Here is a 72,089-nt window from a genome sequence, read left to right as displayed (position 1 = left end):
ATGTGCTTCTTCTCATATGCGCTTGGGATTGCAGCCAAGACTTAGCCAGTGCCCCCTTTAGTTGTAATAATTCATACGAGGCAAAGGTAGAAGTTTGACCGAGCAGAGACGGTAAGATGGAAGGGCAAGGAGAACCTGTAAATGGTGAAGAAGAGGAGGAAGGAGGTTCAGAGGCTTGTGAAAAGGGGTTAGGAGATGGGAGGTTCACTAATGGAGAACCCTGTTCAAGGGGTGCTGTAATAGACCCAAAGGTAACTGATCTCCTACAAGGAGTTCTCTTATCACGAGGCCTGGTGGAAGAGAAAGGTAAAGCTGGGAGAAGGGGCAATGTATCCTCAGGAGCGATGGGTACCTCCTCTGATAAAGAAGCAGTCGGGGGAGTAACAGGAGACATAAGAATGAGGAGTCCCGGTCTCATCATAAGTAATGCAAAATTGGAACGAACATGTGTAGGGGGAGGAAGTTCTTTACCTTTAGAGTGGGAGATTTCGACAGGAATAATGGGAACTTGCTCAAAATCAGCTATGGTATGGGAGAGGGGACAAGGAGCTAAAGTACGAGGTTTCCGATGTTTCACCATAAATGGACCCTCTGGCACCGAGGAGATAGAAGATTCCTGAGATTGTTCAGAGAGAGGTAGTAGGCCAAGGGAAGAAGGGGGGTTGATCAAGAGGGTGATCTCTTAATAGTTCTTCACACATTCTCGTTAATGTCGCTCTTGTCAAGCGAGGATTCTTGTACATGAGGGCAGGGAGAATAACATCAACTGAAGACAAAAAAGAAATTTATGTTAGAAACAACATAAAAATGATTGAAACATGAATAAGAAGAATAATCTTACCAAAGGAAACATCTAAGGTTGCGTCTGTTGTGCTAAGACCAAAAGCAAATAATAAGTTTTCGACAATTAGGGTAGGTAAGTACTTCACGTCCTTTAATTTCTCCATTGAAGAACGGAGAACAAGATCTTCCAAAATATTGCCCAATTGAGGAATAGGGGAAAACTCTCGATGCCAAGTTATGGGGTATGGAGGTGGAGAAGGAAGATGCATAAAGAAAAACTTATCCCCCCATTCTCCTTGAGGAGGAATCCTATAAAACAGAGTAGTTTTAGGGCATGATTGAAATTTGAAAACACCATCTTGCACTTGGTGGGGAACGAAAAAATGATGGAAAAGTTGAGCAGATAGGGGAAAGTCCAGTAGACGGGAAATAACAACAAAACCAACCATGATAGAAAATGATTGAGCAATAAGTTGATTTAGGGGAAGGTCAAAGTATCTACTAATGTCAACAAAGAAAGGATGAATAGGAACCTAAAACCACATAGAACTTGTTCCTAGAAAATCACTACATTTTCTGGAGGAGGAAGATGAGGACGATCCCTGGGGGTGGGAGTGACCACGTACGAGGGGAAGTTGTAATTCCATTGAAGCTCACAGGCTTCTACTGCAGAAAACTCGAAAGAGCATTGGGTGTACCATTTATAGAGGGTCGACATTGTTAATAGAAAGAGGTGAGAAGAAGAAGAACAGTTAACAGAGAGCGAAGAACAAAGGATACACGAACAAGAGGAAGAAGACGAAGTGTTAGGGATTTTTTTCTATATTTTACCTTTAAAAGCCTTGGTAGGGCATCGAAAAGGATGTTTTAAGCAGTGTTGGATTGAGATGACAAGAAAAGCGGGATTGAAGAGGAGTTGTTGGATGGAATAGTGAGGCGGCGGACACAGTAAAATAGGTACACACCAAACATCATAGGTAGGCATGTCACCAATAAGAAAATAGTATGGGTAGTCAATACGAAAGGTTATATTCCTAAGATACTATAATCATTACCGAAGTTAACTATAAGAAATTCGGGGAGTCTTAAAGAGATTTCTTATATTACGAATTCGGTCGGCCAACATTAGTCTATCAAATCTCAGGGTTAGTGTATATATAAACTCGACCGGTTATATATATATATATATATATAAACTCGACCGGTCATTCAAGTCCAGCCGGATATTAAGGTTGAAATTGAGCGCAAGTATAAATTTGATCGGCCACTAAAGATCGGCCAAATATCAAGTACAGAGAAAACTAAAGCACAAGCGTAAACTCGATCGGCTAATAGAAGTCGGCCGGATATTAAGGATGAAATTAAGCATTAGAATGAACTCGATCGGTCACCAAAGACCGACCAAGTAGTAAACAATATTAAACATATAAATAAACTCAATCGAACACCAACAACCGACCAAATATTAAGTCAGGATAATATTAAGCGTATAAGTTAACTCGATCAGTTAATAATGGTTGACCGAGTATTAAGGTTTGAGAATATTAAACATATCAGTAAACTTGATTGGACACCAATGGTCGGCCAAGTATTAAACTGAAATGATGTCAAACATATAAGTAAACTCGGTCAATTGTCAACGACCGATCGAGTATCAAGCTCGGATAACATTAAATCTAGGAGTAAATTTGATTAGTCGCTGATAGTTGGTTGAATATTAAGTGCGGAGGAAATTCAACATAGGAATGATCTTGTCTAGTCATTACCAAAGAAGGATAATTTGTTTATAGACAGATGAATAAATGATAATCTTAAAGGTGATAAAACATTTCTGAGTGAATAACCTAGCTCTTCAACAATAAAATCACACCAACCAAAGCCAACATTAAAGACCATATAAATTGCCGAGTATTCATCAAACATAGACAAAGACAGAGAGGAATTAATGATTAGAACATCATAAGGAAAAAAGTTAACATTCAAGATTGTTCTATGCTAAAAAAACATACTGAGATCAACTTAGGGAACAAGTCGGGTGGTATGGTAGCGAGTAGTTCCCGATGGCCAAGAAAGTTAGCGGGGGGATCAGTAACCAAATGTCCTTTCCTTTTTAGTTGCCTCACACCTCCCTCAGCCCCATGAGTGAAAGTTTTGGCTAGGAGGCAGCAATAGGAGCATTAAACTCAAGAGATTCTAGGAGGGCTTTTGTCCTCTTTTCAAATCACTCAACTTCACCTGCTTGATAGGCAACTAAAGCATCTTGGGAAGCTTTTGATTTAAGCTCCTTGGAGGCTAGCTCTGATTGAATCGAAGCTACGGATGAGCTTGGGGAAGTTAACTCAGAATTCTTAGATTTCAGAGCAGCATCCTTAGCAGCTAATTCCAACTTCAACGTTTGCAGTTGAGATAGCAACTGAGCATTCTCAGCAGCATATGTATCCACTTTGGATGCTAGTTCAATGCGGAGAAAGGTCTCTGACTTAGCTTGAGATTCAAAACCTTCTGCAGAAGCTTTCCATTTTCCTGAATTTGTGAGTTCTGCCTCAAGAAGCTTTCAAGTTTCTTGTAATTGGTGAGATAACTCTTCAGAGGCTTGAGAGGAGGAGGCTCCAGAAGCTTGCTGTTTTAGGTTGGCCACTTCTTGAGTTAGATCATACATGTGTTAGGCCATACTCATATTAATAATCCACCGTTGTCAAAAAAGTTACTATTAGAATACATTAATGGGAAAACAGAGAGATGAAGGGCATATTACATTAGTTTCCTCAAACGAAAACTTGTCAGGGCAGTCAGCAGAGGTGAGCTTCTTAAGCTCTTTGCAAGCTTCTGCCCAAGCTGTCGTTAAAGAACCCCCCCAATAGTATCGAGAGAGTAGGAGCAAACGTGGAGGAAGATGATAATGAGCTATAGATAGAAGGAGAGTAAAAGATAAGAATGGAAGAACCTTGAGTTATCGGGGGTGGTAGGAAAAGTGACTCTGGAAGATTCATCATAAACTCAAGGTTAGAATTATCACTCGGAAGAGGAGGATCTTCGTGTAATTGAGAAGGGGAAGAAGCAAGCATAGGATACAAAGAGGAAAGGGTAGGCTCTGGAGAAGAAGGGGGAATATCCCCTGTGGGTATCTCCTCAGAGGTAGAAACAACCCATTTTTTGGATCGGGGTGCTAATGTCAAACGATGCCCGGGGTATTTTCTTGTAGGAGTAGCCCCAGATCCCTGTTCTTGTACCTCCGAAGGGGTATCTTCTGGAGGTACACTGGTAGATGCTTTCCCAAGAGTAGTTAGAGGGCTAGAAACGAGTGCTGGTTGATTGGAGGGTTCAGGTAAAGGAGCACCAGATGCTTGAGTTGCGGCATTAAGTTATGCTCTAAGCTCTTGCTCCTTAGCTAACACTTCCTCCTCCTCTAGGCGGATTGCATTGTCAACTAAAGCTCTGTATAGAGTGTCCACTGCAACAAACAAAAAAAATATTTTAGTTAGTAAAGGAGGGATAGCTAAGAATTTAGAAACTTACCAAAAGAGTATTGTAGGCTCTTTTGAACATGACTTAAGCCTAGATATAAGAGATCATCGCGTATCCACTGATAAATATAAAAGCGATGACCTAGTAATTTACTAGAGTATTCAGAAAAGATGGGTTGTTGATGAAGCTCCCTCACATCAGGGAGAGGAGGAAAGGAAGATTGCTATTTAGTGGGCCACACGACATGGTTGGGAAATTTGACAAAGAAAAAGCGTGATTTCTAACCCTTGATGGATGAAGACATTTCTTCAAAAAACACCATCTTCGGGCTAGACTAGAAAAGGAATACTCCCGGTTCTGATTTTTTAGCATAGGAAAATATGAAGAAATTATGAGGAGTAGGAGGTATACTGAAGAGGCGGAATACCATATACAAGCCACATAGATATCTGAAGGCGTTTGGGGAAAATTGTTGAAGAGCAATACCAAAATATTGACTTATATCTATCAAGAATGTCGGGATGGGAAAGTGTAAGCCCACAGTTAGTTGATCTTTAAAAAAGGTAATACAATCGTCAGGAGGAAGACAAGGATGAGCGTCAGGTGGTGGAACCCTAATACGATATTCTTTAGGGATTTCGTACCAAGAGCGGATGGAAGTTAGGTCAGCGGTGGTGAAGGAAAAACAAATTTGAGCATACTAAGAGAGTAGAGATTCTTCAACCATGTCAAAAAACTGAAACACTTAAGAAGCAGACAACTTACTGAATCCTAAAGGAGAAAATGTCACAAAAAATGACCAGGGAAAATGAAGAAGCGCGAGGTGTGGAGAAAGGTCGGAAAAGAAAATCGCAAAGGAATAATTGGAGGAAGACGAAGTGTAAAAAGTTTTAAAAAAAAACTTAGGGTTTTAGGGCAATATAAGGATTGCCGTTGAAATAAAATGATTCGGCCAAAGAGAGCCATTGATTTCCCAAGAAGAATAGTGATGAGACATGAACGAAAAATGTACCGAGAGTTACCTAGAAAAAGATAAAAAAAAATGGATACGTGGCGTATGCCCAGGAAGAGGCATTTATGATGGATAGAACATATCAAATCATACACTGAACCACCATATCTTCAAACGTTCTCTTTCTGTTGAAGGACCAATTACCGATGAAACCACTTTGAAAAATCGTGTGAATCTTAAAATATGGATGAATAAACAAAATTTGTAAACAGGAAAGAGGCTTCAACCAATTGTAATCCCAGCCGACCGTGTGTGTAGAAAGGAACCCCAAAGTCCAGTCAAACTTGTATTTGTTCAGGCGTACACATGGGACCCCTCGTTCGACCAATCCCCACTTGACCAACCACAAGAAATACTTAGCAAGGTAAATAGCATAATCAAATATAGATACAGAATTTTACATTATAATTAGAAATACAGTCATAACTCTTAGACTTAATAAAAGCTCCTATGGATGGATACAGTGTGCAAATAACTTTCCACTTGTCTCACTCTTTGGAACTACCAGATTATTCTTCCTACCCCAAGTATGGGTGTGTAGTAGAATAACAACTTGAACAAATTTTGGGAATGCAGGGGGCGGATAAGCCAACTCATTATCACGTTCTGTGGGATGAAAACAAATTTTCATTAGATCAGGAATATTTTGCCCGATACTATTGCCAATAGGAAAATCTGTCATCCAACGAAATTCAACTTTTATTTGGGTAGTCGTATTGGCAAAGAAATAATCTTCTACTTATCCCGCTCCCTAGAGCTACCAGATTGTTCTTCCCATCCTAAGTAAGGGCATGTAATAGAATGATAGCCAGGCCAAAAGGGAGAAGTTCGTCCTGTCCTCTTGCGCTTGTGTGATTCACTCTCTGGGACCTGTGACTGGGAAGCTATCTCTATTCTAGTCCGATCCAACTTAGCTTGTAGAAAATTCACCTTAACTTTCTAATGGTCTAAGTATTATTGTTGTTGTGATATCAGCAAACCGTCTACATGGACCTTCCTGGTTAAAATGGTTATCTCTGAAACATGTTGGGCTTTTAGATCATCTAACTCAGTCTTTTGCTTTAAATCCAAATAAGTTGTGTCTCTCAAAGCCACTTCCAATCGAACTTGAGATTGAGTGGCTAGCAAACGTACCTCTAGCTCTCGTTGATGTAAATGATGTAGATCTAAGGCTTGCATAGCCTCAGCTAAAGACTTTTCCTTCTCAGATAATAGTTGATCCCAGAGGGGGAGATCCGAAGCCATGACTTAATAATATCTTTGGAGGAGAGTGAAGCAAGAAAGAGTAAAGGTTGATATATCAGAAGTTAGAATCACACCTCTACTTAACTTGTTGGAGGTGTCACGGGATAATTGTAGAGGGTGTCATGGGATCACTGTAGAGGGTGTCACGAGATCACTACAGTGAATAACAAAAGAGAGAAAATAGACTTAGATCTAGTCAGTCGGCTATACCTCCTTCGACTAGACTTGAATGGGAGGCTAGTGATACAGAGTATATTAGATTGACCAAGCGAGTAAAGGAGGAGTTTAGATCCAAAGAGATGGGAAAGGTATATGGCCGGTCGAATAAAGGTCGAGTGAGCGCCTCCGCTCTCATATATGCTCGGTCGGGTAAAGTCCGCCCGAGCATAAAGACAGTTAGCCTTATATATAACTCTCGGCATATTACTGGCCAACCGTAGGCCGAGCGAGCACCTCCGCACTCATATATGCTCGGCCAGGCGAAGCTCGCCTGAGCATAAAGACATTTAGCCCTATATATAACTCTCAGCATATTACTGGTCGATCGTAGGCCGAGCGAGCGCCTCCGCGCTTATATATGCTCGGCTAGGCAAAGCTTGCCGAGCATAAAGACATTTAGCCTTATATATAACTCTCAGCATATTACCGGCCGACCGCAGGCCGAGTGAGCGCCTCCACGCTCATATACTTGGTTGGACAAAGTCCGCCCGAGCACAAAGACATTTAGCCTTATATATAACTCTCAGCATATTACCGACCGATCGCAGGCCGACCGAACACCTCCACGCTCATATATGCTTGGCCGGACAAAGCCCACCCAAGCATTAAGGCATTTAGCTTTATATAACTCTCAGCATATTACTGGCCGATCGCAGACCGAGCGAGTGCCTCCATGCTCATATATGCTCAGCCAGGCAAAGGCTGCCCAAGCATAAAGACATTTAGCCTTATATATAACTCTTAGCCTATTATCGGTCGACCGTAGGCCAAGCGAGCACCCACGTGCTCACATATGTTCGGCCGGGCTACAAACCTTGCCCGAGAATAAAGTCACTTAGCCTTATAACACGTTCCTAATATACGGTCGGTTTGAACGATCGACCAAGATATGTTCAATAAGAAGTACTCTTAATAGTACATACGGTCGGCTTGAGCGACCGACCGAAACATATTCAACAGAAAACATTTTTAACAGTATATATGACTGGCTTGAACGACCGGCCGAGATATATTCAGCAGGAAGTATTCTTAACAGTATATATGGCCGACTTGAACGACCGACCAAGGTATATTCAGCATGAGGTATTCTTAACAGTATATGCGGCCGGCTTGAATGACCGATCGAGATATATTCAGTAGGAGTTATTCTTAACAATATATACGGTCTACTTGAGCGACCGACCGAGACATATTCAACAGGAAGCATTCTTAATAGTGTATACGACTGTCTTGAACGATCGACTGAGATATATTCAACAGGGGTATTCTTGATATATGACCGATTTGAACGACTGGCCTAGACATGCTTAATAGAACATTTGGCGGGAAATATCTTCTAGAAGCTTCTTCAATTATGACGACGTGCCCCCATTATAAATACCAGTCATAAACGATAAAATGGGTACATCTAGGGTACAGAAAAGATTCCTTAAAGAATTATTGCACAAAGTATAGAAGATAACCTCATCTTCTAACAAACTCTAACCAATCGAGGACCACTTCACGATTATGGAGGTCATGTGAGGTGGTATAAAAAAGGGGATCTTCTCCGTTGGCAAGGTACGCAAGTTCTAGCATCTAAACTCTGTTTTCACTTCAGTTACTCTTCTTCTTCTTCTTCCTTTTGTGAGAGGAACTGACTTGAGCGTCGGAGGGCCTAGCCAGGGATCCCCACCCCGGTCTTAGGTCACTAACGTTTTGTTGGCTCGTCTCACTATGCGTAGGAGCATTGAGGAGTTTCTTCAGATCTTCAGAGTTCGTCTTCACCGGAGGTCATTGTCATTTATTAGAACCAGTGCTCATCTCCGCAGATCTCATATAGGATCAGTTAGTTTTGTAACTGAAGGTAATATAGTAAAATATTAAACTAAGTTATTTATTAAAACATTCAAATAAATAAGTTTTTATTATATTACGTAGGTTAAACCAAACAACATTTAGTTATATTTTATTTCCCATAACTTTAATTATGTAATTACTTGATCATCACATAATTAAAATTATACTTGATAATTTAAATCAAATGCACTATGAGGATCGCAAGTTAGTGATAGTAGAGATATATATAATGAAATATAAATTTTAATAGAATATTAAGAGTATTTTTTATTTATAAATTTATTAAAATGGTATTCACTTTAGCTGTTTTTTATACCAAATGACGCGGTGAAATAATTTTATACGAGACAGTTTGAAGGTAGCACTATTTTGAGACAAATCAATTTTATAATGGGAGGGTAGAAGGATATTTTAAATATCATGAGACGTTATGAATATATATTTTCTATCTAAATTCTTTCGTATAATGATGTTAATTTAGCAAGGGGAGCTTGCAACGACGGCCTACTTGCGAGCCTTGTGTTATGGTACAATGGCAAAAAAGAAGATAAAATGATAATAACAAAAATAAATTTTTTTGGCAAGTATTATTTTTTTATCATATTGTATTAGATTTTTTATTAATACGGTAATTTACCAAAAGGCACATGTAGCTTTCTGAATTTACTAAAAAGCGTACGCTACTTTGATATTATTAAAGAACGTATATTTTTAAGTGCATTTCTCATTTTATCCTTCTGACAAATATGATTTTTTTACATTTCTTTGTTATTTCTCACTCTTTCTTCTATTCCTCTCTCCTATGCATGTAACTAATCTTATTTTTCCTCTTCTTTCTTCTCTTTCTTCTCTTTTTTTTTTTCATACATGCATGCATAATATAGGCCTGATATACAAATCATATCAAACCCACGACGTTTAGAGTTTAGTTAATTTTTTTTATAACATTTTAATACATTTGGAGAAGTCAAAGTAATCAATAAATAATATATTTGAACTCTTTATAACCATAGAAATCAATCCATTATTTATTTAAGCTTCTACATATGTATAAAATTATAATAATGATGAATGGACAAAACTCCTCATGTGTGGGCCTAATATGGAGGTTTTTTTACTAATTTTTTATTACATTTTAACATCTTATAGATGTCAAAATAAATAATGAATAGCATATTTGAACTCATTGCAACATCAGAAATCCACAGGAACTGAAATGAGCGCAATCGGAGCTTTCTAGGTCCATCAGTGAGTTTTGACCTCTCTAGCTCCATCAGTGGGTTTTGACCAAAACCGTTTGCGCCTATTTTAGTTCCTGTGGATTTCTGATGTTGCGAGTTCAAATATGTTATTTATTGTTTATTTTGACATCTATAAGGTGTTAAAATATAAGAAAAAAGAATCAGCAAAAATCTCATACGTTGGGCCTAATATGATTCATATCAGGCCCAACGTAGACCTGATATGGAATCATATCAGGCCCAACGTATGAGATTTTTGTTGATTCTTTCTTATTATATTTTAACATCTTATATATGTCAAAATAAACAATGAATATCATATTTGAACACCTTGCAATATCAGAAATCCACAGAAACTGGAATGTGTGCAATCGGAGCTCTCTAGGTCCATAAGTGGATTTTGGTCAAAAACTCACTGATGGACTTAGAGATCTCCGATTGCGCTCATTTCAGTTCCTATGGATTTCTGATGCTGCAAGGAGTTTAAATATGCTATCCATTGTTTATTTTGTCATCTATAATGTGTTAAAATATAAGAAGAAATAATCAATAAAAATCTTTAAATATTGGGCCTGATATGAATAGTATCAACTTGAGTACTGATATTCCCGTCATACCTAGCTTGCAGAGTGATCCTGTCCGAACCAGGAGTCAACGGACACTGGGCACGTGGCGCTCCCTGCTGGATCTTCGAGTGCTCCGGCGAACCTGCAGCAAAACCGAGCCGGGAGGGGTGTCCCGGCGACGGCCCTCCGACGCTCAAGTCAGGCGAGGAATAACAAAAAGGTGGCCTCAAGATGAAGACTTGCATACCTCCGGTGAAGAAATGGAGACCTTATATAGACCTCTCGAAGAAGCCTGGGCGCGCCAATCAAAGCAACCACCTGCTTCTGACCATGCCCAGGTATGGGTCTGTCAGAAGGACCATGCCCAGATATGTGTCTGTCAGAAAGACGTCCATGAGGCCATACTTTTACTGTATCAACCTTTCCATGATGTGACGGCAAGATCCTCCATCGTGCACTCTTGTGTATGGCGTAATCATCAGACATGCCGTTATTGACATCCCATATCCTGAGCCAAACGAATAGGCCGCTCGGCTAACCTTCGTACCCTCGCCCTTATCCTGGCCGAACGGACCACCCGCTCAGCCCTTCGGTCCCAGCCGGGCAGACGCCCCGCTCGGCCATTCGGTTCTCCCGCCTTGGCGTCGGAAACCCCAGCCCATGACTGGGTTATCTTTGGTTCCGCTCGGATCTACTCAGCTGCTCGGCGCGGCCATTAACCGCTTAGTCAGCCCTCCATTTGTCCTCAAGCTGAGACCCTTCAGGAAGTGGATCCCCCATTCTTACCGCCGGATCACAGAGGTAAAAGGACATCGAACTGGGTGAAAATTTTAGGAGAGTACCTCAAGTTTCCAAGGGGAGGAACTCAATTTAAACAAGGTGTCCTTCACTACATTGATGTTATCCAAGAGGTTGAGTACTGACCTTAAGTGATTGTGACTTATATGATTGTTCAATTTAAGCATTTGCTTGTTCCTTCTACCTGTATGTGCTTAAGGATTTTTCATTCTTGATTGCACCAAACCAGTGGCACACAGTGTTGGAGCAATCATAGACACATCCATTATGAAATGAAGAGTTCCTAAAATAGTTGAGCATTCCTAATAGAGTGAGACTCACATTGGGCCTGATATGAAATCATATTAGGACCACGTTAGGTCTGTTATGGAATCATATCAGGCCTAACATGGGCCTGATATGATTCATATCAGGCCTAACATAGAGGTTTTTTGCTGATTTTTTTTCTTATATTTTAACATCTTATATATGTAAAAATAAACAATGAATAGCATATTTGAACTCCTTGCAATATCAGAAATCCATAGGAACTGAAATGAGCGCAATCGGAGCTCTCTAGGTCCATCAGTGGATTTGATCAAAACTCACTAATGGACCTAGAGAGCTCCGATTGTGCCTATTTCAGTTCCTATGGATTTCTAATATTGCAAGAAGTTCAAATATGCTATCCATTATTTATTTTAACTTTCAAAAGGTATTAAATTATAATAAAAAAGAATCAGTAAAAATTTTCAAAAATTGAGCCTGATATGGAATCATATAAGGCCCAACGTAGGCCTGATATGATTCCATATCAGGCCCATGTTGAGTCTGATATGATTCCATATCAGGCCTATGTTGGGCTTGATATTATTGGTCAAAACTCACTAATGGACGTAGAAAGCTCCGATTACGTCCATTTCAGTTCTTGTGGATTTCTAATATTGCAAGGAGTTCAAATATGCTATTCATTGTTTATTTTGACATCTATAAGGTGTTAAAATGTAATAAAAATCAGCAAAAAAATCTCCATGTTAGGCCCACGCATGAGGAGTTTTGTCCATTCATCATTATTATAATTTTATACCTATGTAGAAGCTTAAATAAATAATGGATCGATTTTTGGTGTTATAAAGAGTTCAAATATGCTATTTATTGATTATTTTGACTTCTCTAAATGTATTAAAATATTATCAAAAAATTAACTAAACTTTAAATGTCGTGGGTTTGATATGATTTGTATATCAGGCCTATGTTATGCATGCATGTATGAAAAAAAAAAAAAGAGAAGAGAGAAGAGAAAAAATAAGATTAGTTACATGCATAGGAGAGAGGAATAGAAGAGAGAGTGAGAAATAACAGAGAAAAGTAAAAAATCAAATTTATCAGAAGGATAAAATGAGAAATGTATTTAAAAAGGTACGTTCTTTAGTAAATATCAAAGTAGCATGTGTTTTTTGATAAATTCAGAAAGCTAAGTACGCCTTTGGTAAATTACCGTTATTAATATTCTTTAAAAACATATAAAATTGTTAAATTGTGTAACATTCATTAATGTAAATTGCCGTAACATTAAAGGAGAACGCGCTGCATATGTACAAATCACGTACAATGCATAATGTATTTTATCAAAAAAAAAAAAAAAAAGTTCATTATATATTTAATATTAAACTCTTAAAAAAATCCATTAGAAAAAAATTTAATGTGCTCCATTCAAACAGAATAATGTTGGAATTCAGATTACCATCTACTGGAGAAGTCATAAATAAGGTGTTCTTCAATTATAACTAATATGATTTATAATTGTTAGATCATACGGAGTTTTGTGGGATGTAAATTTTAAAATCTCAAATAGGATGTTTCCATATATGATGTCGATCATATATTAGAATTAAGAATAAGACAAGGCATAAGGAGATCAGAATCGTTTTAAATCTTATACTATATCAGTCTTAACGGCTAAAATATAAGTTCGATAAATTATTAAAACTCGATATTACTCGAAATAATATTTCATTTCTTTGTTTCATCTTCTTTCTCTTTTAATCATCAATATATGCACCATTATCAAAACGTCAACCTCAAGGGTTATCCAAGATGATAAATGATGATTACGTTTACAACTGAGAATGCGGGGTTGAACCATAAGGATGTCGGAACGTAAATCTTCGGACCCTGTGTACCTCACCCCATCCACCATTTGTCCTCTCGGTTACCATGATTTATTTCCTTCGTGATGACCTTGGGTTGGATGCGATAGGGACACTGAAGACGAACAATTTTACCTTTTGCAACCATTATCAAACCGTCAACACAATACTAAGCACAATATCTTTTCAATTAAAATTCAAAACTATAGCTAGAAAATCTAATGGAGAATGGGAAGCAGATTAAGGACTAAATTCTTAGGCATGGGCCGGAGAATTGTTTAGTAATCCTGCCCCATAGCCTATGAGTTTCAAACAAGTGTCAGAAAGTATTATTTAATTATTCTAATAGATTTATTATTTCTAATATGCAAAACAAAGAAAAGTAATATAACTCTTCCTAATTGAGTGAGACAATTATCTACGTTTTTCAAGTCAATAGCATTAATGTATGCTCGTGCTCATACCTAGAAAAAAATAGCGAAGAAAATAATGACAAATCAAATTAGTTTTATTGACTTGAATTATCGGTCTAATCTTTATAAAAAAATTTTATTGACCATCAGAGTAAATTAGAATATGCGCACGATGAACGACCTAAAAATCTAACATCCTTTGATTACATATTCCATTTGAAGGAAAAATTTCTACAAATATTTCATAATTGGTGATCGAATCGTAAGTGCTTGAGTGAAAGCCTAGATATCCTACCACGGCGCCATAGCTCCGGAGACGATTTGACAAAGAAACAACCAACAGTTTTGCAAGTAAAATAAATCTACCTGTTATTGCAATGAAACAGTTGTAAAATGATACGATTTATCGGTTTTGAATTGATAAATGATTGCTGAACATTTCGATATTGTGATCCAAGGGTGATATCACTACACTGATTTAAACGTTTGCAAATTGCACAAATCATTTGATTTGCAAGGGGAAAAAACATACCTCTTTTTCACTTTTATTATGCAAATAAAGCCAAATTATCTATAACTGAGATTGACTGATAAGTGTGCTATAAAAAATGAATTACACAATGAATGCTTACTCGCCTTCAAACTCTGCAATTACAATAAGTGAATCTGTCTTCTCTAAAAGGAGAGGTTCCCACTTTGTTTGCGGGTTTATGACCTACCATCATGTCAACAAGGTTATAATTAAACTCAGTGAGAGAAGTATTGGCGCACTACACAATCAAAATGTGAAATACCTGCTTGTTTCCTTTAACATAACCTATTGCAACTTCTCGGCGTAGAATTGCTCGCTCAGATAGCTCCATGAATGATGGTGTCTCACCCTCCTTCATATAGAAGCCTATGTCCTGTTGTTGAGCACAATGCATGAAGACGACATTATTTAGAAAACCAAACTCGGGAAGAATTTCACTTTCCCCATAAGTTAGCCTGCTTTTGTAGTTTTCTTTTGAATTTTAAAAAATATTAGTTCCCCGCTCAAAACGAAAACTTTGCCCATAGGCTTGGTTTTGGTTTAATTTTTTCAAACCAAAAGGAATTCCATTTGGGTTCGATTTCACCTATTAAATCATAACTCAAACCGTGCCTGCTCTAAAAAAAACATGTAGACTAATAAAGTTGGCAAAAGGTGACTGCGCTCGGCCTCAGCGCCCTCATCAACCCGTCCCAGGGCCAACACGGAACATGTAGACTAATAAAGAAACTACACGTGCATGACATGTAATTTTTGTCCAAAAGATGAAAGAACATACATAGCAAACATTTACCTTGAGAACATATAGACTAATTTTTGTAGGCAAAACTGATAATTTTCAAATTTTAGGGTTGAACCACAACACATGCAAACATTTACCCATAATGGTTGAAAGCATGACGGATCTGTGCAATTCTACAAATGTTCAAGGCCTAAATATGAAAATTTTATGGCTAATGGCTGAACTAATAGAGCGAAGGAAATAATATTACCTTGAGATATATCTCATCTCCCTCAGCGTTAAGAATGTCTTTCCAAACCTCATTCAACTCAGCACTTTCAGCCACTGTCATTCAGCAGGAGCATTTTCTAAATAGTCACAACTCCTATAAAAGTGAAGGAATTTTGCTTGCAAATGAACAAAACTTAAAAAAGGAAAAAAAAAAAAAACCTTGAGCTGTGACAAGGCTCATTACTTCCTCAGCGCCAATAAACAAAAGGGAAGGTCTTATTTTTGAAATCTGCATAAACATGGATTCGTTTAAAGATTTGTTATTCAATGTTCTTTGTTAGCTAGCAAAAATAGAACATTACTTGTTTCCCTAGCCTTGTGTCAACAATTTCAGCAACTAGGTTCACCGCCTGAAAAGAAACATCTCCTTGTTACTGAACTTAATGTTTAAAGCACACCTTACTAGAAAATCTTGTTCACAGTTTCTCGACTAAACTTAGGTTAAATAACTGCAATAAAATCATCTAATTAGATAAGAAAGGATAATAGCATAAATGAAGAAACAGGATAGGATGCCGGATCATGCTGTTTCAGTTTCTAACTGTTAAACAATATAAAGCAGGTAATGGATGCATGCTATTGGATGGTATCCAGTAAACTAGTGTCTGTAACATAGTTTACCAAAAAAATCAAATCGACAGCATTCAGCAAATATGGCTACCACAAATCTATATACACTCCCAGAGTTAAGGATGAATGATGGAAAGAATTACTGCAGAGCTCTCCACTAACATATTGATTCTTTTCAGTGCAGGTTTGGTTCGAACCAAGCACCAAGTGAAATGAAGGAGAGTAGATCTCGGTAGTAATTTAGCTAACAGAATCAACTTTATAGCCTTTTTCCTTGGTTAGGTTAACTGGACCACAACAGTCATAGCATGAAGGAGTTGCAACTATTGATCATTATAGAGCAAAAAAATTGCTATTTCATGGAGACAACATGGCATGCATTGTTTTAGTTAGTAATCTTTCAGATGTTTTCCTGGATTCACTCTCAGAAGTAATTGGAATCTCAAAATGTCTTCAATAGTAAAGAACAAACCTCTATGCCATGTTTTTTGCAAATATTTTCAGCAAGAAGAAGGGAATAAGTAGTTTGCTTATCTGCCTGGGATGGATCTGCAGCAGAATAAATATGTCAAATTCACTACAAAAACTGAAAGTGGACGTTCATATAGATGTACCTCCAGCAAGCCATTCTCTGTCAGATATTACAACGACTGATAAAGGGATGCCTTCTCCTTTCATGTATTCATTTCTAGTGTTTGATATAGCTTCCTTTAGCATCTCATAGTTGACGGGATTTCCAACCTATGCATATAAACCAACAATCTATATGAGCAAGATACTAGTGTAGGTGTATTCACACAGATATAATACAATTCATATATAAATATGAGCAAATAGAGAGATACCAGATGATAAACTTTGATGTTCTTTAATTGGCTTTGGAGCACAGGGTTAACAATGCTATTCCTTTCTTCGAGGGAAGCTTCTGACAGTATAACCTACCAAAGAGAACAAACAACTTTAATGATTAAATGGCAAAACATTTAAGGCGGTGTAATTTCAAGCTAAAAATAACCATCCAATTACTATAATTCCAACATACCATTAAACTCAAAAATTATATGTCTTGGAGATTGTTATGCTCCGGAGACCTAAATGTAAATATCATGGTAGTAGGGACTTACTGGTGATTTTACATTAACGAATAATCAATTTAGGAAGAGACTATCTACAATATTGATCCTAATTTTCCTAATTTTCCCATAATCTGGAATCAACACCATGATGCTGATATTGAGCCCCCTCCCATGCGCACACACTTTTTTTTTGGATGAAAAACCCATGCACACACTCTTGCCAGCACATTATAGAGATCTTCTCACATTCACCATGATGCAGAAGGTGGACACTTGCCCAGGCACAGATCTATAGCACGCTCATCTACTCGTGTACAATCACCCAACAACACTAGTCTACATACACACAAACATTTATACGTAGGGTTGTAAATGAATCAAACGTTTGTGAACAAGGTTGATGTTCGGCTTAATATAAGTTTGTTTATGCTTGTTCAATATACACAAAATCAATTAAATAAACAAGCTTGAACAGCTCATTAAACTAAACAAACAATCTTGAACACATATGTGTTCGCTCGTTAATGTTCGTGAACAACATTCACGGACAACATTCGCGAACAACGTTTATTAGTAAAACTCTTATCAACATACTAAATAAACAAAAAACTTTTAAAATGAATATACAAGTTTGAATTATCAAGCTCAATAACCAATCAAACAAGCAAAAGTTTCAAACAATCAAACAAGCATGAATTAGAAGCTCGATAACGTCTAATTAAACCAAGCTTAAGCCAAATTTGAACCAAGCTCAAACTAAAAAAAAAAATAAACCAAGCCAAGCTTAAATAATTATTTCAACGCCTTGGTTCATTTTAGGCTCAATTATTTTATCAAACAAGCTTGAACACCCCAAAGATTGACTTGGCTTGTTTACAATCCTATTTATATGCAACAGATCTGCAGTGGTGCTTGTCTGAGCATGCTGATCCAAAGCATCGCTCACTTGTGCAAGTGCAGGTGCTACTCGCCTGTTCACACACACATATCATTCACCTTTGCATGGCATGTCAACAGTCCAGTAAGCATAGCCTTAGCCAGTCCGAGCAACAACCGAGCAGTGTCTAGGAAGTAATCCCACCTGAGAGCAGTCAACCAACCACATCCTACCATCTTCTCTGATCACTATGACTGTGCTCCCGCTACCCGATAAGCTTTTTTTCCTCCTCATGCACTTGAGAACAATTGTCATTGTTCTCCCTTGAAAGCGGTAGACACCCCATTTCAAGTAGCAAATTTCAATCTCTTTCTCAATATCAAGCAGTTATTTCACCTTGAGTTGTGAATCATTGAGATCTCCTTTCAATCCAGAATGTTAGATTTACCAACTACTTCCCTATTATATCCTAATGTTGATCATTCAGGTCTCTTTAGTTTCATGACAATTACTACGGATAAATTGATACAAAGGCTTTATGGGCTCAAGCAACAATAGTGCGAGTTTCATTTATAGGAGAAAGTCAGCTTGAACACCTAACCCCATTCAAGCTGTCAAGGTTCCTATGTCCACCACTACCAAATGCCTTAGTTACTTCCCTCCTTTGGCAATCCATTGATCCAATTCTTGAGAGCATCTTCTATTGTTCCTTCTCCCTCTACTAGGCTTGGTCACAAGCTAGGATTCTCTATACAGAGGACATCTCCAAGGCATATTCACTTGTAAACTCTTCCAATTACGACAACTAGACACCACAATAATTACCCACATTAGTCGATTTTGGGGTATTTGTGGCTAATTTGAAAGATATATTCCCGATTATTTCAGATGTCAGGGCATGCAAGATTGCCTTGACAAGCTCCTAATCTTATGTTCCTGCATGCTATTTTTCCTAAGTTAGAGCCGGTAAAGACTTGAATTACAGATGCAATTTAACCACCAAAGTGATTCGAATGATCTACCAGATCAGAGGATGGTGGGTTTATGGTATAAACTTAGGGCATTTGCAGGCTCCTGTACATGCAAATGCCCTAAGCTTCTACCATTAACCCACCATCCTCTGATCCCATGGTAGAGCATTCCACTTAGGTGGTTAAATTGCCATCTAGAGGATCATGTGGCGGTGGAAGAGATCATCATTGAGGACATGGCAAACAATCTGGACAACAAGACAAGCCCAAGTGCTCTCATTGTGAGGTACTTGAGCATGCACAAGATGTTTGCTGCATTCATGCTTACCTACTTGGTCATCCTTTAAACACCAAATTCAAGTGGTCCAGTCAATGCTACTTTTCATGGACTTTGCTATTGCAATTCCTACCAAAGAATACTCATGCCTCCTTCAATTCCAAACATTTGTCAATGCCTTAGCTAATTACCTCTATGGCTCATAGAGTACCTCTATTATTTGCTTATCATATATATTTGGATCTTCCCCTAAATTCTAGATTCAAAGGCCCCAAGCATATTTCTAGCATCTCCCCTTTCTCATCTCTTAACCCACTAGCATGCTCTACCAATAGCTAATAGATCTCACTCCTTACTTGAGGACGTTGAGGTTGTTTCCCTTTCACTTTTATTGTCACCCAGGTTCTAAAAATCGCTAGACGTCAATCGGACGCCAGACCAACGCCTAGTGCCTAGGCCATCTAGGCAGGGACTAGGCGTCACTAGGCAAATTCTACGGTATCAACATAAATTATATAATAAATCACATTATATAACTCCAACACAATAACATCAAATTTAAAATGAGTTTAAAATTACACAACTAATAAAATATCATAAATTTATTCTACTTCTTCTTCATAATTTTCAACAATTTGTTCTTCATTACATATAAACTCAATATCATCATTGTGATCCTCTTCTTCTTCTTCAGATACAAAATCATCCTCATGAAGTTCTTTCACTCTATAGCTTCTTTGGGGTTGTAGATTTTCGTTTGCTCTAGTTGCTTCATCAACTATTTGCCAAGTGGTCTCGGAACCTGATTCACCTTCATCATCTTCCTCACCATCCACAATCCAACTTTATGCATTTGAAGCATCTTTTGCAAGAAAGACATCGACATTCCTCTCTCTCTCTTTTGTTTGTTCAACAATCTAGTATTAAATTGGACAAATACTAAATTGTTCAACTTGTTGACATTCAACTTATTTCTTTTCTTTGTATGAATCTTAAAAAAAAAAGAAAGTAAATATTGTAATTAGTAACATGAATATAAACTTTAAAAATTAGTACACTTTACTTTAATTAAAGACTTAAAGTTTAAGCTACTACTTCAAATACACTCCAATTTCTTTCACACCCAAATGAACTTGTAGTTAATGAAAGTATCCTCAAAACCACTCTTAGCAAGTTGGGTTTTGAGTATCGTAGGTACTCCAGCATGCACATGGATCAAATGTATCATCATTTTTTTCACATACTTTTACTGCCAATGTTTTCCCAAATAACCTAGTCTTGCCTCTATATTTTACATATTCCTTGTTAATAATTGTATCTTATAGATCAAACTCATCGACATGCAAAATTTCCATGCATTCAAAAATCCCTATCGCAACCTCCTCGTAAAGAGCAATAGAACAATCTTTATAGTAAAAATAGGGATTCAACAAAAAAAGCAGCAGCAGCATGCAATGATATATCAAGTTTATCCTGTATTTTTGACTCAATAATCAATGTGATAGGCTAATAATTTGATTCCACATTATTTAGAGCCACCTTGATATATTCTTTAGCTTGAAAAAGCTCCTCATATAAAAACCCCATGCATGGCTTTCTATCTCCATCTACCAATCGAAGAACTCTTACCAAAGGAGCAAATATTTTCAAACAAAGTGTCATACACCAGTCCAAAAACTCATGCTCATCATATTAGAGTAAGCCAATTTCCCTTTATTTGTTTTTAACCATTTACATTTCTCCCACATATCACTTGTAAACTAAACTAGATTTTTTTTTTTTTCAGAATGTGAGGAAATTTGATACAAACCCGGTAACCCCTGGTCGGATTATATCTCTCTTCTTTGTGAAACTCATCAATGACAAAGTTTTATAGTGAGCATAAATGAAAATGGTAAAAGACTTGGCTTACTCAATAATTTTTTTATATCGTGGAAGTTTGCCAATACTTTCAAGCACAAGAACTACAAAAGATCCTAGACCGTTTTTCTCTCATCAATTAAGCTGCAACCATATTGTTAGTGGCATTATATGTTATAATATGAACAATAGTCCGATCTCCTACTTATTCAACACACTTGTCAACATACTCAAAAATAAGTTCCATATATGCCTCGTCTAAAGACTGAGATTCTAAAAATATAGTACTCTCTTTACAATTAACACAAATTTAGGATGTTTCTTCTTGTTCTATCACTCTATGAATCTGTCGTGATCGAGCACCCATTCTTTGCCCATTCTTCTTCATATTTTTTCAGCAGTTACCTTGTTCTTTTAAATTCAGCTTTCAAAAGTGGCTCCCTAAGTTAATATTGAGTTGGATGATTAAATCCTGGTCTAAATTGACCCACTACCTCCATTAGTTGCTTGAAGCTATCATTATCAACAACATTGAATGAGATTCCATTTTCATAAACCCATCTCCTAATATATTGTTGAACTTGTTGAGTTCTCTTTGAAAAGAGCCTCATTTATATTTTTTTTTGACGAAGACTTTACTTCCACTTGAACCTAAATTTTGTGGAGAAATCATTGATGCATATCTATCCATGGGGCAAAATGGAAGAGGGTTTTTAAGTCCATCTATCCCTACAATTTTATTACCTTCTTCTTCCTCTAGAGGAATATTTACCTCTACTCTACAACTCTCTTCTTCTATTCTTTTGTTCTTCTTTCTATTTCTTCCTTCTAAAATAGCTTGTTTGCACTTATTGCGATCTTCTTGAGATGCTTTTTGACAATCAGATATATTTTCAGGTATATTTTCAATGTGCCCTATAAACTCCACCGGACATTATTTTCCCACATAACTTGCATTTAACTTTGTTGAGGTTCTTAGGATCATTTAAAATCCCAAACTCCAATCCGTTGTGACTTTCTTCTAAGAATCTCATATTCAGGTTGAGTGATAAATGTCGTCGAAGCTAGATTGTTTGACATTGTTACATTGTTAATCACTTCATCTGTTAATTGTATTAGTCCAAAAAAAAAGCTTTAAGAATAAAATCAGCAACTTTGGAAGCTATGTGATTTAATCATCTAATTCATTTTATCCACCATTTTCAATTTCATTGATCCTTCGATATTTAACAAGTAAAAGACCACTGCTCTAACTTCAATTCAATTCATAAATCACTTTGAAATTTATTTTTCTCTCAAGCTCCAATATTATCAGCCAAAAAAAATAACATAACAAGATGCTTAAGAAGAAACATATTATCTTTTCATTAAGCAAAAAAAAAAAATAGAAATGGCAGACTCACGTAGAAATCGAGTGAAGAGAAATCAAAATTAAAATAAATTATCTTTCAATTTGTAAGTATCAAAATTAAAACAAATTACCTTTCAACTTCAATGAATATTGCAAGTGTATGATGAAATAACGTTTCCAAAGGATAAGGTTTTGGCCAACCTTCAATTCAATCCCTTTCAAGTCGCTCAGTTGTGGAAAGATCAAACAATAAAATTTTCTTCAAATAGATTTCTCCAGTCTTTTAACTCTCTAATTTCTCCAAAATGTGGGCTTCTTCATTTGCTCTGATTTCTCCAGCTCTACTTAGTAAGTATGATGAAGATGAAGTTTGGTGGGCAAGCCAACAAATCGATTTTCTTGTTGGACCAAAGTTTAGGGCTTATAAACTTAAGCCTAACATTAAAAAAAAGTTACATTTCAGTTTTTTTAATTGGGTTTTAAATTTAAAAGCTTAAACTAAAAAAATCATAAAAACTCTCTAATATTTCCACAACGCCTAGACAATTCGATCGATTAGTCGACGCCGAGGGTCGCCTAGGTGTCAAGGCTACCTAGGATAGCCAACTAGCATGTTTTCATTGCGGCTGGCTGGCTCCTAGCACCCAGGCGGCCGCCTAGGCTGATTTTTAAAACACTAATTATCACTATCTTCTATACTATTTTACATATTTCAATTTTTGTTCAGTTTTCTGGAAATATCGCTTTATTGTCATCTCTAGCACATGAACATGCCCTACCAATGGATCTCACTCATGAGTTAAAGACATTGAGGATGTTTCCCTTTCACTTTTGTTGTCATTATCCTCTATTTTATTTAACATAACCTGAATTTTCATTCAGTGGTTAGCCAATTAGTAAATTACAACCTGACTAAATTCTTGAATTGTTCTATAACATTTGTCACTACTTCTATTTGCACTGAAGATTTGAAATTGAGCAACGTGCTTACTGTTGAGCATCATGTTGGAAAATTTAAATGAAAACACAACTTGTGGGTTTTAGTCCCACGGTGAAAGAGAGGCTTTACGGCTGATTCAGAGCAAATGGGGTGAGAATCCAGGCCCGGATTGCACTAACCCAAGAGTTCTTATTGCTCGTTATAGACCAGTCAGGGCACGAGGTGTCCAAGTAAAAGCCACGTATCTCTTTTATATGATCACGCACATGTGGTACTGCCACGTGTGTGGCTTATCAAGCAAGCCCCGTTTGGCTTGTTGAGCAAGCTATGGCTTGCATGTCATGCATTCCATGTAGACAACTCGCCACGGATGGCTTGCTTGTCAAGTAAGACTTTACTTGCTTGGCAATTACGTGAGGTAAGCCACAGTTGGCTTGCTTTGCAAGTAAAAGCTTTACTTGCTTAGCAAATATACTCTCCTATATAAGGAGTATATGAGCACATAGAGAAAGTATGAGCTTAGCAAGTGATTGTCTTCCACATTGAATCCCCTTGTTTCTTCACTTCTGTCGTGCACTTTTCACTTGATAGAAACTCGTGATAGCATTTAGATATACGCTCAGTTCATCACGACAACCAGTGCTTCATGACGACAACCAGTGCTTAGTTGAACTCGTGGTCTTGCCATTTTATCATGGGAAATAGACGTCCATAGAAACCTCCAAGCACTGCTAGAGGGGGCGAATATGTTTTAAGGAGAGTGCACTCTCTAGGACTCGACATCCACTTGATGTTCATGTTGCAGCTCTCGGCATCCAATCTGTGACTCTCGGAAGAGTCGAAGCACCGACTCTGCTTCCATTTGGGTCGGGGAAGCCCCTTGGCTCCTCGCCGACTCTCAACAGAGCACTTGACGACTCAGCAATCTACTCAACTCGTGCAACCACCAGCGGTATTCCAAAAGAACTCGGGCGATTGGCTTGCATCAGCCGATAGCTTGAGATCATCTGCTCAAGACTGTAAGACCCTGTGCATCTGGCACAAACTCATAAGCAGAGCTTCTGAGACGATCACAAAGATTGTAATGGGTTTACACTCAACACAACAGTCTTGTAAACCATACTAGCTAGATTTGTCTTTATCATCTTGTACTTTTTGTGCCAACTCCATCACCTTCTCAAATACATAGTCATCTTGGTCACCCAAGTTTTCAAATTCAAAAGATATGGTTTTTGTTGTTTTAGTCTTCAGTATCCATCATGAAAACATGTAATTTTACATTGTAAACTTTCTTTCTCTAGTGTCATATTGAGGCAGTCAAGAAAAGTATAAGGATTTTTTTACTAATCTGACCGTGCAACTAGAAAGTATGATTGCATTATGAGTATTTGGAACACACCAATGAACTACCAGGTCCAAGGTAATTATCATATTCTCGTATCATGTCAGCAACTTTCGGTCTCCATCCAATCATGAATATGCACTCTTGAGGTCCAAGATGCAAATCATTAGTCTGCAAATGATATAAAAGCATTATGATATTCTCAATATTGTTGTAAATTCATTTAATTAGTATAATACCTTGGAGCTTGATTTTAAAGGACGCTCAACAATATTCTTGAGCCTTGACTTCTTAATCTCAGCTTCGAATGGAGCTTTGCTTTCTGAGCCTTTGTTTGAATCATGTTGTTCAGTTGACTCAACAGGAAGGAATATGTTTGGTGTTCTTTTTCCAAAAACAGGAGCTATAAGCAGAAGCTATTTTCAAAATGAAAGTTAGCAACAACATATAATAAACAAGGGGAAACCAACTATGAAATTTTCTCTTATAAGCATTAAGCATGATTTGTGGCTTCTTGTCATTGAAATAGGAAATGATACCATAGTTACATTAAAAATTCCTATACTAAGAACGCATAATCCATGATTTTGATATCAAGGTTGATTAGCTGAAACTGTATCAACCAATCACAGGGACACATGAGCTTTAGACAATTCACTTGATCTTTTGAATTAATATTTATGTATAGAGACAATTTAGAATCATTAAGGAAGTCAGCTAATGATATGATTTTATGACTATCATCTAGACGAGTTGGGTGATACTACCATGAGACAGTAATATTAGGATAAGAGAATGTAAATATTAAGGCCAACTGGAGTTCCCAATTAGGGCTCAGAAGAATCTGATGTATCAGAGTGCACCATAACTGAGGTTGAGTGCAAATACCTAATTTAATCTCTGGAGATAATGTAAATTGAAAAAGGTTCAGTGAAACAATAAAAAATTGTAGATGCTCATACTTTATCTGTTTGTCTAATCTCTTCCTCGTCATTTGGATGGAAATTTATTTTGCCAGATCTTAGTAGACCGCAAACCACTGCCTGGAGAGAAGACAATCAATAAATCATCACGAGTATTACATCAGAGAATACATAGCAAAAGTTGTTGCTTTTAGTTTGACCTCCTGGATTGCTTGTCTTGCATACTTGTACTTGACGCCTACTAGGTTTGAGAAGCTACAGATGTTGAATACATTTTCTGTAAGAGAAGTAGAGAACAGAATCAAGATTTAATGTCCATGAGGAAATCTGCTCTGCATATTGCTAAACAAAATTAATAAGAAAAAATATTGTTTAAAGAAATCTATTGGCACATCGTGGATAGAAGGTTATGAGCCAGGACTAGGAAATCCATATACACAAAAAAGGAAAAAAAAAAAAAAAGAAATGAAACATCATGTCACCAAGAAGAACTAAACAACAGGTCAAGATTTCATTAAGGTTCCAAAGCAGGTCTCCTATTTTGTCTGAGAAGAAAAAGAAAGAACAAGAAAAAAAAATCCCTCAAGTGATTTTTAATATAAGGAGCCATCAAACACTAACTAGCCATCCTGTTGCACACTAAACACCTCCAAAATCTGAGTAGGAAAATGGTTTATCAAATTGACTTGGCACTATAAAAATAGACAAATAATCAGGTACCAACATTTTTGATATGTCAAGAATCATACAAAATGGTACGAGTAATCAGTCTTGCGAATACTGTTGAGAAAGAACTTCATGTATAGAGTCCTATCACATAGAAACCTACTGAAAATAAGTAGAATGCTTAATCAAGACAGAAGTTAGACAACATGGAAAATAAGTAATAATCATCTATAGAATTTAGCCTAATGATGAAATATGATAACACAATTTTCCCACCTAGACATTTTAAAATACAATATTTTCTATCAAAAATGCAGGCAAGCCTTGGTGGGAGATTAGGTTGCTCCATTGCAGTACTAAGGGATTAGAGTGCAAGTCTCGAAATATTTTCTACACAAGGCTAAGGTCAGATTCTCTATTAATTATATATACCAATAGAAATTGATATGTGAGGTGATCATGTACAAGTTTATTGGAGTATATTTGAAAATTTCTTGTGTTATCAGCATAGAAAAGGAAACCATAAAGGAAGGGTACAAACAGAGTGAATAGAAATGATTAATCTGCCAACTTAAAGAAAATGCATGTGGGGCCATAGAGAATAACTCCATTTTTCCATTATGTTTTTGAATATGTAATCCTATATGCTAACGTTAAGGTTAGCATTTAAAGTATAGTCATCATTATCTTACAATGGTTTGACAAGCAAAGTGCCATGCCTAAAAAATCTCTCTGATATTTGTTATTGCATTGAATGGCAACTACCATTATGTTTTCAAGCAAAGGGAAATGGAGTACTTCTGTAGTTTAGCAAGTGTCTGTAGATCTTGAGGAGACCCTTTTGTCGAGAACATTGAACAAATAACTTTGAAGCTACCATCTCGACTGGCTGCACATTCAAGCCTGTAATTGACTTGAGTAATTCGGATGTGGTAGCACTGGAAGCCTAATTTCAATTAATAAAAATGTCATTATCACAATTTGAATATGGAATCAATTGCTCAGTTCAATAAGAGTTCCAAATAATAGAAAGAAATGCTTGAATTTTTCATAATAGGATAATGCCCAAGTATTTGACCTTATGACTAGAATAATCTAGAAGAAAATTAGTACCAAGTTCCAATTATGATGGGCTTATCTTGAAAGTTCTAGCTTTTGAATGCTAGAGTGTCAGGAACTAGTACGACATAAATAATGAAGAAATCACAAGGTTGATCCTTGTTGGCAAGATAACAATCCTAATGAAGTTGACCTCTTTGGCCTTTACTAGCAAATGGAAACTAGAAAAATAATACTGAATTTTTAATGTGGTCTTTTAAAAATGTAAATGCTCAACTGCACCAGCAACATACCTCAATTATGGTAGGGACAGAATTTACATTAGGAAGAGGCTGAAGAGCTAGAAGAGAGAGAAATGCGTCTGTATCAACTTCATAGCTGATCAGATTGACAATCTCATATAAGCAACTTTTGTGTAAAATCTAAAGCACAAGAATACAGAGAAATGTAGGATTGCATGATATATTGGAACATAATCTTTTAAACAACTTGCAGTCTCAATTAAAATAACAATGCTGCTGAAATCTGATATGTTTAAGTTTGTTAATAATGATTTTTTTTTCTTTTTCCAAATATTAATAGGATCTTTGTTGACCTAGGATAAATTAAGAACTTATTCAGATGAAGTAGGACATCACTTCAAAGAGGTTCAACAATGTTACTTCACATTAGCTGATATGCTCCTGATTCCTGAATCTCGTGTATAGAATATCCACCAATGACAAAATCCAGGTTATTTAAAAAAAAACTTAAGGTGTCTACTCACCGGTCATTTTTTGCAGGCAAAATTATGATGCAACGTGCTTTATCTGCCGCAGCTCTTTCAAAAGATCTTGTCAAGCTTAAACTACAGCTGCAATATCAAATTTTCTAGAAACATTAGAAGGAAATTGTTTCAATATTGGCAGAACTACAAAAGAAAATTAGGTGAAGTCTGCATCCTCAAATGGAACAATCATAAAGGCTATTCAGAGTTGCTCTCAATGTATAACTATGATAATATGATAAAGGAAAAAAAAAGTAGCATCCTCCAACTAACCTGCCTATACTGTGATGATAGAAAAAAGTCCTAGGATCCTACATACTTACTTCTGTATGGTAAAAGTAATAGTACAAGCTAACAACAATGATACAGCTAAAACTAGAACGGCCCTAGTTCGAGAATTTGATACGATGGGTTGTTTCTGGTCGACTTCCTAGCTTACCCCTTTGCATGTCAAGGTACCCAACCGAAACTAACCTCGCTAAAAGAGAGTTAAGATTATGTTTATAAGTTCAGACAATTTTGATGTTGGCTATCTAGAGCAAATGCAAACATCAACTTTTTTCATCAGGGCTAGGGACTGGCATCGGCAGTTTTAGGCTCCATCTAAGCATGTAAATGAAATACGGAAATTAAGGACATTAATGACTTAAAAACACTCTCATCAAACAAAGTACAGGAAGAACAACTATGACTGGCTGTGAATGATAAAGGGCAACCGCAAATCTTCCCTGGATTCAACCTAAAGATCTCCAACAGAAAATTGCGTCACTTCCTAGAACTGTCTGTTAGATGATAAAAGATAGTGTATCCCATGATCTTGCATCACCCTTCTATGGTTGCACAATGGGAGACAACAGCACTTTCACCTTTTGCACAAACAGGTGATGCAACTTTCAGGACTTGGCCTTCCTCTTGACTGCTCAATCCTCCAGCCGTCTCCTTTGGCTTTCACTTCAAAACCTCAATACTCTCTCTCCCTCCAATATACAATGGTTAATCCTGAATTCCTGACCAAGTTTTTACTTGTTGCCCATAGTATGAAACAAGTCTCCTAACCTAACACATCTAACTGGCTCAGCATAATTCTTATAGAAGAAAGGAGACCAACATATCTTTTAATATTAACTCCATCCCTAATCTTTGATTCCATGGAAGCATCTCTCTTTCTATATATTATATTATAAGGTAGGTCTTTCCCCTCCAGTTTCATTCAAAAAGGGAGAAACAGAAGCTGCGTACAAATGAAGTGATTAACAAGCAACAAATATAAGCAAGTAAACAACCATATTTGGTCTTTAAAGAAAATAAAATAAAATATATAGATTCTGCTAAAGGTTTGATCAGTGATTCAGTTATTAATTGCACCTTTTAGTAAGGAGATCGAGATGGCTCAAATCTTTAGTGATGCTATCACCCAGCTTCTCAATTTGCTTCCTTGGAAGGTCAGACAAAAGAAGAATTCTTTGCTTCCTACATAATTGTAACATAGACAATGAAGCGCTGCCTTATCTCCAAAAAGCAAGTCAATAATATGGATAAAATAGGAGGGGATGATATTATTACCTTGCATTAGCTGTACCTAAGCGGATGGCAGATTCCTGGAATTTGTTAATCTGCTTTAGTATAAAAGTCAGATGACTGTTTACTCCACAGATAATGATATGGTCTCTTTCCATCACATGCAACTGTGCTCCTTCTCTTACTTTTTGCATGTTGTTCTGACAACATAAACTAGTTCAGAAATAAATTCTTAGAAACTAAAATAATACATATTAGACCAAATAATAAAATTACGGTGTTGGAAACATTATATAGGAACCTACTCGAAATTGTTCAGTCATTGTGCCTAACAATCGAGAATAGAATAGTATTCCCCATATAGCAAGTATGAGTCCAAGAATGCGTTCAACACGAGTTTTTTGCTGCCAAATTACATAACAACCTACATTTTAGACCATTAACATATATGAATAGTAATCACATATCACAAACATAAAACAAACAGGAATATCAGCTTCTGTTGCATGATCATACTCTTAAATGAGTAGAAGATGAACAAAGACAAGCCCAAGCTTCCCAAAAGCAGTCCTCCAGGGAATGATGCTTGTTCCTGAATAAGAAGACCAGACAGCATTATGTGGAGATGTAGGTTAGAAACTGACGCATGTATGCATGACCTAAGCAAGCTGCTTGCTAGTTTGTCTGTAGGAGAAAAACAAATAGCAACTGAATGTCTTGAGATAGTTTTAATAACCATAGATAACTTCATAACAGGAGGTGCATTTATGAACAAAAAAGAGTGTGCAGACAACTTAAGATGAATAAATATTCTACTAGTTTATGTTCAGTTCTGAGGAACCAAGTGATTGAGCATCTAAGCAAGTTCAACTGGAACAGTATGTGTGGTAATTTTGCCTGAATTTGAGTTGAAATTCCTCTTCAGTTTGAAAACATTATATTGTTTCAAGTTAAAGTTATTATGACATGACCATAGGCGAAAAACTCTAATTTGATACAATATGATTTTTGACCTTGTTGATATGTCATATTCAACAAAATATGACCAATAGGACACCTATATGGAAACAGAAAATTGTAAGGAAATACATCAATGGAATTGTTATATTTTTTTTATCATCTACATCACCATATAATGTTTATAGAGTCTAGTTCTGAATCTATATTCTTCTAAGGTATCTAGGTTTCAGTATGCTACCTATCAGAAATGCTATCCAATTGTTTGTCAATATATTTGAGACTTCAGGAAGTCCCTTCTCATGAAAATGTCTCTTAATTCCATTTTGTAAAAAGAAAAACTGATAACCTTTAGATATTTCTATATTCATATAGTACATCATAAGACAATGGGCATAGATCTAATTCTGTTATACATGGGATATATATATATAAAGGAGATTAAAATCGGATTTTAATTTAATATCGGAGATAATAGGAATTTAAAATTATTAAAATTATCTAATTGAATCTATTTAGTAAAATAATAACAAAATAATTAATAATCAATAAGTAAATAAATTTATAGGAATATATAATATTTATTAGAATTTTCTAGATTTTTTCAGAATTTAATATGAATTTTTGATATTTATAGGGGTAAATTGGTTAAGCTTTAGAAGAGTCTATTTAGAATACCAATTTTAAAGGAGGAGTTAATTTATGAAATTAGCCTATGTCCCATTTAATTACTGTAAGTCCCTTTCCGCCGCCTCACCCTCTCCCTCTCACATCTTTGAAGCACGCCACGGCCCCGATGCCGCCGTCAGTGCTGTGACCAACATCTCCCACTGTCCCCGTTTAGGACAGAGGGATAGGGGCAACTACGGTGGACCCTAGAGGGTTGAGATTGGGTCGAAGCGCTAACTCACCTTCTCCCTCACACAAGCAACAACTGCCGCCGCCATAGCGCAGTCACCGCCACCTTCACCCCCGACTCTGCTACCATTGCCAACAACAGTGGGCCATCGCCGAAGAAGAAGAAGCAGTGGGTAATGAAATCCCCTTACTCCCTAAGCTCTGTTCATTCAAATGTTATGAAAATTTATCTCAGTATATGAACATGAATCTGTTAGAGATTTAGGAAGGGATTAACCGTTCTGTTAATGCTTGTTGATGGTTTAAAACGCCAATTAACTGAGTTATCATGCTAACCGAATAAGTGTAAGGCTAGAGGAACCATACTACTAACTGGGTTTAATTAATTAATAAGCTTAAGATTAATTACAAATTGATTGAATCTATTGAATGGTAAATGGACAGATAGATTAATATAGTCATGGATCTATTAACTAAAGTACTAACAAACAATTAAGAAATTAATATGATTAATACTAAAGAACTGGGGAATAAATTGTTATATGGCGTTTGTTATTAGTGTTAGCTTAATACTTAAATAGCCTTGTATTTTCTTAGCTTTAGGATTTGAGCTCAAGACAGAGCCTCGGATTTGAAGACAACTAGAACGTTCTACACTAAAGGTGGGTAGTTCTTCTTCGACCGCTATAGTTTCTTTGATCTTAGTGCATGATTTTTCGTTAATTTATGTTAATTAGGTAGCATTTACAAGGCTATTTAAGTATTAAGCTAACACTAATAAAGCCATGGATCTATTAACTAAAGTACTAACAAGCAATTAAGAAAGTAATATGATTAATACTAAAGAACTGGGGAATAAATTGTCATATGACGTTTGTTAGTGTTAGCTTAATACTTAAATAGCCTTGTATTTTCTTTTCTTTAGGATTTGAGCTCGAGACAGAACCCCGAATTTGAAGATAACTAGAACGTTCTACTCTAAAAGTGGGTAGTTCTTCCTTGACCTCTAAAGTTTCATTGATCTTAGTGCATGATTTTTCGTTAATTTATGTTAATTAGGTAGCATTTACTTGTTTAGCATGACTCCACTTTATTTGTTTCTTGAGTTGATAGTTAGTTGCTTGTCCTTATATTTATTCTATTTGATATCTATACAGTCTCATTGTTCTTCATGCTTGATTGTTTATATACGTACAATATCATTGGACCATAATGTAGCTAGCAGAGTTTAATATTGGATATGATTGTTACTATTTACTAGTCATTATTGGTTTGCATGCCTGTATGTCACGATTGCTCACGAGACTATCCATAGTAGTGACTTCCTCTGCAGTCCGTAGCTAGATAGCTACATATATACCTTCTATGCCCCTGAGACCATCCGTGGTAGCCAGTTCGCCTATAGTCCATAGCTAGATAGTTATGTATATACCCTGTCTGCCCATAAAATCATCCATGATAGAGTATTTATCCCGCAGACAGTGGCCACCTATATGTTCTATCTATCACAAGACCATCCGTAGTAGAGTATACCTATATGTTTTATCTGTCACAAGACCATCCGTAGTAGAACATTTCTCTTGTGGACGGTAACTATTTATATACTGTGGAAGGGGTGTCAATTCAGGTGGATCAGGTTAGGTGGGGTCGGGTCGGGTTCGGGTTGGAATTTTCTGAACTCGAATACAACCCGAAATCGCTAAACCCGAACCCGACCAACTCGAATCTGACTCAAATAACCTGATTAAAAATGACTTTTTTTTTGCTATTTTCCTATAATTCTTCACTTTTATCTCAATACTCCATCATTATCATACTAAGATTGATATTAATATACATAAAAATATCTTAATTTTTAAAATAAAATTTAATTTAACTCCAAAAAATCCACTAAACCCTAAATTTGGGTCAACCCGGGTCAACTCGAACTCGACCCAAAAATTTTCAACACGAAAACCTCCAATCCAAACCCGACGCGAACCCGAAAATCCCCAACCCGAACCTAATTTTTTTTTAGGTCAACTCAAATCGGGTTTATTTTGGACACCCTTATTCGTGGTAGCATGTTGTTGCGCGCAATCATGACTTATTATATGTTGGTTATGTATTTCTTCATGTAGGTTTTGGATGTAATGTATGTACTTCTGGTTATACCTAATTGAGAAAGTTAGTGGAGTATTATGTTGTCGGTTATGCTTTTAGTTAGCATATGATTATATTGGCGCTCTTACTTTTATAGTAAATATTATTACCTGAGACTGGTTCCTTTGATCTCCTTATATATAGTATCCGTCCTTATATGTTGGTCATGCACTATTTGTCTTATACCCACTAAGTGTTTTGTACTCATTACCTCTTGCTTTTCTTTGACTTCTAAGTTCGTATATAGAGGGCAAGTTGTGTCGACTACCCTAGTGTCGCTAAAAGATCAATGCTTGCCAGTCTTGCTCGACTTCAAGTTATTAAATTTTGTTTTTCTATTGATTGTTGTAAATGGCAATAGGCAGTGGCAGTGCTGTCAATGTCCGCCTAGGAGTGCCTAGGCGGTTGATTTTTTTATTATTTTTATATATAATTAAATAATATATTAACTAAAGAATCTAAAATTAAAAAAATACTATAAAATCTATTAACTGAAAATAAAAAAATTAATCTAAATCTAAATATTTTTTGAAAAATATAAATAATAATATTTTTTAAATATATATATATATTAAATTAATAGAATAATTTTATTGGATTTTAATTAAGCTTATTTAAATTATCCCAATCATGATTAAAATTATTAATCTAAAGTTTCGATTAGATCCTAAGTTTAAAAAAAAAACTATTCTATTCGACGATCGGCTTCAGTGTTTCGGTGTGGGATGTGTCGCCGGACGTGACACGTTTGGACTGGTCGCCTAAGCCGAGCGATGAGTCCAGACCCGTTGCGCGTGCCCAGGCGCATTGCCAGAATCCGATGATGCGTCCGAACGCGTCACCCAAATCTGAATCGAAAACACTTTACCGCCACCTAAACACAAGGCGGTGTAGTTGAGGTCCGCCTCCCGCCTAGGCGACCGCCTCAACCGCCATTTAGAACATTGGTTTTGATTCGGTTACTTTTTGTATCGTCTCTTTAAGTTTTTGGTAGAATAATAATAATCTTTACTTTGTTTAGTTTAGTATATTCACATCAGTATTTGTATTTAAAAAAAAGTTAGCGCATTTTTATTTGACATCGATGTTTATTTTGCTTGATCTAAGTTCGATATCATATTTCTCATATTGTCACTAGGGGTACCATTCGGTTTGATGAACAAGTAACCCTCGGGGCATAACAAATTCTCAATCTAAATTCTTCTCCGGCATCTAGATTTTGGTATACGAAATATCAGGAATGTTAAAGTTTTGGAATTGAATTTTGAGACTTCAGGAAGTCCCTTCCCATGGAATTGTTGCTAAATTTCAATTTTTCTAAAAGTAAACTTCACCTCAAGTTTTGGATTTCCATATAGCAAGTATTAATTTCAGAATGTTTGTAATTGATTCCAGTAATCAAAGAAAAATCTCCGAAGCTTCAATCTAACTCCTCAAAACCTACCTATTTTTCAAAATTAATACACATTCTTTTTATATTTGATTTCTTTCTCTTCTCATCAACATTCAAGTTTCAAACAGCATTCCTACAACTGTGTCCAACTGTGTATATCAGTTGATGAAAAATTATATTATAGTTGGTCCTATTACTGTTTTTTTTTTCAAATATGATTAAATTGTTCATTTATAATTATAGGTGAACTTCCAAATTCAAGTACCTCAGTAATTTTAGTACTTGAAATTGATGAGTTCTACAATTTAACAAAACAAGAACTATTGAAAAATGAGAACAATCCAATCCACTATTGATATAGCACTCTGATAAAAAATATTAATACAGCACATAAAAAAAGACAAATACATGGGCCTATTTGGAGCCATGTGCCATATTCAACTGCGTGCTCCTCTTTGCAATAAGTATGTTAGGAGAGCACGATAGAAATCAAATTAGTGTACACAACAGAATTTTCTTGTAAACTTAACCAGGAGTAGAACATCCAGATCAAGATTCTACAAGACAGTAGCGAAACCAAAGATAATAATAACACAACCAAGAAGTGAAATAGGAGCTAACCTAAATCTGTAGAATAGGACACCTCCAATTGCAACAAACGAGAAACATGCAACGAGCAATGCAATAAAGAACCTATCATCATAAAAGTTACACTGTTAGTAACTTTGGACATTTTGATTATGAATTAAGCGTTTAACAAAAATTTTATCAAAAGGCAAATTGCAAGATGATGCATTGTGAAACTTCATGAATGGCCCAAAAGTGAAGTATAATTTCAGTTTGGATCATAACTATTGATATTATTTTTTTCATGGACAAGGGGATCAACCAAAATGATTACACTAGGTCGGATTGTTTCTCCAAGTATATACTTGTGCCTCAGCTGTTGTTCTCAAAGGATTATGTGTCTCAATCAATGATCTCGTGCGAGAGAAGAGAGATTTTGAAAAAGGAATGGTATTATTGGTTGAATACTAAAACAATGAGGATCTCTCTCGTAGGTCTAGAATAAATTAATAGCATAAATGAAGCCAAATTATACTGGCTAACTAGAAAAATAAAAGGAAAAAAAAAAAGAAAAAAGAAAAAAATGAAAAATATTTTTTTGTTGAAACAATTTATTTAAATAGTGCATTTTTATTTGCATCAGGTGATGTGCCAACCACTCTATTGGAGCAAAGGTGAAGCAGTCACCTTAGCGGTCCCACACTCTGGAAGGAGCCACTCTGGATGCTTGGCTTGTTGTCAAATGTTAAATGGAACGATCCAATAGTTATGCATAATAAGTGTAATGTGTTCAACTAGATGTGATTTTTTTTTAATTTACATTACTAGAGCCTAGATAGAATCAAGAGGTAAGTAGGTAAGGTATACAATGAGAAAGAACAGATAAAAACGATTTCTAGATACAATGAGGTAAGTAGGTAAGGATTTCTAGCTCTTAAATTAATGTAACCAGTCTGTCGAACAAAATATAGTCAATTATTAAATAAAATTTAAAAGTTCATTTCACAAGCCAATAACTACTACTGTGCTACTAGAAATCAGCATATGCTATAGAGAATTCAATCAGACTTACACGCCAATATTCCGTTCCAGTTGGATATTGAAAAGATAATATAGCCGAGATATACTCCATTTAAAATCTTGGAATGATGGAAAAGACACATTCAGCCGAAGCGGTATTGGTTTGTTTATGGAGGACGGATTTGACAAACAAGCAAAAGGTAAGGCGCTGCTGCACCATGGCAATGTACACATAACTGATGAGACAATATGAACACAATTTGACCATGCCAATCTGGACAATAAGTAGGATGTCATGCATTGTAAAAGTATTTTAACAGCAAAATCCTGAAAAATGATTAGACAAAAAAGGTTCAGAAAAACATACTAGTTAAATCAATACAGGGAATAAATACCCATACAAGTGGGATATTAGAGCGTAAAATTTACATGTCAGACATCAGGTGTAGAAGTGATCATAAGAAGATTTACTAATGACAGCATAAAAGCATGAATCCTAACAAGAGGATTATTTTTATGGTTCTATAAGAAAAGCACATACTTCTAGTAGAAAATCATCTTTGAGTTATTAGGTGGAGTACATACAGTCAATGCAGATCCAAAAATATTTAACTGAAATGATTTACAACTCAAGAAGAAAGATTTCATAGCTGAACCAAGTCTATCACCTGTTAATCACCAGTAACTATGGAATGGATGCATAGCAAATATAGTTCAGAAATCTAACAGCCAATAAGAATTACTACCTACCAATGAATTCAGACTCTTATACCAGTTATCAATGTAATACTTATCATTTGCCAGCAAACTAATGACAAGGTCCAACTATGAAGATTCAATTGATCCATATATCACATGTTTATGCGTGAGCATATTTTATAAAATTGGGTGAACAGCTAACGCGCAATTTGAATTTAGAAGTTTCTTAGAGTTTAATTTTTTTTATGTTTTTAAATTTTAAGAGTTGTTAAAAAGTGTGTTATAGTTTTAAGCATGGTTTAAAATCTCGAACCGTGTCGGGATTTCGATCCTTGGCCAAAATGATATAGTTTCGATACCATATCGTGCCGTGGTGATATAGTTTCGGTATTTTTTAAAAAAAATATAAAATATATTAATTAAAAATAAAAAATTATATATATATAATTAATGGGATAATTTTATTAGGCTTTAATTAAGCCTCTTTAAATTATCCCAATATAGCTAGGAGTTGATTAAAATTATTAACTTAAGTTATTTAGTTAAACTAGTTAAAAACCTTACCCCTCCACACTGCAAGCGACCACAATGAGTCCGAATGTGTCACTAGGGTCGCATGACGCACCCGGACTCGTCGTAGGGCCCGTACAGCGCATCCATCCTCGTCGTTGTGCACCTGCACCAGAGATGTGCTTGTGTCGGTGTTGGTGCGTGGGTAGAACGACAAGTTTTATCATGCGAAACAACTCGAGATTTTAACTATGATTGAAAGAGATAAGTTAAGCCTATTAAACAGTCAGTTATAATTTTAGAGGAAAAAAAGGATTTTCTTAGATTACTAGGGCTTATTTTGAATATAAAAGGAATTAGGATCATGTGTATTTGATTATCTTTTAGTTTAATAATATTTTCTTCCTCCTTGTTAATAGAGTTTTGCCTTTAAGATGGCACAATTTGTTCATGTTGCATCAAGTGGTTTAGAGTTCAATTCCTTATACATGAGTTGTATGATTCAAAAGCAATCTCCTGTCAGTGCTAATTCCTCCCATAAATAGTAACCTCTCTCAACTTGAGCCTTCATGTGTCCTCCATCTACTATAACACCTCGAGAGGCCAGTTTAAGCACACTAACTTCTTGTTGTGTCCCTATTGAGCATTGTCGTCTTCCTCCCATGCAAGATGCACATGACTTTGGTTGCTCGAGACTACACCTCCCTAACTGACGTCCCCACGTAGTACTAGTCTCTCTGTTATATGGGACTACAATAACCACCACCATGATTCCACCACCAAAAATCCCTTTGCGAATGCACTTTGTTGATTGCAGAGGGAAACTCATGTGAGAAGTACGACATGACCCTATCCTCCTATGTCACCACCCAACCACGTGACGGATGCTAGCCTAGCCATCATCAAGAACAACACCACCAACAATCGGGTGTCTCGACCCAAATTAAATACAATCCTCCTAACTTCATCTACAAAGAAACAACCATGTGTTCTTGTCCGACAATGTATAACTAGCTACATCCATGCAACTTAAACCCATTGTTGGAAAAGTCACCAACCCTATCACCTAAATGACTATGACTTCCCTCAAGGGTGTAATCGAGCTGAGCCGAGTCGAACTCTTGAATGTTTGAGTTTGGCTCGTTTATAATCGAGTCGAGCTCGAACTTTATTTAACGAATATATTCATGGCTCACGAGCTTATTCGAGCTTTTATTTAGCCTAAACGAGCTTAATAAATATAAATTATAAATTTAAATATTCATTAAAAATTAAATTATATATTTATAGAAAATTATAATATTCTTATTAAAATTTATAATTTTATTCTAATAAATAAATTTAATATATTTGTCTATATTTTTCATAAGAGAGTGTAAAATATATAAATTCAATATCAAAACTATTATTTTTTTATTTAAAAGTTGATTCATGAGCTTATTAACGATCACGTTCACGAGCTAACGAGCCGAATATTGTGAAGTTTGAGCTTGGTTTGTTTATCTTAACGAGCCCCATTAAACGAGCTCAAATGAGCTTTTATTGAATCGAGCTTCGAATATCTCATGAGCGATTTGATCCATTTACACCCCTCAGTTCCCTGCACCAGCTACTCTATCAAAGAAGATTGATTCCTCTCCTCCCTTATTATGAGATAGCAACTTATTCGCTCTCTTAACCATCTACCGTAGCAAAATTGGGAAAAATAGAAATTTCTACAGTACTTTCCATGATCTAATCAAGCACTTGGATCTAGTCAAGTAATTGCCACATGCAAGACAAATACTGTCTAAGTAGACATTTAAAGCTGATGACTTTTCCTTATTAATAGGTATTCATGCATTATCTTTATAATCAGATGACAAAAAATGATGACTATGGTATATGGCCTGCCAAAGAAATAACATATTCAATGAAATACATTGTAGTATACCTGACGAGCAAAGTAACCTAGAGACACGAAACAAGTACTTCAATATCTTACAAATACACACAAGCATGAAATTGTCAATTTATCAAAAACAACAACCAACATTATAATTATCAAAACAAACAATAACATCAAAAGTAGATGCAGTTAAAAGGCATTACAATATAATTCTCATAGTAGATATTCTTGCTAGTGTTACTTGCAGATTCCAAATTGAATTGTCTGAAACATAACATGTGTGATTTGGTAGTCTGTATTCTGTGCAATCTTTTTTCATGTCTGTTTATTGAAGTTCCTGGGAAAACACCAAATATGATAGTATGATACCATAAAAATGAAAAAAGAATAGCTCATCAATTACCATTATTATTGCAAATATAATAATGCCAATCATGATCATTGAGTCAATGAGCACTTTGTATTCATCAGATACAAGTGCATAAATGCCAAGATCATGTGCATTCATAATAAATAAAGGGCATGTAATATATTTGATTGCCATATTACATTGATAAGGTTTGAATATACGCTCAACACAGTAGTCAGCAATCACTGTACGTAGTACTTCATAAAGCATAGGGTATCAAAGAGAATGAATCTAAAAGCACAAGTCTTGATTAAGATCTTGATGTACTTAGGTTTGTTGTTATCACACTACTATTAAAGATAATGGTAAATTCTGAGTCAATGCTAACCAAACAAGCGAGCATTTTTCCCTATTAAACTTAAAATCCCATTATACATGCAAAGAGATACTAAGTGTGCTTGACCAACCTCTCTGCATACTTTTATGCCTACTAAGCTGATATTTAGGAGCCTAAATTGGTCATATGTTGTCAGTTGTCACACATTAAGTTTAGTTTTACTCATTGCATCATTCATATACAAAGATTATAAATGCAGGTGACTGTAGATAAATATTTTATTAGATATAATTTCATTCATAATAGAACCTTAAGTTTACAAGAAGCTCCAACACGTTGTAACATGTAAAAGATAATATAGTCAAGAGATAATGTAACAATAAACATGATTTTTCATGATAGGTGTGATAAACATAACTGGTGTGACATAACTGACAAAACGGCAGCTATGCAAACAGGACTGTTTTCCTAACAAGAAACTTACTGAAGGAATGGATTTCACATGTTGAGAATTACAATGACACCATGCTAAAAAGGGTTTAATCACATAAATTAAAGAACGCATCCATTCTTCCCTTTAGGATAGAATACATTTGTTTTCTACTTGGAATTTTCAGGGGCGCATCTGCTATCTAAGCACATACCGTAATATCAACTCAATATCAAGCCTTATGTATGTGAGTAATTAGTTTGTTCAAAGGTGCAAATGGATAGATTAAATAAACTAAAAACCTTCAAATGATTAACTGTAGAGATAATTATTTTTGAAAATTATGATGTCTTCACATTATTTGTTTAATGTGTAGGGGTAATTTTTAGATGTCTTAACCATAATAAAGGCAAGAAATACACATTAGATATTGAGCGCACCTGGAACAAACTTTTGTGAGACTTTGGAATCAGTCACTGATGATTGTGTCCAGTGATATTGAACATTGGCATACTTCCTGCAGGTATTGTATTGTATGGCAAAGTTACACAACACACTATGAATTTCCTCAAGAAAATGTCAAAGGAACAGGAAAAGGGGAAAATAACACCACAAAAAGGCAATCTAAATTGATCCCTATAAAAATTATCAAAACTAGTTTTCCTACTGTACATAACTAGTATCCTCTAGAATGACAACATTAAGGTGCAAGCATCAATATAATATGGACAAGTGAATACAAAAATAGTAAAATTAAGTGGAAACATTTTATTTTATTTTGAAAAGAAAGATACTGGAGTTAACCGTAGCTCACCCAAGTAGATGCATAAAAGACCAAGTATAAGATACAAATATTCTGGGCCAGATCACAACAAAAATCCTGCCAACAGAAACAGCCTAGATTCCAACTGCAGATAATTTAGGTATCACAGCCAACTAGGTAGGAGAGAACAATCAACTAGCTACGTTAACTATAAGCAAAACAACAGAAATTCCAACCAACTAGCCGTAGACAATAAAGCCAGAAATCCAGTTTCTTTATAAATCCGTGTTAGGAAAGATTAGCAATCCTCCAAACATCTAAGAATCAGAGAAGCAGTCGATGAATGAAACAAACCAGTAACCACCTCACTCGACGAAGTTACAAGTTATTGGCATCTGATTGTAATCATTTTGACCAAGCAACAAAAATACAATCAGGTAGTCAGCCAAACCAACCAATCTTCAGAATGCCACTCCGTTCGTGCCCCAATTGAAATGATCAAAACAAAATTTGACTCGCCTGAATCGTCAACGAATCGAAGAGGCGGATCGCCGTCTCAGGCGTCAAGGATCCAAATCCAAGCCGGAGAGGGAATGCCCAGGGGATTCAAAGGGAAGAGAGAGGGAGAGAGAACTGACCTGCCGGAGAAATAGACGCAAGTACGCCGGGATCGGGGAAGAGAGGGGACGGGGGGCGATGAGCATGAGAGCGGAGACCGGAGCCGATCCCCCATCCGGGCTTTCGCAGGAACCCAAACTGCTCCAATATCCAGGGCGGAGTGGTACTGGGCGATCTATTATACACGGAAAGGGTGCACGGCCGTTAGATTTTTCGAAGAAACATTATCAACAACAATTTTTCGAAGAAATATCATCATCGTCGTCGTCAGTCGTCGTAAAAAAAATCAATAAAATTATATTGTATTATATGGAGGAAGTTTTTTTTTAATATATATATATATATATATATATATATATATATATACTCCAGATTTTCTAGTTAAACCAACCAACTAATTCTTTTCTACCTACAGTCCGATCCACGCATATAAATTTCCTATCGAGCACAATGTAAATTAGAAAGTTTCCCACAGGTTGCCCTTTCTTTTGTTTTAGCTTCCGGATATCTTGAGCAAAGATTTATATTATTCAAAATTATTTAATAACAAAATCGAGTCAATTTAAATTGAATTAAGCTATTAAAGTAATTGTTTAAATTTTTATTGATTGGTTTAGTTTTATTAAGCTCTCGATTTAAATTTATTAATTTTTTAAGAATTTTATATTTTTAAATTTATTTGATTGGTTAATGAGGTTAGTATTGGTATTAATATATGGATATTATAATATCTAAAATTTTAAATGGTGTTATAAACCAATATAGTTTAGTGTTATAATACCCACACATTAATAATATTTAGTTTTTTAAATGTGATTAATGAGCGGATTTTATATAAAAAATTTAAAAATTAAGAAAATAAATTTTAGATATAAATAATATAAGGGTAAATTTATATTAAAATGAATGTGACTATATGTTAATAAAAAAAGTATTAATATAATAGGAACATGATATGTTGTTAAAATAGGTGATATATTAGCATTCAAATTAATACATATGCTTTTATAAGTTTGCTAGTTCATTTTAAGATTTTTTTAATCTTTTTATGTGTTTAATAAAAGGTTTATTTATAAACATGGTTCACCATCTATTTAAACTTATTTATTTAGATTAATGAGATCATAGTTTTAGTAAGAAAGTAAAAGAAATTTAGAGGTCTTGAACATTTCTGATAGAATAAATTTTATATTTTTTTATAATTTCGTTTGATTAATTTGGAGGTTCTTTCTTGCTAATTTATCTATTTAATAAATTCAAAGTATAACTCTCACCTCTTAAATATATAGATTTAAATTCTAATTATTGTATTTATTCCTTTACATATTTTATCATTATACCACATAAGTGAGAGATGGGCCTTCGAACCAACTAATTATATAAGTGGTCGGTTTGGTCCTATGAAAATTCTTATTAGATATCAAGTTGAATTGAGAAGTACTCACGAAGCCTCATTGAGTTTTTAATTTTGTCATCCTCAAAAGAAAAATCTCTACATCACATCATAATTAAGATTTGAACCTTAATTATATAGTTAATCATTTAAAGGGTCTAACAGTTGCACCTTAATCACTGCAGTCAAGTTTATCAGTGAATTTTTGTTTTCTTCAAAATAAATTTGATCCTTAAAACTACCTACCAAGATAAATTTTAGCTAGTAATTATACTTATTTACTAGACAAGGTTAAATTTAGTTGTAATTTTAATTTTTTATCAGTTAGATTTGATCAATAATATTTAATATTTAATATTTTAATAATCAAATTAATTTTTAATTTTTTATTGACTAAATTTAAGTTTGGTCATAAATATTTAATTTTTTACGGTCAAAATTATATTTGACATGTATTTAAAGTTAAGTTTGATCAATAATATTAAATTTGACCGATAAGAATTAGATTTTGCCGATCATTTAAAATCATACTTACTAGTAATTATTTTTTTATAAAGTTATTTTTAAAATTTACACATATAAGAGATTTTTATAATTAAACCTTTTCATTAAAATATATTTAACATTATACTAAATTATTTCTCTGTAAATTCTCATACTCTCGCTTGAGTTGTAAGTATCTTTTTTTTGGTAATTGGTAAAAAAATTAATTATCAACTAAATATTTGTTATCAAATAAATTTAATTAATAATTTCTCAAAATTAAAATCAATCAATAAACAATATAAAATAACGGTTAAAATGTATATTAACTCAATTTACCTAGTATTTTTTATAATTTATTAGCTAAATTTAATTTTATTTAGTTAATTAAAAATATTTATTAATCAAATATATTATTATTTAAATAAATTCGGTGGGAAAGTTTAATAGAAAAAGTAAGTTTTGATCCATAAATATATTATGAATTTTTAATTTTACTCAATATCAGTTTTTTTCTTTTTGTATTTTTATTTTCGTTAATTTTTTCTTTAATTTTTTTAAAAATTTTATTAATATGATTAGTTTAGACCCGACCTCAGATCGAGTTAAAATTGGACCTAATCGAGGCTCATAACCAAGTGAATACATCGGGTACTCGTTGACTCGATTCATAGGCTAAAATTGAGTTGGTCGAGTACCTGTTGACTTAATTTTGGAATTGGAACCAAGTCAATAGGCTGAGTACCCTAATTTCCAGGTTGGAATTATGGCGGTTTTCATTCAAATTAACCATCGATTCAGCCGTCAACTCATATTTTTTTGAAAAAAATGTTGGAATCAATTTTTTTTTTTAATACAGATGTTAAAAAAAAATTATTTGTACTTGAATTTAAACATGTTCTCCCTATTAGAAACGAATATCCTAATCAATTAACTACCACTATTAATATTTTTATATATTAATTAATTATTTAATAACTAATTAATAATTATTTCATTGTAGTATTATTCTTAAAGAAGTGTAAGCGATACTTATTCATTTATTAATTAATTTATAATTATTTATTATAAATAATTTCATATATTAATTAATTAATTAATAATTATTTAATATTTTTTTACTATACAATTATTCTTAATAAGTTTAATAACATCTGGGTCGATAAATAACTTTATAAATTTATAATTTTTTAAAAAATAATATAATAATTTTGAACAGTAGCAAAAGAGATGAATCATATAGGAACTATGAACTGACGATTCTGAATCATGAACCGTAATTGTTTTAGACCCAGGAACTATCGAACCAATGATTCCAAACCATTGATCCGACGTTCCGAATCATGGTCGAATCTACCTTCATTCCTCTTATCTCTCATGCACGAAACCTCCCAGCATGGAGGAAACCTTAAATCTCACATCGAAACCCTTCCTCTTCCTTATTCAGCTCTGAAACCCTAAATCTCATGCTCAACAAATTGTTCATATTCCTCTATTCAACTCTATTCATCCTCCGTCCGAAACCATCTTCTTCCTCTCTCCACCAAAGAAAATAGAAAGTGGTACCTTTATTTTTATATCCTATTAATATAGTGCATTTTCACTTGTTTTCTTCTTGTGATATAAAATTATTCTTATCTGATCTCGTCTGGAAGCTGAGTCAGATGAGGGTATCGGTGATTATGGCAAGAACGTCAACGAAGAGAGGATAGGGCTCGGGGAAGAGGATCGCCAATGGTACCCACGACCTTGCAAACACAATAGACCAAGCACCCGGAAGCGTTATAACGAGAATCAAGGAAGAGGTCTCTAGCGGAGGCCCTCTGACACTCAAGTCAGAAGAGAGGCCGAGTGGAAAAAATGATGAAGAAAAGTAAATGCGTGTGTGTAAGTAAGACTTTTGTCTAGTACGTACCTGACCAACAGAGAGGATCACCCTTCTTATACTGCCTTTTGTAACCTCTGCAATCATAAAACATCAGAGAATGTCGCATGTCAGGGGGTGTCGGGTGAAAGAAGATGTGCGACGGACTTCCATTGGGTAGAGGAAAGTTCCGTGATTTGTATGTGACAGAGTATTGGAATATTCCTTGATGAATATATGTTATTCTCTAATAAGTTGTTACAATTCCCTAATAGCATTGCCCCCTTGGGGGTTCGACCGGTTAAGAGGTAGACTAGGAGTAAATTATATATGTTTTTAAATATTCTTTAACACACATCTACTTATATTTCATGCATATAATCTATATTTATTGCACTCAATTTTATTATTATATCATATTTTCATTCTATTTATTCAGGGATCTGCTCTTTGCATATTTTGATTGATTGGACACATTTCAAAGCAAAAATAGAGTAAAAAAGTCTTGAAACGTGAAGTCGGACAAAAGAACATTCTCGCTCGAAACATACACGAAGGAAAAGACTTCAAATTAGAGATTTAATCAAGGAATATGTTTTAGCCATTTTCCTTGATATATGCATGATCCTATGGAAGAAATTTGATGAAAAATGAAGTCTAAAGCCTCCAAAAGATTTGTGTTGTGCCTATGAGGTATGACCATGTGATAATCAAGTTTTTCCCAAGCTCTAACAGTGCCTCTTAGACACGGTCGTGTTTGAAAAAAGGCATGGTCGTGTGGAATTTTTTTTCTATCGCAGACTAAAAATAAAATGACCATAACTTTTTGCTCAGTTGGAGTTACAGGCTATTCTAGATATAAAAATATAGATAACTTTAAGATCTATAACTTTTCTGATGACTTCAACCTGAGAAATCCACGTATAGATGGTCTAAAAGATATGTCCATGAGACACGTCCATGCTAGGGTCATGCCAGGATCAAGTTTGTTCACATGGCCAAGAGACATGGTTGTGTAAAATTACATGGTCGTGCCTCCCATCCAGAGCCTATTCATAGGGAGGTTATGTGAAATCACACGGACATGCCCATTTAGCAGAGCCACTTCAAGCCCTGGCTTGCCAAAAGGCACGACCGTGACACGACCAAAGCAGGGGTCATGCCTAGTACTATAAAAGAGGGTTTTCTCTCCTTTTCATTGATTTTTGGCTTAAGGCTCTGCCCCCAATCCTTGGGGAAGGGTTCTCCCTCTTGGGGGAGCTCTAGATTTCCATCTTTACCAATTCATCCACCTCCAGAGTAAGGATTACAAGCAAGAAGACCAACAACACATAGATAAACATTCTTCTCTTCTCTATCTTGTGTTTTGGATTGTAGGATGCTTAATTTCTCGTCTCTTGTTTGTAAATCATTTACAATGGAGTAGATCTCCAGATCTAGGATATAGGAAATAACTATGATATGATGTGATGTGATGTATGAACTATGTATTTATATATTTTCTTATTTAATAAAGTGTTTATGTCATGTTCCATGCATGTTGTGTCTTCTATGTATTTGATGAAATGTGTGAATGGTGTAAACATGTAGATGTATATTGATTGTTCACCCTATAGAGGGGATACTCTAGATTGTATGTCCGGAGGGCCCTAGTGACAGGGGTATCCCTTTAACCAGACTTCTAGAGTATCATCTTGAAAGAGAGGACAATTCTCCACAAGGAAGAATCTAATTAGGCTTAATGAGTTATCTCTAATCATATGTTAATAAGTGTCTTGTGTAATATAGTGATTGTATGACTGGGGGGCCTTAATGACAAGGGTATCCTTTTAATCAGACTTGTTAGGTTACTTCTCCTACTTAGTTGCATCGGATACCAATAGGGGTAGCATTCTGACATAACCATCACGGGGTAGTGTCAATATTTTGTAAGACTTCCTACATGTGCACAAGGATGGAGGTAAGGAGATGAACAATGCATAAGGATATTAGCTAACATCATAGTGAAACCAAACTCCTAGAATCATTCCCCCAAACCAACTCTCTCTCTTTAATCATTTGCACTCACTCTTTCTCTCTCGCTTATCTCTCTCTTTCCTTAGCTCTCTCTGTTCGCTCACTCTCTCTCTCTCTCTCTCTCTCTCACGTGCGTGAACCACTTTTTGATTGTCCCCTCAGGACGGTCTAGTGGTTAGCACATGAGATGTTGCCACCATGAGATCTGGGGTTTGAATCTCAGTAAAGCTGAGGTAAATGCTTTCCTTATGTGTTAGTCATTATTTCAAAGGTTAGTAGCCGCTTATGATTTACCTTCTTCGTATTGGCCCTGAGACAGGTTGGCGGGGGCGCTGGGGACGAGCGTATTCACCTTTTGCCACCGTGAACCACTTTTCGATTGTCTAGATAATTCATTATGCGAAATTAATTAATGTTTAATCAACAGTCCCTATAGAATCGATATTTTATTACTTAACGATAACCGTACACTTTGTGGATTGTACACATCACGAATATATGTTATTCTCTGACAAGTTGTTACAATTCCTTGACAGCGTTGTCCCCCTGAGGGTTCAGCTGGCTAAGAGGCTGACCGGAAGTAAGGTTGGGATGGGGCCCGGGAGAAATAGGGGGATTGAGCCCTAGAGGTCTGACTGGAGTAAAGCTGGCTAAGATTATATTGAGAGTCTTGCCCATGAGAAGTGAGGGGACTGAGCCTTGAAGGTCCGACCGACGTAAAGCTGATCGGGATTAGATTTGGAGCCTTGCCCATGAGAAGTGAGAGGACTAAACCCTAGAGGTCCGAATGACGTAAAATCTATCGGGATTAGATTGGGAGCCCTGCTCATAAGAAGTGAGAGGACTGAGCCCTGAATATCCGAGTGACATAAAACCGACAAGGATTAGATTGGGAGCCCTGCCCATGAGAAGTGAGTGGACTGAGGTACGACCGACGTAAAGCTGACCGGGATTAGAATTGAGAGTCTTACCTATGAGAAGTGAGGGGACTGAACCTTGAAGGTCCGACCGATGTAAAGTCGATTGAGATTAGATTGAGAGTCCTATCCATAAAAAATAAGGGAACTAAATCCTAAAAATCTGACCGATATAAAACAGGTTGAGATCAGATTGAGATGAAGTATCTGGACGCATGATCTTTAGCCATGATAATCACCTCCTCTTAATTTTTAACTGTCACATTATTTTAATTACCATTTCCATCCTAGCACTGAGATCATCAACTATTTCCCGTACCACTCTTTTATTCCAAAAATAATTGACTTTATCAATTGATATCATTTCTATTTTATTTTTTTAAAAACAATGCATATTCAAATTAATAATTAAGGTAAATTGTGAAAAAACAGAGGGAAACTTATGTAGTTATATGCTGTACTATTCCTTTACAGATTAAGTTAGCAATGAATGGAAGGTTCCTCGATTGTCAGGATGAGTAAACCTGTATAGATGTTTACTTAACCAATTTTTTTTTCTAATTTCATATTATTCTATGCTGATAGGATGAGTTAAGGGATGCAGTTTTGCTTGTGTTTGCTAACAAACAAGACCTTCCAAACGCCATTAATGCTGTTGAAATAACTGATAAGCTTGGTCTTCATTCTCTCCGTCAATGCGACTGGTCTTCATTCTTGGGTACTCAAAGTATTATTTATTAATCAATAAAGGGGAGCTCCTTCATGAATCTAGTCAGACCTTTTAACAATAAAACAATAATTTAAATAGAAACACAAGAATATAAATAGGAGTTTCACAAGTTAGTTACCGTAGTATAAGCTTTTTCATCTGGCAATAGTAGTAGAAAGTAGAAAAAGAAGGATATAGACCGCTACAAAAGTAATAGTTCCTTGTGCTTTTATTTTATCACTAAAAATATAATATCATGTGTAACTTTCCTTAACATTTTTTTATTTATGAAAGTAAAAAGTGAAATTATCATCTCATCTCAATAGGTCTTATAAATCATATATAATCATATGTGAGGAGATAAATTAATTAAGAAATTATAGTTGATTAGTATGAGGAGAATTTTTTTATCTCATTTTTATCGAAATTCGAACTCTTATTATATAATAATAACTTTATTCTATACTAACCAACTCAATCTTATCCTACCGATAATATTTTTTTATTTATCATCATGTGTCCAGTTCTTTAGATGATTAATTTTGAGGATGATTAATTTAACTCTATACAAATTTTTCATCGACTATCAAAATAAACCTAAAATACTTTCAACGTACTACTCAACAGTTCAACATCTTATAAAATACCTTACAATGGACCATAATTAGAAATATAACTGGGGGTGCTTATAAGAATGCATGGACATAATTACATTAGATAGCAAGATGCAATATCATAGTAATTTTCTTTGATAGCTAATTCCTCTAGAGCATTTATCAGAAAAGTTCTCCGACTTATGCCTGGTTACTTTCAGGGTAATTGAGTATCTTTTTATTATTTATTTATAGTAACGTACTTAAAGTTATGAATATTTTAAAAGACACATTTTATTCTCATATTTTCTAAAGGTCATATTTATTTTTCCATTTTACCCTTTCCGTCAATTACCATTGTGCTCTGCCACACCCTGAGGAGTCTCTGTCAGATGAAAATCTGACAATATCTCCCCTGTACCAGTGACAACATGAATCCTGAGACACATATATCCATATACTCGACCCACACGGCCGGAACAATACAATACAGAATAAGAAAATAATCCACGCAGTTTATAATGCAGCCTCCGGCTGACGACAGATATTACTAAAAGAACACAACGATATAGAAATCATCACAGATAACTTACTCCACTACAACGAGGAAAACAAACTCCATGACGTAATGCAAATACCACAGCGGAAAATAAGAGTAGTAAACCCAAATGCTCGACATAAAGTCCACAAATACAACCACACAGTCCACAGTACAACAAAACTCACCAAGAAACTATAAGTCTAAAAACTAGAATTCGTTACGATAAAAGGGGCTAGCGACAGGAATCTCCCGACGGCCTCAACCTGAAATGGTAATATCAACGAGATGAGTTCAATGAACTCTACAGGTAATCAATAGATATGTACAGTAACATATAACTACCAGCAATAACCTAAAGTACGGTCTCCTAAACCATATAATATAATGCATAACTGAATAAACTGTAGAAGCCAACAATAGGCATGTAATACAATTTCATGAAACAATAATAAACAATGTAAAACTGAAATAAACTATACTCACCAGTAAGTTCTATCTGAGCATATAACTGTGAACATACAACAGGTAAAGTTAGTCAGACAAAATAAGAACGTATCTTGTATGAATGTCAATCATATGCAGTCATCAAAATGCAACATCCAATATGGAACAATCAGATACAATAAATGCAATCTGTGCATATGATGCAATATGACATGGTCACCCCTGACTCCAGCCAGTCATCTTACACGTGATGGTGAGACCGAGTGGGTAGGGCTATGATAATAGTGCACTCTGTTATCATTGCTCCTGAGTGACCGAATGGACGGGATACTGTCGGAGTACACCTATCGTCCTACCTCAAACATAGTGAGGGAGCACAATGCTCTCATCTCCCTGAGACAATCCAGAGGAGGGATCCCTGCCCGCTACCACGCTGCGTCATACTACCCATGAGCGGACCAACGGAGCCTGACAGAGCAAACTGCCATACACACCCTGAGTGTTGTGCCACTACCCATGCAGTGGTCACGTTGTGTCCAGGCCATGTAGCCGGCGACGTGCTCAACAATAATGAAGTCGACAATCGCTCAGCATGCAATCATGCAGGATGGTGCATGACGCTACAGCATGTCAATCATGAACATATCCTCATCCATAATATATGTGCTGAAAAGGTAAAAGCACATATAACAATGATATAAGCAACATGAATCCAAGATCACATATCAAATATGTATAGCAACTAATCCAGTATACAGAAGTATTATATATATCTATCTCTATGAACATAGATATGCATGACAGGAGATAAGAGCATACAAGTCTAATGTATAGCAGCTAACAGTAGAAGCATGTAACAGGTATCAAATAAGCTAAAACCAGGGAAATGATAAATCTACTAATTACCCCTAGTTATATATATACTACACATATCATAAGACACTATCAAGAGATAAGTCAAAGGGTACCTGCTTCTATAGAAGGTAGTATCAAGCCAAATCCGACGTCGAGACACTCGTCTCAAATCAGAGTCCTGAATCGATCAATATACATATATTTTTATTTAGATAAAATTCATAGAATTAAATAGCTAAATAAAATCCCCAAGACTAATTTAGGGAAAACCCTAATCAACATAACCATTTGCCTACCTAAATAAAATCTAACGGTTAATTAGGGTTAGTTACCTTAACCCTAATTATTCCACTAGATTAAAAATCTAAACCTAAATAAATCTACACATGATCAACCATCTAGAATAATCAAATCAAACCATGATCTATAGCAAGATCAAAAGCCCTACACCTTACCTTAATTCACAACCCTCCCTTCTGTTGATTAAAGTTGTTTGCTGATGGACAAAGAACACCACAGAGCACTACTTCACCTCATAACCGTGATTGTTGATCCACAGCAGGGATTGTTGCTGCTAGCAACAAGATGAGTTGTTGGATCAAAGAAACCACATAATATACCCTCCCTGCTGGAATCCTTCCCACTCAAAGATCACTACTAGGGCATAGCTTCGTGCGACGACGATTGATCAGAGCCAAAGAGACCTAGGGCACGGGTGCAGAACAGAGGAGGGACAGTGATCATAGAGGACGATCTAAGCTCAAATCACAACCTAGGTAAAACACTTACCTTCAAGATCCTGGTACAGCGCCACAAGAGGAAAAAGAGAAATCGGGGAAAGGTTCGGTGTTGAGGCTTGCGGGAAATCAGAAAAGAGCAAGATAGCTCACCCTTGAAGCTCCGAGGATAGATCTACTTCGGCGATGCCGAGGGAAGAAGAAAAGGTCCGACGAGAAGCAAACGATCAGTCGTGACCTCGACGAGATCAAATTGAGAAGAATGGACACGGAAAAGGATCCACAATGAAGAAACTCATGTGGCAGCCCGCGTCCTACGACCGGTAATCGCCGGAGATGAGAAGGCAGAGGATGGAGGGAGATCGGAGAGAGAGGAAGAAGAAAGAGTTTGGCGTCGAGTCGTCCGTGAGAGAACAGAGAGAGGAAAGAAGAAGGAGGTCGGCACGGGTTCGGCGATGGGTTGGGGAAAGAAAAAGGAAAAGAATATATATATTAAAATATTTCCTCACTTAAATGAGGTAACCTAAACAGGTTTTTCTCCAAATCCGCTGATTCATCCCTTCAAACCCATGCGAGCTCCGAAAAATTTTCAGAAAATTTTTAAAAATTTTGAAAATTCTGTTAAGATTATTTGTCCATTTAATCTTATTATTTATTTGCCGTATATTACAGTTGCATTATAAGAATAATACTATTATGGTACTGTATTCAAAGAATAGCCACTATAAAAAAATAGTTTTTTGCAATAAATTTGGTGACAATTTTTTTTAAAAAAAATCATTGTAAAAATATTTTGTAACGAAATCTGCCACGAATATTTTTCGTCGAAGAAAATTGTCATAAATTTTACGACAAAAGTAAAATTCATCGCTAAATTCGTTGCAAATATTCTAAAATTTAAAAGCAGATTTTACAATGATTTTTTATATTTTTTGCTGATTTAGTGACGAAAATAAGAATTCATCGTAAAATTTGCGACAAATTCTTATTTTCGTTACAAAGTTATTTGGAAGATCACAAAATTTGGAAGTCGAATCTGCAACGAATTTTGATTTTTGCGGCGAATTTTTAGATTCGTTGCCAAATTCGTCACAGAATCGACAACGAATCTAGATATTTGTTGTAGAATCAGCGACGAATTTGAGAATTCGTCGCAGAATCGACGATGAATTGTCAGATTCATCGCAGATTCTGCAACGAATCTTCGTCGCAAAATCGACAGTGAATATCTAGATTCGTCGCCGATTCTACGACAAATTCTCGGATTCGTCGTCGATTCTGCGACAAATTCTCAGATTCATCGCAGATTTTTATAATGAATCTAGAAATTTGTTGCAACAATCTGCGATGAATTTTCAGATTCGTCGTAGAATCTATACTAGTTTTTCTGTTATTATTATAGTTTTGCGACGAAAATAATTTGTTGCAAAATTCATCATAGAATTTGAGACGAATATGAAAATTCATCGTAGAATCTGAGACGAATATGTAAAATTGGTATCAGAGCGGGTCATTCTGAATCGGTACAACTACCGTTCGAGCAATTTTTTGCTTTTCGTTCGTTTTTTCAAAAAATAATCCACTATTGGTCGTCCGGTACAAAATTCGCCTTTCATTTTTTCCCTCCAAAATATTTTGAAAAATTTATTTTTATCTTTTCACTATTGGTCGGTATTAGCGAAATATCACATTTTCAAAAATTTGTAATAATATATTTTTTAAATATTTTTATTAATATTTTATTATTTCTTTAAAAAAATAGTAAATTGTTATTTTTTCTCCCGCACTACTAATCTAAGACCAAGTCTTGGGATATTTGGTTCTTTTTCTCTTATGTACGAGAGTTTTCCCCTAAATGACCCATCAAAAAGGTTACAGCATAGATCGCCCGCCGCTGTTCTCCGGAGAAGATTTCGGATATAGGAAATATCAGATGGAGCACCAACTGAAAACCCAAGTGGAGATATGGATCATAGTTCAGATCAGATTTATACCCCCCACCGAAGGAGGTGTGCCCATCGCCTATGACAAGTGGGATGTACAAACAAGAAGAAAATTCGAGGCAAATGCAAAAGCAACATGGACTCTCCTATGTGGACTAACAAATTCAAAGCTTGATCGAGTTGGAAAGTTCAACAATGTTAAGGAGCTTTGGGAGAATTGCTCAAGCTTCATGAGATTCCTTCAGAGTCAGAAGATCAAGTCGAACCAGAGTTCGAATCTGAGTACAAATCTCCAGAGTCAACCTCTGAACTAGACTTAGAAGAATCAGATCAGACCGATTTTATAGCACTGATAGCCAAAAAAGATATAACTGAATCTGAATCTGAATCTGAAATCGAGATGACAACGATCGAGGGGGAGAATCCTATCATGGATCTAACAGGTAATATTGTAAATTCAAATAATAAATTTCATATAACCTGTTTTAAGTGTAGGGAGAGAGGACACTATAGAAACAAGTGCCCTACTCATAAGATTCGGTCGACACAATTGGAGGAGAAGGAGAAATCGATCCGGAAAGGGAAGAAGCACATTGAATGCTCCAAGTACAGACGAACGTGCCACTGCAAACGACAATGCCCAGAAAGAAGACCCAAGAATTCAGGGAGAAAAATCAAGGTAAGTAAATTTACATTACATGAAAATCTAATTTTTGCAACACATGTATGTACCCTAGCTAATTCCGCTTACTCTAGTATAGATTTCTCTAGAAAATTAGATATGCATGCTAATAATACAATGAATAAATTTGATTCAAATCTAAATAAGAATAACTCAAAATTATTTAATAAGAAATTAATTTTTAGAAAATTAAAGAAACAAAGTAATATTTTAAAAGATAAAATATATAAGTTAGAAAAGATTATTAATAATTTAACTAATCCACAAAATCTAGACTTGGATTACAAGTCTAAGGTAAAACTTAAACCCTACAAACTAAGCTATAATCAAAGTACCTTTTAATTATTAAATCTAAACTTAAACTAAAGTAAATCTAACTTAAATCTAAACTTAAAATAAAGTAAATCTAACTTAAATCTAAACTTAAAAAAAATCTAATCTAACTTAAATCTAACCTTAAATTCAATTAACTTAGATATAAACTAAATCAAATTAAAACTCAAACGTTAACTTAAACTTGTTAACTTAACTAATAAATTGCTTGACTTGGTTGATCCATGCAAATTACCATGAGCATGCATATGCTAAATTGATAAATGTCAATCATGATTGTTAATTGTATAATCTAGAATGGTTAGATAAGGACACATGCGTAATTTACACTTGACTAGTTAGCCCTAGGGATTTTTTAAAAAAAAATAAATATCCAATTTCTTTGAAAGCCTTTGTCTAGAAGTGGTGGATGATCCTATACCCAAGAAGGCCTAGTGCCTCGCCACAACCTGAAAGCTAATCATTGAAATGCATATTTAATTGACTAATTGAAAAACTTTAGTCTAACTCAAATGTAAACTAATCCATAGATGATAACCTAAATTAAAGATTAATTTAACTATCTCACAAAACTATTAAGGCTCCCTACGTGATAACCTAGAAAAGAGTGAGATGAACCTAGGTTTATAATAGTTAACCAAATCTACATTAATTAATTCAACTTAATTAATTTTGAAAAATTAATTTAAAAAGGTTAGTTATTTTAAATTCTAATTATTTTCAAAATTTCAATTAATTTCAAAATGTTAATCTTAGTTTCAAAATGTTAATTATTTTTAAATCATAATTAAATTATAATTATTTTTATATTATGATTAATTTCAAAATCATTATTTTCAAAATTATAATTTTAAAATCATAATGAATTTCAAAAATATAATTATTTTATTATTGACTTTCAATTATAATTAAATTATTAAAATTTTAAAATCTTAATTATTTCTTATTGATAATTAATTTTCAAATCATATTTAATTTTTTAAAATCTTAATGATAGTTAATATGTAAGATTATAATTTCAAACATTAATATATTTTCAAAATCTCTAAAAATTTAAATGTTTACTCATATTTTAAATTCAAACTCTTTTAAAATTCAAGCTTATATTTTAAATCTAAATTTTAATAAAGTTAACTCCGTCTCACACACACTCATAAGCTGAACATACTTGATAACCTAGAATGGATGAGATAAAAAATTAGAAAAATAAATAATAACTTTTATATTTTTTTATTTACATGCTTGGACTCTAGGACCCTAAAGATTTATTTTGGCATTAATTAAGGGGGATTGCAAAGAAATTTAAGACATTAATTTTTATCTTCATTTTCTTAAAACATTATTTTTGAAAGTTAAATTTTTCAAAAAGTTCAAAATATTTCTAAAAAGAAAGTTCAATGTTTTGTAAAAATGAATTATCTTTGACAGAAACTAAGTATTTTCTAAAATATTTTCAAGTATTTTTACAAGAAAATATTTTTTTTCAAAATTTTTAAAAACTAAGTTTTTATTGAAATCTTTTTTAAAGTTGAGTACTTCTAATTAAGTTTTTAAATTTATCAAAGTCTTTTTAAAAGTTAAGTTTTGAAAGTACTAAATTTATCAAAATATTTTTTAATCTAAGTATTTTCAAAACTAAAAATTTAGCTAAGTCTCTTTGGAAAGGCTATGACAATATCAAAACTTATGTTTATTTAAGTTTTTTTTTAAATAGCAAAGTATTTTCAAAAAATCTCTACTTTAGCTAAGTTTTTTAAAAAGAAATTATTTTCAAAACTAAATTTCACTGAGTGCTACCCTTCTGGGGGAGCTTAAAGTTAAAAAGAATATTTTTTTTATAACCCTCTCTCTACTTAATATGCTTTTTGATTTATGTCAAAGGGGGAGAGAGAAGTCAAAGTTAAGAAAGTTAAGAATTAAAAAAAAGGAAGCATAAGGGGGAGCACAATGTTTTTTTTTCAAAATTATTGTAGTTATGCTCATGATACTTATGCTCAAATTCCTTCATTTTATTGTTATGTTTTACTTAACTTTGAACCGTGTTGTCATAATCAAAAAGGGAGAGATTGTTGATGCAGGAAGCATCCGGCGATCGAACGTGTGTTTTGATTATGTCAAAGAGTTCAAAGTTAAGCTGTTTTGTTATTTAATGTGTTTGAATAAGTTTGCAGAAAAGTCCTAAATGTACTTAGGCAAAAGTCCTATTTACAGTTAGGCAGGTGGAAAACCCTAGGGAGTGGTAACCCTAGATCCTAGGGGGTGGTAACCCTAAGCGAAAAGTCTTGGCGGGTCGAGAGCTGCAGGCAAAAGTCCTAGAGTCGAAGACTCTAGGTGGAAAGTCCTGGTGTCGCGAACCTGGTGAAAGACTAGGCGGGTCATGGAGCGGACGCCCAGTGGAAAGTCCTGGAGTCTCGTGCACTGAGCAAAAGTCTAGTTGGTCTGGAGGATCAATTGATAACAGGTAAACTCTCCTGAGTGGAGTAGGTGAGGACGTATTCCTCGATGAGAGAACAGTTGGCGTCGGTTTGACCTAGGATTTCTGGTCAGAAATCTGAAGTCAGAATCGGACAGTCCGGTGATTGTCAAACTTTTATGTTTAATTTATATTGTTGTGCTAAACTCTGTCTTGCAGGATGCATTTTGTATTTTGGACTAACCCATCTTATGGGGGTGAAAATGAAGCAAAAGCCTTGGATGACCAGTCCTGAGGCGCCCTCCATGGAGTTTGGAGGCGCCTCAGGTCACTAGTTGAATACCTCTGTGCAGCAAGGCAGAGGGTGCCCTCATGGAGCTTGAGGACGCCCTGGACGCTGAGCAGAGGGCGCTCTCATGGAGCTTGAGGGTGCCCTGGATGCAGGTGGAGGGTGCCCTCCATGCAGTTGGAGGCGCCCTTAGGTGGATAAGCTACGAAGTGGTCAGAGCTCATCCACGCTGCTGATTCAGTGCGGATGAGGGCGCCCTCCATGGTGTTGGAGACACCCTCCACAGGCTATAAAAGGCAGTCTCAAGCAATAGCTTGTACAACACAATGAAATTGCAATCTGTCTTCTCCATGTTGCTCAAAAGACGATCCAGAAAAGCTATAGTAAGACCCCGACGACCAGGAGCTTCAAACTTATTAATTTTTGTTGACGGTATAAATTTTACTATTGCTCTAATATTGTACTTAAATTATAAATAATTTCCATGCTTATAGTGATTGCCCAAAGTAAACACTCAACGAGCGTGGGGCTTGGAGTAGGAGTAGCCCCAGGCTCTGAACCAAGTAAATCTTGGCGTTCGTATGATTGTTATTTACTTTTTCGCTCCATGTTTTATTTTTAATTCTTCTGAAATGAAAGTGAAAGCCATGAGCGCTATTCACCTCCTCTAACGCTTTCGATCTAGCACCCCTCCCAACCCATTTTTTCTTCCCCTTCATGAGTACTTATATAGCTTTTCTTAAGGGCATCTTCACGTCAGCTGGGATGTCATAATTGGGAGGGGACCAAATCTGGTAACCATTGATTCCCCTTCCTTTCATCTAGTGTGACGTTCCAATAAGGGGTATCTAGGGGACCAACCCTGACAACCTTGTACCCACCTCGCCATTCCTTGATTGACACATGTCTAGGAATATTACAGTTATTGCTTACGGGTGCATGCAGGGTGCAAACCTATTTTAAGAATAAAGAAAGTGACATTAACACAAAGTGACTTTGAGGAGAATGATATATATAACTTCTTTAGAGGAGTGTATCAGCGACCAAGTCTAAAACAAAGTTGTCGCTCAAGGCCATACTGGCATCCCAAGATAATTTCTAAGACAGAGATGTTTTTTGAGATCGAGATGGTTTCTGAGACCGAGATGGTTTCTGAGGATGAGATATCTTTTGAGACTGAGATGACTTCTAAGATCGAGATGACTTTTGAGGCTGAGATGTCTTTTGAGATCGAGATAACTTCTGAAATTGAGATGACTTCTATGATTGAGTTGTCTTTTGAGATCGAGATAGCTTTTGAGACTGGGATATCTTATGAGACTGAGATGTCTTCTGAGACTGAGATAACTTCTGAGACCGAGATGTCTTCTGAGACTGAGATAGCTTCTGAGATCGAGATGTCTTCTAAGGCCGAGATGGCTTCTGAGATCAAGATGTCTTCTGAGACTGAGATTTCTTCTAAGATCAAGAAGATTTCTAAGGTCGAGATTACTGAGATGTCTTCTAATTTCAATTGTCACAAATAGGAAAGGGTAAAAGACATGCCAAGTTGGGTTTTGGCATTTCTTCAAGAAATAGGTAATCTATGATTAGAATTTAAAGTCTTAGCTAAGGGATTAAGGATACTTAGATAGTCTATCTAGGTATACTTTATCGATGCTAAAGTGTCATGATTGATTGCTTATCATATGTCATGACATCATGTGTTGCATTCATCTTTATTATGAAAAACATAAAAATATCATGTCATATCATATATACATCATGTAGTTATAGGAAATTTTCTTTTGAAAATTATTTCTTTTTGATATATGTCATAACATATCATGCATCATGTTTAATTCCTTTCAATGAAGGACCAATGACATTCACTAACAAGTAACATCTTTGGTGGATGTTCATAACCATCAAAATGTCTAGGTAGATATGCATGATCCCTTAGTTTAGGGCAAAACCAAATATACATTTCACAAAGAAACATAAGGTGACTTGTATGTGTTTTAGTATACATTAGATACAAGTGAGATGTTAGAATGGTAAACAAAACTCAAGATGTTAATTTAGTGCATCTTGTTGAGTTTTAGGTTCATCAAAACACATAGTTATGTGTTTTCCAATTATTGGAAAAGCTAATGTACAAGTCATGTGCATTGATCCCAAGGAGCATGGTTGGATATTGATTTTGAAAATGATTTTAAAAGGATTTTGGAAAACCTTGGTGAAGACTATCTTTTGATAGTAATCATCATTGAATAATTAGACACAAACTTGGAAGAAAACACTAAAGTTCTTACAAGGTCTCAAGTTTGTGTCAATCTTTGAAAATGGGAAGTATTTTCATAGAAAACTATTTTTCCTTGATAGAATAAATCCTAAATAATGTCTACATGAGTTTTCATGATTTTTAGAGATTTGTAGAATTTTTGGGAGTTTCTGAAGTCTGCTGAAATTGAATTTCAGATAAATCAGAAACTCAATCGATCAACCGATCGATTGGTATGGTTTTAATCGATCAGTTGATCGATTGGGAAGCCAATTCCCGTGAACAGAGAGTCAGTGGATCAATCAGCCGATCGATTGACCCAGGCTGAATCGATCAGCCGATCGATTCAGAGGGAATTTCTGCAAGCAGAAGCTTGCGGAATCGATCAATGGATCGATTGAAGTAGCTTCAATCGATTGAGTCCCAACTTCAATCGATTGGGAAGTCTGATTATGGATGGAAAAGTATGATTTCAGCACATTAAGCCACTTCAAGTTCCAATAATCATTCCAAATCCCTTGGAATATATTTTTATACATTTAGGGGGAGTTTTCTTGATGAAAACAGGTATGTATTGGTTAAGATAAATCAAAGTGAAGTTTAGGATGGGGTTTAGTTTCAATTTCGAATTTTGGAACCTCAAAACTTCAAATTTTGGTTTTCAAGGGTCATTAACCATTCCTAACCCTTTGGAATATACTTGTATACATTTAGGGGGAGTTTTCATGATGAAAGCAAGTATAGATTGGTTAAGGTAGACTTAGGTGAAGTTTAGGTTGGGGTTTAGTTTCATTATTGAATTTTGAAATTCAAGACTTCAAGTTTTGGTTTTCCTAATTGTTTAGGAACTCCAAGTCATTGTTGGTGCAATGACAGAAGTTTGACCATGTTTTTAGGGGGAATTACCCCTTGAATGCATGAAAATTTACTTTTAAGGACCTTGAAAGGGGGTTAAACCTTCGTGATGAATAATACTCAGGGTCGAGTATTGGGGAACAATGGAAGATTGATTATCTTCATTGCTAGGATGATAAATGCTCTCGAATGAGTATTGTGGAGTAGGTTACTGCTCAAGAAGGAGCATTGGATTAATGAAAGGGATCGGACCTTTATTGGTAAAATGAAAAATGCTTTTGGATGAGCATTAAGAAGAAGATTACTGCTCAAGAGGGAGCATTGAATACAATGAATGAGAGTTTCATTGGGAAGTTGATGCATGCTCTGGGATGAGCATTTGAAGTGAAGTAGAGCTCAAGGGGGAGCTTAGGCGGCAATGAAGAATATGAGATCTTCATTGTAGGGTTGTTAACAACATATGAGGTTGTAAACAACGTAGAGTTAACTCTTATGGAGAAGAGTTTGTTTTCAGTTTTTGATATGTGACAAAGGGGGAGAATGGAAGGTTAAGTTAGGCCTTCATCCCAAGCAGGGGGAGTTTGCCCTCTAGGAAAGGGAGAGAATGAAGGAAACCTTCATTCATGCCTTGTCATGAAGAGGTTAAGGCTATGAGATTTAGCTTTGTGATAAAGAAAATGTTAAAGCTATGAGATTTAGCTTTGAAATAAAGAAGATGTTAAGGCTATGGGATTTAGCCTTGGTATAAATAAGAGGTTAAGGCTATGAGATTTAGCCTAACTTAGAGGTATTGTTAAATATCAAAAAGGGAGAGATTGTTGGGGCAATTTCCCTAGGTCAAGTTTGACCAGTTTGACTAAGCTTGAGTTGAGTCAAGCTTGAGTCGGGATTTGAGTTTTGATGTTTGACAATATAAGGAGGTTGCTGGAGCAATCGTACGGTTATGGAGATGGTCAAAGAGTTGACCAGGTTGATGAGAATATAAGTCAAGTAGGTCAAGATTGACAGGAGACTTGACTAGGAAAGTTCTAACTGGATGTTAGGCATTTGGAAAGTCCTAGTGAGAAGCTAGGCAGGGGAAAGTCCTGGTGAGGAGCCAGGCAACGGGAAAGTCCTAGTGAGGAGCTAGGCAGGAGAAAGTCCTAGTGAGGAGCCAGACAATTGGAAAGTCCAAGTGTGATCTTGGCAAAGGAGAAAGTCCTGGTGAGGAGCCAGGCAACAGGAAAGTCCTAGTGAGGAGCTAGGCAGGAGAAAGTCCTGGTGAGGAGTCAGGCAGTTGGAAAGTCCAAGTGTGATCTTGGCAAAGGAGAAAGTCCTAGTGAGGAGCCAGGCAATTGGAAAGTTCAAGCATGTGGTCTTGGCAAGGTAAGTCCTGGTAAGACTTGGTAAGGAAAACCTGACAACTAAGATGAGGCCGAAGGAAGCTCCTGAAGGTAAGGCGTGAAGGTTGGGAAGATATTCGAGGGACGCAAGGCTGATGGAAGAGGCTAGAAGGCTAGTTCGAGGTTGGTCAGGTGTGGCCAAATGCTAGGCATGGAGACCCAACATGTCACGGTTGATTGGGAGTTGGGTTGGAGACTTTGGACTTGAGATTGAGTCAATTCCAGGCTGGTCAATCGATTGGGCAATTGATTGAACCAGGGTCCAATCGATCAACTCGATTAGTTGATCGATTGGACTGTGCTGCGATTGTGGGAAGTCCCAATCGATCGGTCGATCTATTGGGATGTGAAATCGGGAGCACAGAGACTTTCCCAATCGATTGGGCGATCGATTGAGAGCTGCCAATCGATCGGTCGATCGATTGGGTAGCAGAAGCTCTCACGCGGGCGCGAGAGCACAGAAAAGCGCTGAATCGATCGGGCGATCGATTTAGGCATTCCCAATCGATCGGTCGATCGATTGGGAAATGACCGTTGCATAGGATGCAGGTGATGGACGACTGGGATTGTGCGGAGCTGACATGGCAATCGATTGGGGTTGATTTCAATTGATTGGGAGCACAGGATATAGCCGTTGCGGAGCATTTTCTCCGCAGATCTTTGTGATTTCTTTCCTGCGAGCTTACAGTGATCTTCAGCAACTTTCTCCGATCTTCATTGCCAGTTCTTGAAGGCTCTTGGGAGTGTTCTCTTAAGGTTCAAGAGGCAACAACAAGCAACAAGTAAGCAAGAAGAAGTAGTGTTTTCATTTGTATCTTGTACTCTCTTCTTGTATTTTTGTTTGTGTTGTTGTGTGAGGTTGTACGAGGATTCTCCGCCTCCGGCTGCGACCAAGGAGTGTTTCATTAGTGGAGATAGCGTCGTGTGTGGATCCTTGGATTAGTCACCTCATATTGAGGTGGATACCAAGTAAATCCGTGTGTTAGCGTTGTAGTGTGTTTGTATTTTATTTTCCGCTGCATATCAAGACGAAGCAAGCACAAGTGCATGACGAAACGCTATTCACCCCCCCAGCGGGCACAAAGGTCCCAACACACAGTACGTAAACTGTGTAAATACACGAGTAATCCCGGTGTTGAGCACTGGAAAGGAATAACAAAAGTACTGAGGTACTTGAGGTATACTCGTGAATATGGATTGCACTATACGAGATATCCTGCTGTGATCGAAGGATACATCGATGCGAGTTGGATATCTGATAAAAAGGACTATAAGTCTACGAGTGGATATGTCTTTACTCTTGGAGGTGCAGTCATTTCTTGGAAATCTTCTAAGCAAATGGTAATAACCAGTCCCATGATGGAATATGAGTTTATAGCTTTTGACAAATGTGGTGAAGAAGAAGAATGATACGGTAACTCTTAGAAGATATTCCAAGATGACCAAAACCTATGCCGACAATTTGCATTTGCGATAGACAATCAGTAATTGGTCGGACACAGAGTCATTTGTATAATGGTAAATCTAGGCATATACGTCGTAGACATAATACCATTAGACAACTACTGCCAACGGAAGTTATCGCTGTTGACTATGTTCGAAGTCAAAGGATAACTTAGCAGATCCGCTAACCAAGGGATTAAACCGAGAGTTAGTTGCAAGTTCATCGCGAGGGATAGGTTTGATGCCGATAAGAAATGTTGGTGCAAAGGAAACCCAACCTATGCAGACTAGAGATCCCAAGAACTAAGTTCAAAGGGAAAACATAATTGTACCGATAAAGTTGCTCACTATGGGGGAACGACCCAATGAATCAGTGAAGGATGGAGGTTAAGCACACGACTTTTAATGATCCAAGAAAAGTAATGTAGAATACTCTTAAGAGATCACCTATGTGAGAAAGAAGTGTGATCGATTCTAAGAGAATTGGAGTCACAATTCTTAGAACTTCTGACAAAATCAGATGTGTTCATGGCCAAGAATAAACACACTCATGAGAACTGAGTTGTATCAAGGAAACTCTTGTATGAGATATGTCAATGCTTACACAGACGACAGAACAGTTCAAGGACATCGCGTCTACTGTCAGCCAATAAGCAAACAGATCTTCACAAGGGAAGGTTCAAAGGGTAAAACCTACTTGTCATATACTGGACTCATCTGCTGAATGCTATCACATACCCTATCTCCATTCGTGTGGGGGATTGTTGGATATATGTGAATGGAGAAGAGGTGGAAGAGGCATGAAACTCCATTGTGAATGAGACATTAGTCCCACATTGGAAGTTTCAAGGCATATTGGTTGGTTTATATTGATTCACATGCATTTATAATGTGAAGAAATGCATAGGGAGAGACTCTCTCTCACGTGTGGGTGCGCAGAGAGGGTGTAAATCCAGGGCCCGAATTGCATTGAACCATGTTGACTCGTGTGCGAGTACGACCTACGCGCGTCGAATGTCAGACTGGTCGGGGTAAAATTTGCCCAAGTGAAATAGCTAACATTTTTCCACATAAACCTTTTTACTGCTTATGTAACGGATGCATTAAAGAAAGATTAATGCAACCGAATGAAACATTGGTGTTTCATAACTGGCGAATAATGATCTTTAAACGATCATTAACGTTACCCTTTGGTCTTGAGCTTCTATATAAGGAGGCTGCGACCACAGACAAAAGATTATATACATAAAAAGTTGAAGTTCTCCACATACATTCCCCTTCTCCTCTGTCGTACATCTCTTGCTCGACGGAGTGCACATGATAGTAGTCAGTTACCTCTCAGTTCACCGGGACCATCAGTACTTGGTGGGAATTACGATTCACAGTTATATTTTGGGAGACAGATGATTCGAAAAAATCTCGAAGCACAGTCGAAGATAAAATGAATATGTTTCAATTGTAATCTCACTTTGCCGTTATATTTAACAAAACCAAACAATTATATTTGTCGTGCATATATATATCTTTAAAATACTTCCTACATGTTTTAGGTTTTAAAAATAATTAATATTAAAATATTTTTTTAAAAATTTATTTTATTGATAAAGTAACTATTATTAAAATTAAATATCTATTCTGTCCTTTAAAATTATATAATTGATTATTTAATATTAAATATTAGTGGTGATATTTGGCTCGGGTAAGCAGAACTACTTCTCAATTTCTTAAACATATCGTATCGAATAATAAATTAACGGATAAATTTTGTTAGAGTGGACGGTTGAACTTCACGATTTATCTTAATGGCTGTTAACGGCTAGTGGTAAATTTTCGTAGGTGAGATGGGAACAGATTCTCTGATTCGTAAAAATTGGATTAACTCATAATTTAACTTTTACATTAGTAGGAGATAATAACTCCTCACCTGTTAACAGCATGACCTTCCACCAATCCCCGGTCCAGGAGCAGACTAGGGACCAGAGGTCGAAGACGAGGGTTCGCAGATCCTCCTCTTCTTGGGAGTAGATGGGATGGTCCACTACATGTGGACCTTTGATTTGAATAAACCCCACTTATTTAAAAATAGGGTCCATTTAAATCAAAGGTTCAGATCAATGAGTCATCCCCTGGTCCGCAATTTGCGGACCAGGAGATCCCTGCTGTCACTTCTTTGCTTCTACAATCGCCGGCGAAGTCCCTTTCTTCTTCCTCACGGACCATGAGCTCCCTCTTTGTCTCCTCTCCTCCCATCCTAAAACCCCCTCGGTCTCTTTCTTTCCGCCTCAAGTCTCCCTCTCTCCTCCCTTCCTCTTTCCTCTTCCTCTTCCCGTGGCAGGCGCCATGCCCTCGCGTCCTCTTCCTCCATCGACCTCCACCTTCCGGTTTCGTCCGCACTGCAGACGCCTGCGTCGGCCATGAGAGGCGCCGAGTCCGATGTCATCGGCCTGCTGCTGCGGGAGCGGATCGTCTTCTTGGGGACCAGCGTCGACGACTTCGTGGCCGACGCCATTATCAGCCAGCTCCTCCTCCTTGATGCCATGGATCCCACCAAGGACATCCGCCTCTTCGTCAACTCCTCCGGTGGCTCCCTAAGGTGCGTCCGTCAACCACCTGTATGGTGCTTGTGCAAAACTGTGCGATTAAGTGAATTGTGATAGAGTAGTAGCTCTACGATCATTACTTGACAATATGTCATATGCAATTCTGCTGATTTGACTTAAATATTGTCTCTAAATGGCTCGATTTGATGAAATTGGGGCGTTTTCTAGCTCATTAACCTAATATTTTAATCTGTCAATGAACAATAGACCGACATAGCATCCTCAAGAAAGATGGATGTGTTTGGATGAGTGCGGAGTGATATATATATTTTAATTTTTATATTAAAAACACATTCTATGTGTATTCACTTAATCAACATGATAATGTGTTCTAACAATAACAATTTCGGATGGAAAGTTTGAGCCTGTTAGGATCTGTATTTTGATCATAATTAAGATGCGTTAATTGACGGGTGACAAATGCTATATATTTGGATGTTTGTTTCTGCTTCATTTTGCTTGCTTAGGATGTGGCTTTAGGATCACTGTAACACAGAATGAGGGAACATTTGGATGTGTAGATAAGACACTTGTTTGTTTCATGTAATCTGTTGCCATTGTATTCCCCTCATCTTGGATCTGCAGACTTATTCAGCAACAGCTTGAAATGCACCCCATTTGTAACTTTTGAACCTTCCTATTGATTATATAGCACAAACTATTGATATTGTTTAATTATGCTTGCATATACTAGTACACATTGTAATTAAGTAATTCAAAATATTTTGTATTTGACTCCACTTGGCTAAATCTGTTTTTCATGTAGAGGGTGCCATTTTGCATTGGATTTCCATGTGCTATCTTGGGTTAGACAAGTTCTTGTCCAATTTTTGTTTTGTATCAAAATAAGTTTCAAATTTCAATCACCATGTTTGGTTGAACATGCTTTGCATGATTTACCTGTTCTAGGATCACCCTACTCTAAAAAGTGGATTGCTGGACAATTGGTAGCTGAATGATTTGGATGTTATGTGAAAAACGATAAATTTCTAAAAATTCTTTTTCCAAATATTTAGCTGTTCTTCTATGGAATTCTCTCCTTGTTCAGAAATTTGCTCTTCTTGAGCTGATCAGTAGTATTGGTGTGCGTGAACTTTGAGTCTTTGATGATGCTCAAATTTCCATTTTTTATTTGATTGCCATGTTATTCATGTTGCATATATTGGATGTTTAGTTTTCTTTTCCTGCACTGATGAGTTTCATGTTTTACTCTGGTTGCTTATTATGTTGATCTTTGCCCACGGCATTACTTGGATAACCATACTCAAATTACTTGGGTAGATGAAGGATGAGGGAAAGCATAAGTTTTGCACATGAGAAAGATGACCACATGTTTTCCCCTTCTTTTCCATCCTTGTATTAACACACTTGTTTTATTCCAAGTAAACAAAGTATTCATTATTTCCCCAGCGTTCTAATTTTAACTGTGTTTCTTCTTCTATTTTCAGTGCTACAATGGCTATTTATGACGTGGTGCAGCTTGTGAGAGCCGATGTCTCCACAGTCACACTTGGCATCTCAGCATCTACGACATCTATCATCCTTGGTGGTGGGACCAAGCGAAAGCGGTTTGCAATGCCCAACACACGGATAATGATTCACCAACCTCTTGGAGGAGCTAGCGGGAAATCCATAGAGGTTTAGGTTCAGGCCAAAGCGATTATGCATAGTAAGGACAATGTTATTAAAATTATCTCAGGTTTTACAGGCCGCACAATTGAGCAAGTTAAAAGAGATATTGATAGCGATCGATACATGTCACCTATTAAGGGTGTTGAGTATGGAATCATTGATGGTGTTATTGATCAAGACTATCATTCCTGACGATGAGATATACTAGCAGAGTTTACTAGTCTTTGCCCTTTGTTTAGATCATGTAACTTTAGACACCAGAAACTGCTATTCGATTTAGGTTCACCTCCAGCAGACATTCTTCATTTAGAAAATTTTTCTGTTTTCTAATAACTGAACTAATGCTGGTGAGCAAGTATCTTGTTGCTTCAAAGATGGTTCTGGTCTCTTTGATGAAGTCAGTAAAATTGAGGTGCTTTTGGCGGTCACTGTTTCTGCATTTCACTCCTCAAATTTCTATAAACACTGTAATTTCATGCTATTCATTTGAAGCTTGATATCTAATTGAGTTTTAGAAATGCAGAGATTACAAACCAATTTACAATCTTTGGTGTTGATCCAGTCAGTGGATGGTAACATTACAACTGCTTGAAAAGAAATTATGCAAGATGGAATCCGACCAGGTATGACATTGATAGGATGGTAACACTTCTCTGTTATTCATTTCTAAATCGATGTTGTTTGGAGTATACGGGAGTTTTGTTGTGTTATGCATGGAGCTCTACAGGTACTGTGCATGAATTCTCTCTCTGTTGGCCTCCCACCACAGCTTGGCGTGCACCTCGCCGAACTTCTCTCGGCTGCCGGACCACCGAACCACGGCACAGAGAAATGAATAAGAGCTGCGGAAATTTAAATTGGACTAGGAACTATACCTGAACCGCACTCGACGGAGCTCCCTGGTGCCATCAGCAAGCTCCCGGATGGTGATGTAGACACCGGGTTCATCTTGCTCCACCCACTCTGTTGTCTCGAGGTCGCTTGCATTGCTGGCCGAAACGGATGCTTCGTCTCTGGATGAGGTGGTGGTTCGTGAGGCTTCTGCCTTCACACCGGAGGCTCCTGCCCCTCCCATGGCGCAAGAAGGTGAGTGCAGGCGATGTGGAAGGACGGGAGAGGGAGTTTGAGCTCCTTTGTCGTAGGCGGCGGAGGCCGGTTTGTCAGTGTCTCTGATGAGTATCCGCTCTGTTGTGATGGGGCTCTCCTTTGTTGATCCCACTCTCGACCACATGGATTCCCTCTAAATGCAAAACCCTGAATGAGTAGGAGAGAAACATCTCCACGCAGAAATCTACTGAAGCAGAGGGTGTGTTTGTTACTGACCTCGCCGCCGTCGTCGGATCTAGCTGGAGTCTGGAGAGCCTGGCGGTTATAGCGCTGCACATTGTAGAGCTCCATGATCCTGTCGTAGTTCTCCCCCCACCATCTCTGTGCTTGCCATTTATTAAACATCTCCCGGCTACAACACCAATCAGGCATCCTTTACTTGGATAGAACATAGAGATTTATAGCTGTTAAGAACTGGACCTGAATCGAATCCGCTTGAGATCGTTGCCGGCACCACCAGGGAGCGAGACAAAGGTAATGTGCACACCAGGTTCCACCTGAGCCACCCACTCCTTGGGCTCATCATGATCGTGATCGTGAACATCCTGCTGCTTCTCCTCCATCAAATCCCATGTTGCTGTCGAACTGCTAGCCGCTGCAGCATAATGGGCAGCGTCCTCATAAGTATAGGCACCAGGGCGCTGCTGCTGCCAGTGACGAGGATCCCCGCGGTGGCGAGGATCGCTGCGGAAACTCTTGCTCCTGAACGATTTGGAAGAGAACGAGGAGGAGCTTCCACTTCCTTTGCTCTGCCGAACCGAACCGGAAATTTTCAACACCATGTCCTTTATCTGCGTACATCCAAGTCGTGATCAGCATGCAGGTTTCCTCAAATCTTAATTTAAGTCTATTTTCAACATTGTTAATTCTCATGAACTTGCAGATGATCAAATAAGCAACAATCTTCTTCCGGCACGTTTCATTCAACAAGTACGAGTCTTGGTCTCTCTATGTCAATTGTCGGATGCCACATGCAGATGCCTAGTGCCTGAGAATTGCTGTCGTCTTTTCTTTTAGCATGATGGCCATCAAAAGGTGAATATGTTCGCCCAGCATCTCTATCAATCCGTTTCAGATCAACACGGAGGAGAAAAATCATGGACAATTACTAACTTTTGAATTAATGATTAACATATAAAGGAGATATTTACCTCTTCTTTTCCTTTAACATGGAACGTGAAAGTTCTTAATTCTCTTATTCTGTCCTGTGCATAATTTTGAATCAGAGCATTATAAGGATTCTATATATTTTTTTGTTGAGACTCCTTGTTGGTCTTTAAATTAGCTCATGTTAGCCCCTTTCTAGCCCAAGGTCTCAGATCCTAAAGATTTGAATTTATCCATACAATAGGAATCCCAAATCACGTGGTAAAAGTCTATTTGCTCATCTCAGTATCTTCTCAATTCGTTTCTAGATCAATATAGGAAGGAGATAAATTATGGGTGCTACTAATTATTAATATTGATGACTAAAATATAGAAAAAAAATATGTTCGAATGTATCCAAGTTCGATCCTAAAATTTTATATAATAATAATTCATCTTAACTATCATATCATTCCGAGGGGACTATAGAAATCCCAAATCATGATCCTATCCTCAGCACATTGATTATCCTCAATTAATAAGTTCCTACTAAGCATACATATATAAAAAATAGTAAATTTTATCAGTAAATTTTATTGGTCAGAATCTAGTTAGTTAGAAATTTTTATCTTCCAATTATAATACATGCATGTAATTAATATATACATATGATATTATTAAAATATCCATGTATATACATGCATGTATAAAAACTCTTTGACGGTAATCTAGGGGTGTCAATTCGGGTGGGTTAGGTCGGGTTGAGTCAGGTTGAGTTTTTTTTTTTAACCCAATTCGAATCCGACCCGAACTTGAGTTCAACCCAAAACACCTAAACTCGAACCCGAACCTGACCAACCCGATCAACCCAAACACGACCCATATAATCCGAAAATCCGATTCAAAATGACTTTTTTAGACTATTTCCCCTATAATCCTTCACTTTTATCTCAATACTTCATCTTTATCATGCAAACATGATATTAATATACATAAAACATCTAAATTTTTAAAATAAAATTTAATTTAATCCAAAAAAAATCCACAAACCCCTATATTTAAGTCAACTCGGGTCAACCTGAACCCAATCCGAAAATTTTTAACTCTCTAACTCTTCAACTCGAACCCGATCCAAATCCAAAAATATCTAATTCGAATATAATTTTTTTCAGATCAACTTAAATGAATCGAATTCATTATTGACATCCCTAATAATCCACGATTAAAATGGAATCACCTACTAAGCATACCTATAATAATATTTGTGTACGGAGTCGCCTGTGCCCGACGCCAAAGTAGGACCGAGAGACATAGAGGGGCCACCACTGCATGCATGCAGGAGCTGCACCACCTCCCTCCTCCGCTTTATTCCTTCCATGGCCCCTCCATCATCCTTGTCATATCCAAAACTTTGCTTTTGTTTCTCTCAGGCTCTCCTTTCGAGAAAGTCTGAAACACGAGGACCCTTCCTTCCTACGATTTTGCTATCGGGATAATGATGCCATTGAATCCTAAGTCGCGTCGTTAA

At 36.3% G+C, this 72,089-nt stretch overlaps 2 protein-coding genes and 1 pseudogene across 7 annotated transcripts in view; 1 reads left to right on the top strand and 2 right to left on the bottom strand.

Moving 5' to 3' along the window:
• Window positions 1-14,220: 14,220 nt before the first annotated feature.
• Window positions 14,221-42,190, bottom strand: LOC122006054 (putative ion channel POLLUX-like 2). 5 transcript variants are annotated; one of them, XM_042561377.1, is made up of 24 exons: window positions 42,002-42,190; window positions 41,041-41,117; window positions 39,688-39,821; window positions 36,440-36,714; window positions 35,422-35,493; window positions 29,967-30,042; window positions 29,756-29,854; window positions 29,496-29,650; window positions 29,298-29,402; window positions 27,933-28,019; window positions 27,460-27,544; window positions 26,906-27,053; window positions 25,642-25,718; window positions 25,481-25,561; window positions 24,758-24,934; window positions 24,576-24,689; window positions 16,670-16,762; window positions 16,439-16,565; window positions 16,297-16,373; window positions 15,557-15,604; window positions 15,414-15,483; window positions 15,235-15,308; window positions 14,505-14,615; window positions 14,221-14,425 (listed from the first exon to the last, which is right to left on the bottom strand). In XM_042561377.1, the coding sequence occupies exons 1-24, from the start codon at window positions 42,094-42,096 to the stop codon at window positions 14,339-14,341; spliced, it is 2,544 nt and encodes an 847-aa protein (XP_042417311.1). In that variant the 5' UTR covers window positions 42,097-42,190; the 3' UTR covers window positions 14,221-14,338. The 5 variants fall into 5 exon arrangements, with proteins under 5 accessions (XP_042417311.1, XP_042417313.1, XP_042417314.1 ...); XM_042561379.1 differs by having other exon boundaries at window positions 36,440-36,661; window positions 42,002-42,188; XM_042561380.1 differs by lacking the exon at window positions 39,688-39,821 and having other exon boundaries at window positions 42,002-42,061.
• A 24,126-nt stretch (window positions 42,191-66,316) lies between these two features.
• On the top strand, window positions 66,317-70,643 carry LOC122006053 (annotated as a pseudogene).
• The window catches only part of LOC122006051 (protein BREVIS RADIX-like), a 4,180-nt gene continuing 1,118 nt past the window's right edge, over window positions 69,028-72,089 (bottom strand). For both annotated transcript variants that reach the window (XM_042561375.1, XM_042561376.1), the window contains exons 4-7: window positions 69,896-70,266; window positions 69,692-69,827; window positions 69,244-69,608; window positions 69,028-69,168 (exon numbers count right to left, since the gene is read on the bottom strand). In XM_042561375.1, the coding sequence (XP_042417309.1) occupies window positions 69,090-69,168; window positions 69,244-69,608; window positions 69,692-69,827; window positions 69,896-70,266 (951 nt within the window). In that variant the 3' untranslated portion in view covers window positions 69,028-69,089. The remainder of the gene's footprint in view (window positions 69,169-69,243; window positions 69,609-69,691; window positions 69,828-69,895; window positions 70,267-72,089) is intronic.

This window comes from Zingiber officinale, chromosome 7B (genome assembly GCF_018446385.1).
Source record: "Zingiber officinale cultivar Zhangliang chromosome 7B, Zo_v1.1, whole genome shotgun sequence".
Lineage (NCBI taxonomy): Eukaryota > Viridiplantae > Streptophyta > Magnoliopsida > Zingiberales > Zingiberaceae > Zingiber > Zingiber officinale.
This window is presented reverse-complemented; position numbering and strand designations above follow the sequence as displayed.

Bases quoted from the DNA above. Each gene is read 5' to 3' on its own strand.
- LOC122006054 (XM_042561377.1), bottom strand. From the start codon at position 42,096: ATGGGGGATCGGCTCCGGTCTCCGCTCTCATGCTCATCGCCCCCCGTC. The intron at 29,855-29,966 runs GTATGATCATGC...GTAATTTGGCAG, and splicing joins CATCTTCTACTCATTTAAGA to CAAAAAACTCGTGTTGAACG. The intron at 28,020-29,297 runs GTGCAATTAATA...TTGATATTGCAG, and splicing joins CTCGATCTCCTTACTAAAAG to CTGTAGTTTAAGCTTGACAA.